We start from the raw sequence: 72,089 nt of genomic DNA, 5'->3' as shown, positions 1-72,089 counted from the left end.
CATCTTTCATTTTCTCTCTATCTTCTGCAGTGGTCGGGCATTGAGTCTTACTCAATTTCACACCTTGTAACACAGGCAAGAATCCTTTCTTTGCTTGATCCATTTTGAACTTCTTCAAAACTTTGCCAAGGTATGTGCTTTGTGAAAGTCCAATTAAGCGTCTTGATCTATCTCTATAGATCTTAATGCCCAATATGTAAGCAGCTTCACCGAGGTCTTTCATTGAAAAACTCTTATTCAAGTATCCCTTTATGCTATCCAGAAATTCTATATCATTTGCGATTAGTAATATGTCGTCTACATATAATATCAGAAATGCTACAGAGCTCCTACTCACTTTCTTGTAAATACAGGCTTCTCCAAAAGTCTGTACAAAACCAAATGCTTTGATCACATTATCAAAGCGTTTATTCCAACTCCGAGAGGCTTGCACCAGTCCATAAATGGATCGCTGGAGCTTGCACACTTTGTTAGCTCCCTTTGGATTGACAAAACCTTCTGGTTGCATCATATACAACTCTTCTTCCAGAAATCCATTCAGGAATGCAGTTTTGACATCCATCTGCCAAATTTCATAATCATAAAATGCGGCAATTGCTAACATGATTCAGACAGACTTAAGCATCGCTACGGGTGAGAAGGTCTCATCATAGTCAATCCCTTGAACTTGTCGAAAACCTTTTGCGACAAGTCGAGCTTTGTAGACAGTAACATTACTGTCAGCGTCAGTCTTCTTCTTGAAGATCCATTTATTCTCAATTGCTTGCCGATCATTGGGCAAATCAACCAAAGTCCACACTTTGTTCTCATACATGGATCCCATCTCAGATTTCATGGCTTCAAGCCATTTTGCGGAATCTGGGCTCACCATCGCTTCTCCATAGTTCGTAGGTTCATCATGATCTAGTAGCATGACTTCCAGAACAGGATTACCGTACCACTCTGGTGTAGATCTTACTCTGGTTGATCTACGAGGTTCAGTAGTATCTTGTTCTAAAGTTTCATGATCATCATCATTAGCTTCCTCACTAATTGGTGTAGGTGTCACAGAAACTGGTTTCTGTGATGTACTACTTTCCAATAAGGGAGCAGGTACAGTTACCTCATCAAGTTCTACTTTCCTCCCACTCACTTCTTTCGAGAGAAACTCCTTCTCTAGAAAGTTTCCGAATTTAGCAACTAAAGTCTTGCCTTCGGATCTGTGATAGAAGGTGTATCCAATAGTTTCCTTTGGATATCCTATGAAGACACATTTCTCCGATTTGGGTTCGAGCTTATCAGGTTGAAGTTTTTTCACATAAGCATCGCAGCCCCAAACTTTCAGAAACGACAACTTTGGTTTCTTGCGAAACCACAGTTCATAAGGCGTCGTCTCAACGGATTTTGATGGTGCCCTATTTAACGTGAATGCGGCCGTCTCTAAAGCATAACCCCAAAACGATAGCGGTAAATCAGTAAGAGACATCATAGATCGCACCATATCTAGTAAAGTACGATTACGACGTTCGGACACACCATTACGCTATGGTGTTTCGGGTGGCGTGAGTTGCGAAACTATTCCGCATTGTTTCAAATGTACACCAAACTCGTAACTCAAATATTCTCCTCCACGATCAGATCGTAGGAATTTTATTTTCTTGTTACGATGATTTTCAACTTCACTCTGAAATTCTTTGAACTTTTCAAATGTTTCAGATTTATGTTTCATTAAGTAGATATACCCATATCTGCTTAAGTCATCTGTGAAGGTGAGAAAATAATGATATCCGCCACGAGCCTCAACATTCATCGGGCCACATACATCTGTATGTATGATTTCCAACAAATCTGTTGCTCTCTCCATAGTACCGGAGAACGGTGTTTTGGTCATCTTGCCCATAAGGCACGGTTCGCAAGTACCAAGTGATTCATAATCAAGTGGTTCCAAAAGTCCATCAGTATGGAGTTTCTTCATGCGCTTTACACCGATATGACCTAAACGGCAGTGCCACAAATAAGTTGCACTATCATTATCAACTCTGCATCTTTTCCCTTCAACATTATGAATATGTGTGTCACTACTATCGAGATTTAATAAGAATAGACCACTCTTCAAGGGTGCATGACCATAAAAGATATTACTCATATAAATAGAACAACCATTATTCTCTGATTTAAATGAATAACCGTCTCGCATCAAACAAGATCCAGATATAATGTTCATGCTTAACGCTGGCACCAAATAACAATTATTTAGGTCTAATATTAATCCCGAAGGTAGATGTAGAGGTAGCGTGCCGACCGTGATCACATCGACTTTGGAACCATTTCCCACGCGCATCGTCACCTCGTCCTTAGCCAATCTTCGCTTAATCCGTAGTCCCTATTTTGAGTTGCAAATATTAGCAACAGAACCAGTATCAAATACTCAGGTGCTACTGCGAGCATTAGTAAGGTACACATCAATAACATGTATATCACATATACCTTTGTTCACCTTGTCATCCTTCTTATCCGCCAAATACTTGGGGCAGTTCGGCTTCCAGTGACCAGTCTGCTTGCAGTAGAAGCACTCAGTTTCAGGCTTAGGTCCAGATTTGGGTTTCTTCTCCTGAGCAGCAACTTGCTTGCTGTTCTTTTTGAAGTTCCCCTTCTTCTTCCCTTTGCCCTTTTTCTTGAAACTAGTGGTCTTGTTGACCATCAACACTTGATGCTGCTTTTTGATTTCTACCTCCGCAGCTTTCAGCATTGCGAAGTGTTGGAAATATGCCCTAGAGGCAATAATAAATTAGTTATTATTATATTTCCTTGTTCATGATAATCGTTTATTATCCATGCTAGAATTGTATTGATAGGAAACTCAGATACATGTGTGGATACATAGACAACACCATGTCCCTAGTAAGCCTCTAGTTGACTAGCTCGTTTATCAATAGATGGTTACGGTTTCCTGACCATGGACATTGGATGTCGTTGATAACGAGATCACATCATTAGGAGAATGATGTGATGGACAAGACCCAATCCTAAGCATAGCACAAGATCGTGTAGTTCGTATGCTAAAGCTTTTCTAATGTCAAGTATCATTTCCTTAGACCATGAGATTGTGCAACTCCCGGATACCGTAGGAGTGCTTTGGGTGTGCCAAACGTCACAACGTAACTGGGTGGCTATAAAGGTACACTACGGGTATCTCCGAAAGTGTCTGTTGGGTTGGCACGAATCGAGACTGAGATTTGTCACTCCGTGTAAACGGAGAGGTATCTCTGGGCCCACTCGGTAGGACATCATCATAATGTGCACAATGTGATCAAGGAGTTGATCACGGGATGATGTGTTACGGAACGAGTAAAAGAGACTTGCCGGTAACGAGATTGAACAAGGTATCAGGATACCGACGATCGAATCTCGGGCAAGTATCGTACCGCTAGACAAAGGGAAATGTATACGGGATTGATTAAGTCCTTGACATCGTGGTTCATCCAATGAGATCATCGTGGAACATGTGGGAGCCAACATGGGTATCCAGATCCCGCTGTTGGTTATTGACCGGAGTCGTCTCGGTCATGTCTACATGTCTCCCGAACCCGTAGGGTCTACACATTTAAGGTTCGGTGACGCTAGGGTTATAGAGATATTAGTATGCGGTAACCTGAAAATTGTTCGGAGTCCCGGATGAGATCCCGGACGTCACAAGGAGTTCTGGAATGGTCCGGAGGTAAAGAATTATATATAGGAAGTGCTATTTCGGCCATCGGGACAAGTTTCGGGGTCACCGGTATTGTACCGGGACCACCGGAAGGGTCCCGGGGGTCCACCGGGTGGGGCCACCTGCCCCGGGGGGCCACATGGGCTGTAGGGGGTGTGCCTTGGCCTATATGGGCCAAGGGCACCAGCCCCAAGAGGCCCATGCGCCAAGAATCAAGGGAGAGGAAGAGTCCTAAAGGGGGAAGGCACCTCCGAGGTGCCTTGGGGAGGAGGGACTCCTCCCCTGGCCGCACCCTTCCTTGGAGGAAGGGCCAAGGCTGCGCTCCCCCTCTCCCTTGGCCCTATATATAGTGGGGGGAAGGGAGGGCAGCAATAACCAAGCCCTAGCGCCTCCCTCTCCCTCCCATGGCACATCTCCCTCCTCCTGCAGCGCTTGGCGAAGCCCTGTTGGAATCCCGCTACTTCCACCACCACGCCGTCGTGCTGTTGGATCTCCATCAACCTCTCCTCCCCCCTTGCTGGATCAAGAAGGAGGAGACGTTGCTGCTCCGTACGTGTGTTGAACGCGGAGGTGCCGTCCGTTCGGCGCTAGGATCATCGGTGATTTGGATCACGACGAGTACGACTCCATCAACCCCGTTCTCTTGAACGCTTGCGCGCGCGATCTACAAGGGTATGTAGATCCACTCCTCCCTCGTTGCTAGATGACTCCATAGATAGATCTTGGTGACACGTAGGAAAATTTTGAATTTATGCTACGTTCCCCAACAGTGGCATCATGAGCTAGGTCTATGCGTAGTTTCTATGCACGAGTAGAACACAAAGTAGTTGTGGGCGTTGATTTTGTTCAATATGCTTGCCATTACTAGTCTTATCTTGATTCGGCGGCATCGTGGGATGAAGCGGCCCGGACCGACCTTACACGTACTCTTACGTGAGACTGGTTCCACCGACTGACATGCACTAGTTGCATAAGGTGGCTAGCGGGTGTTTGTCTCTCCTACTTTAGTCGGATCGGATTCGATGAAAAGGGTCCTTATGAAGGGTAAATAGCAATTGGCATATCACATTGTGGTTTTTGCGTAGGTAAGAAACGTTCTTGCTAGAAACTCATAGCAGCCACGTAAAACATGCAAACAACAATTAGAGGACGTCTAACTTGTTTTTGCAGGGTATGCTATGTGATGTGATATGGCCAAAAGGACGTGATGAATGATATATGTGATATATGAGATTGATCATGTTCTTGTAATAGGAATCACGACTTGCATGTCGATGAGTATGACAACCGGTAGGAGCCATAGGAGTTGTCTTAATTTATTTATGACCTGCGTGTCAACATAAACGTCATGTAATTACTTTACTTTGTTGCTAACCGTTAGCTGTAGTAGTAGAAGTAATAGATGACGTGACAACTTCATGGAGACACGATGATGGAGATCATGATGATGGAGATCATGGTGTCATGCCGGTGACAAGATGATCATGGAGCCCCAAGATGGAGATCAAAGGAGCTATATGATATTGGCCATATCATGTCACTATTATTTGATTGCATGTGATGTTTATCATGTTTATGCATCTTGTTTACTTAGAACGATGGTAGTAAATAAGATGATCCCTCATAATAATTTCAAGAAGGTGTTCCCCCTAACTGTGCATCGTTGCGACAGTTCGTTGTTTCGAAGCACCACGTGATGATCGGGTGTGATAGATTCTAACGTTCACATACAACGGGTGTAAGACAGATTTACACACGCGAAACACTTAGGTTGACTTGACGAGCCTAGCATGTGTACAGACATGGCCTCAGAACACAAGAGACCGAAAGGTCGAGCATGAGTCGTATAGAAGATACGATCAACATGAAGATGTTCACCGATGTTGACTAGTCCATCTCACGTGATGATCGGACACGGCCTAGTTGACTCGGATCATGTAATCACTTAGATGACTAGAGGGATGTCTATCTAAGTGGGAGTTCATAAGATGAACTTAATTATCCTGAACATAGTCAAAAGGTCTTCGCAAATTATGTCGTAGCTCGCGCTTCAGTTCTACTGTTTAGTTATGTTCCTAGAGAAAATTTAGTTGAAAGTTGATAGTAGCAATTATGCGGACTAGGTCCGTAAACTGAGGATTGTCCTCATTGCTTCATAGAAGGCTTATGTCCTTAATGCACCGCTCAGTGTGCTGAACCTCAAACGTTGTCTATGGATGTTGCGAACATCTGACATACGCATTTTGATAACTACGTGATAGTTCAGTTAAACGGTTTAGAGTTGAGGCACCGAAGATGTTTTGAAACGTCGCGAAACATATGCGATGTTTCGAGGGCTGAAATTGGGATTTCGGGCTCGTGCCCACGTCAAGAGGTATAAGACCTCCGATGATTTTCTTAGCCTACAGACTAAGGAGAAAAGCTCAATTGTTGTGCTTGTGCTCAGATTGTCTGAGTACAACAATCGCTTGAATCGAGTGGGAGTTGATCTTCCAGATGAAATAGTGATGGTTCTCCGAAGTCATTACCACCAAGCTGCTAGAGCTTCGTGATGAACTATGATATATCAGGGACATATATGATGATCCTTGAGATATTCGCGATGTTTGACACCGCGAAAGTAGAAATCAAGAAGGAGCATCAATTGTTGATGGTTGGTGAAACCACTAGTTTCAAGAAGGGCAAGGGAACAAAGAGATACTTCATGAAACGGCAATTCAGCTGTTGATCTAGTGAAGAAACCCAAAGTTGAACCCAAACCCGAGACTAAGTGCTTCTGTAATAAGGGGAACATCCACTGGAGCAGAATTACCCTAGATACTTGGTAGATGAGAAGGCTGGCAAGGTCAATAGAAGTATATTGGATATACATTGTGTTGATGTGTACTTTACTAGTACTCCTAGTAGCACCAGGGTATTAGATACTGGTTCAGTTGCTAAGTGTTAGTAACTCGAAATAAAAGCTACGGAATAAACGGAGACTAGCTAAAGGTGAGCTGACGATATGTGTTGGAAGTGTTTCCAATGTTGATATGATCAAGCATCGTACGCTCCCTCTACCATCGAGATTGGTGTTTGCGTTGAGCATAGACATGATTGGATTATGTCTATCACAATACGGTTATTCATTTAAGGAGAATAACGGTTACTCTGTTTATTTGAATAATACCTTCAATGGTCTTGCACCTAAAATGAATGGTTTATTGAATCTCGATCGTAGTGATACACATGTTCATGCCAAAAGATAGTAATGATAGTACCACCTACTTGTGGCACTGCCACGTAAGTCATATCGGTATAAAACGCATGAAGAAGCTCCATGTTGATGGATCTTTGGGCTCACTCGTTTTTGAAAAGTTTGAGGCATGCGAACCATGTCTATTGGTGTATATGCATGAAGAAACTCCATGCAAATGGACCGTTTGGACTCACTTGATTTTGAATCACTTGAGACATGCAAATCATACCACATGGGCAAGATGACTGAAAGCCTCGTTTTCAGTAAAATGGAACTAGAAAGCAACTTGTTGGAAGTAATACATTTTGATGTGTGCAATCCAATGAGTGCTGAGGCATGTAGTGGATATCGTTATGTTCTTACTTCACAGATCATTTGAGTAGATGTTGAGTATACTTACTTGATGAATCACGAGTCTGAATTATTGAAAGGTTCAAATAATTTCAGGGTGAAGTTGAAAGATCGTCGTGACAAGAGGATAAAAGATCTATGATATGATCATAGAGATGAATATCTGAATTACGAGTTTGGCACAGAATTAAGACATTGTGGAAATTGTTTCACAACTGATACAGCCTGGAACACCATAGTGTGATGGTGTGTCCGAACATCATAACTGCACCCTATTGGATATGATGCATACCATGATGTCTCTTATCGAATTACCACGATAGTTTATGGGTTAGGCATTGGAGACAACCACATTCACTTTAAATAGGGCACCACGTAATTCCGATGAGATGACACCATATGAACTATGGTATAGAGAAACCTAAGCTGTCATTTCTTAAAAGTTTGGGGCTGCGACGCTTATGTGAAAAAGTTTCAGGCTGATAAGCTCGAACCCAAAGCGGATAAATGCATCTTCATAGGACACCCAAAACAGTTGGGTATACCTCCTGTCTCAGATCCGAAAGAAATAAGGGATTGTTTCTAGAATCGGGTCCTTTCTCGAGGAAAAGTTTCTCTCGAAATAATTGAGCGGGAGGATGGTGGAGACTTGATGAGGTTATTGAACCGTCTCTTCAACTAGTGTGTGGCAGGGCACAGGAAGTTGTTCCTGTGGCACCTACACCAATTGAAGTGGAAGCTTATGATAGTGATCATGAAACTTCAGATCAAGTCACTACCAAACCTCATGGGATGACAAGGATGCGTACTACTTCAGAGTGGTACGTAATCCTGTCTTGGAAGTCATGTTGCTAGACAACAATGAACCTACGAGCTATGGAAAAGCGATGGTGGGCCCGGATTCCGATAAATGGCTCGAGGCCATAAAATCCAAGAGAGGATCCATGTATGAAAACAAAGTGTAGACTTTGGAAGAACTACTTGATGGTCGTAAGGCTATTAGGTACATATGGATTTTAAAAGGAAGACGGACAATGATGGTAAATGTCACCATTAAGAAAGCTCGACTTGTCGTTAAGATGTTTTCCGACAAGTTCAAGGAGTTGACTGCGATGAGACTTTCTCACTCGTAGCGATGCTAAGAGTCTGTTGGAATTATATTAGCGATTACTGCATTATTTATGAAATCTTGCAGATAGGATGCCAAGAACCATTGTTTCCTCGACGATTTTTGAGGAAAGGTTGTATGTGATACAACCGGAAGGTTTTGTTAATCCTAAAAGATGCTAATAAGTATGCAAAGCTCCAGCAATCCTTCTAAGGACTGGAGTAAGCATCTCGGAGTTGGAATGTATGCTTTGATAAGATGATCAAAGTTTTGGGTGTATACAAAGTTTATGAGAAACTTGTATTTCCAAAGAAGTGAGTGGGAGCACTATAGCATTTCTGATGAATATATGTTGTTGACATGTTGTTAATCAGAAATGACGTAGAATTTCTGGAAAGCATATAGGGTTATTTGGAAAGTGTTTTTCAATGGAAAGCCCGGATTAAGCTACTTGAACATTGAGCATCAAGATCTATAAGAATAGATCAAAACGCTTAATGGTACTTTCAAATGAGCACATACCTTGACATGATCTTGAAGGTGTTCAAGATGGATCAGTCAAAGAAGGAGTTCTTGCCTGAGTTGTAAGGTATGAAGTTAAGACTTAAAGCTCGACCACGGCAGAATAGAGAGAATGGACGAAGGTCGTTCCCTATGCTTAAGACATAGGCTCTACAGTATGCTATGCTGTGTACCGCACCTGAAATGTGCCTTGCCATGAGTCAGTCAAGGGGTACAAGAGTGATCTAAGTATGGATCACAGGACAGCGGTCAAAGTTATCCTTAGTAACTAGTGGAATAAGGAATTTTCTCGATTATGGAGGTGGTAAAAGAGTTCGTCGTAAAGGGTTACGTCGATGCAAGCTTAACACCTATCCGGATAGCTCTGAGTAGAGATACCGGATACGTATAATGGAGCAACAATTTAGAATAGCTCCAAGTAGAATAGTTATTTGAAATGGCTCCAAATATAGCGTAGTAGCTGCATCTACAAAATGACATAGAGATTTGCGAAGTGCATACGGATCTGAATGTTGCAGACCCGTTGACTAAAACCTCTCTCACAAGCAAAACATGATCAAACCCAGAACTCATTGAGTCTTAATCACATGATGATGTGAACTAGTTTAGTGACACTAGTAAACTCTTTGGATGTTAGTCACATGGCGATGTGACCTGTGAGTGTTAATCACATGGCAATGTGAACTAGATTATTGACTCTAGTGCAAGTGGGAGACTGTTGGAAATATGCCCTAGAGGCAATAATAAATTAGTTATTATTATATTTCCTTGTTCATGATAATCGTTTATTATCCATGCTAGAATTGTATTGATAGGAAACTCAGATACATGTGTGGATACATAGACAACACCATGTCCCTAGTAAGCCTCTAGTTGACTAGCTCGTTGATCAATAGATGGTTACGGTTTCCTGACCATGGACATTGGATGTCGTTGATAATGGGATCACATCATTAGGAGAATGATGTGATGGACAAGACCCAATCCTAAGCATAGCACAAGATCGTGTAGTTCGTATGCTAAAGCTTTTCTAATGTCAAGTATCATTTCCTTAGACCATGAGATTGTGCAACTCCCGGATACCGTAGGAGTGCTTTGGGTGTGCCAAACGTCACAACGTAACTGGGTGGCTATAAAGGTACACTACGGGTATCTCCGAAAGTGTCTGTTGGGTTGGCACGAATCGAGACTGGGATTTGTCACTCCGTGTAAACGGAGAGGTATCTCTGGGCCCACTCGGTAGGACATCATCATAATGTGCACAATGTGATCAAGGAGTTGATCACGGGATGATGTGTTACGGAACGAGTAAAAGAGACTTGCCGGTAACGAGATTGAACAAGGTATCGGGATACCGACGATCGAATCTCGGGCAAGTATCGCACCGCTAGACAAAGAGAATTGTATACAGGATTGATTAAGTCCTTGACATCGTGGTTCATCCGATGAGATCATCGTGGAACATGTGGGAGCCAACATGGGTATCCAGATCCCACTGTTGGTTATTGACCGGAGAGTCGTCTCGGTCATGTCTACATGTCTCCCGAACCGGTAGGGTCTACACATTTAAGGTTCGGTGACGCTAGGGTTATAGAGATATTAGTATGCGGTAACCTGAAAGTTGTTCGGAGTCCCGGATGAGATCCCGGACGTCACGAGGAGTTCCGGAATGGTCCGGAGGTAAAGAATTATATATAGGAAGTGCTATTTCGTCCATCGGGACAAGTTTTGGGGTCACCGGTATTGTACCGGGACCACCGGAAGGGTCCCGGGGGTCCACCGGGTGGGGCCACCTGCCCCAGGGGGCCACATGGGCTGTAGGGGGTGCGCCTTGGCCTATATGGGCCAAGGGCACCAGCCCCAAGAGGCCCATGCGCCAAGAATCAAGGGAGAGGAAGAGTCCTAAAGGGGGAAGGCACCTCCGAGGTGCCTTGGGGAGGAGGGACTCCTCCCCTGGCCGCACCCTTCCTTGGAGGAAGGGCCAAGGCTGCGCCCCCCCCCTCTCCCTTGGCCCTATATATAGTGGGGGGAAGGGAGGGCAGCAATAACCAAGCCCTGGCGCCTCCCTCTCCCTCCCATGGCACATCTCCCTCCTCCTGCAGCGCTTGGCGAAGCCCTGTTGGAATCCCGCTACTTCCACCACCACGCCGTCGTGCTGTTGGATCTCCATCAACCTCTCCTCCCCCTTGCTGGATCAAGAAGGAGGAGACGTCGCTGCTCCGTACGTGTGTTGAACGCGGAGGTGCCGTCCGTTCGGCGCTAGGATCATCGGTGATTTGGATCACGACGAGTACGACTCCATCAACCCCGTTCTCTTGAACGCTTGCGCGCGCGATCTACAAGGGTATGTAGATCCACTCCTCCCTCGTTGCTAGATGACTCCATAGATAGATCTTGGTGACACGTAGGAAAATTTTGAATTTATGCTACGTTCCCCAACACGAAGAGCTCGGGAATTGTCTTATTCATCCCTTGCATATTATAGTTCATCACGAAGCTCTTGTAGCTAGGTGGAAGTGATTGGAGAATTCTGTCAATGACGCAATCATCTGGAAGATTAACTCCCAATTGAATCAAGTGATTATTATACCCAGACATTTTGAGTATATGCTCACTGACAGAACTGTTCTCCTCCATCTTGTAGCTATAGAACTTATTGGAGACTTCATATCTCTCAATCCGGGCATTTGCTTAATATTAACTTCAACTCCTGGAACATCTCATATGCTCCATGATGTTCAAAACGTCGTTGAAGTCCCGATTCTAAGCCATAAAGCATGGCACACTAAACTATCGAGTAGTCATCAACTTTGCTCTGCCAGACGTTCATAACATCTGGTGTTGCTCCAGCAGCAGGCCTGGCACCCAGCGGGGCTTCCAGGACGTGATTCTTCTGTGCAGCAATAAGGATAATCCTCAAGTTACGGACCCAGTCCGTGTAATTGCTACCATCATCTTTCAACTTTGCTTTCTCGAGGAACGCATTAAAATTCAACGGAACAACAACATGGGCCATCTATCTACAATCAAACATAAACAAGCAAGATACTATCAGGTACTAAGTTCATGATAAATTTAAGTTCAATTAATCATATTACTAAAGAACTCCCACTTAGATAGACATCCCTCTAATCCTCTAAGTGATCACGTGATCCAAATCAACTAAACCATGTCCGATCATCATGTGAGATGGAGTAGTTTCATTGGTGAACATCGCTATGTTGATCATATCTACTATATGATTCACGCTCGACCTTTCGGTCTCCGTGTTCCGAGGCCATATCTGTATATGCTTGGCTCGTCAAGTATAACCTGAGTATTCCACGTGTGCAACTGTTTTGCACCCGTTGTATTTGAACGTAGAGCCTATCACACCCGATCATCACATGGTGTCTCAGCACGAAGAACTTTCGCAACGGTCCATACTCAGGGAGAACACTTCTTGATAATTAGTGAGAGATCATCTTAAAATGCTACCGTCAATCAAAGCAATATAAGATGCATAAAAGATAAACATCACATGCAATCAATATAAGTGATATGATATGACCATCATCATCTTGTGCTTTTGATCTCCATCTTCGAAGCACCGTCATGATCACCATCGTCACCGGCGCGACACCTTGATCACCATCGTAGCATCATTGTCGTCTCGCCAATCTTATGCTTCCACGACTATTGCTACCGCTTAGTGATAATGTAAAGCATTACAGCGCAATTGCATTGCATACAATAAAGCGACAGCCATATGGCTCCTGCCAGTTGCCGATAACTCGGTTACAAAACATGATCATCTCAACAATAAAATTTAGCATCATGTCTTGACCATATCACATCACAACATGCCCTGCAAAAACAAGTTAGACGTCCTCTACTTTGTTGTTGCAAGTTTTACGTGGCTGCTACGGGCTTAAGCAAGAATCAATCTTACCTACACATCAAAACCACAACGATAGTTTGTCAAGTTGGTGCTGTTTTAACCTTCACAAGGACCGGGCATAGCCACACTTGGTTCAACTAAAGTTGGAGAAACTGACACCCGCCAGCCACCTGTGTGCAAAGCACGTCGGTAGAACCAGTCTCGCGTAAGCGTATGCGTAATGTCGGTCCGGGCCGCTTCATCCAACAATACCGCCGAACCAAAGTATGACATGCTGGTAAGCAGTATGACTTATATCGCCCACAACTCACTTGTGTTCTACTCGTGCATATAACATCAACACATAAAACCCAGACTCTGATGCCACTGTTGGGGAACGTAGTAATTTCAAAATTTTCCTACGCACACGCAAGATCATGGTGATGTATAGCAACAAGAGGGGAGAGTGTTGTCTACGTACCCTCATAGACCGACAGCGGAAGCGTTATGACAACGCAGTTGATGTAGTCGTACGTCTTCACGGACCGACCGATCAAGCACCGAAACTACGACACCTCCGAGTTCTAGCACACGTTCAGCTCGATGACGATCCCCGGACTTCGATCCAGCAAAGTGTCGGGGAAGAGTTCCGTCAGCACGACAGCGTGGTGACGATCTTGATGTTCTACTGTCGCAGGGCTTCGCCTAAGCACCACTACAATATTATCGAGGACTATGGTGGAGGGGGGCACCGCACACGGCTAAGAGAACGATCTTGAAGATCAACTTGTGTGTCTAGAGGTGCCCCCTGCCCCCGTATATAAAGGAGCAAGGGGGGGTGCGGCCGGCCCTAGGAGGAGGAGCGCAGGAGGAGTCCTACTCCTACCGGGAGTAGGACTCCCCCCTTTCCCTAGTTGGATTAGGACTAGGGGGAAGGAGGAGAGGGAAGAAAGGAAAGGGGGGACGCCGCCCCCTCCTTGTCTAATTCGGACTTGGGGGGGGGGGAAGGGGCGTGCGGCAGCCCCTAGGCCTCCTCTCCTCTTCCTCCACTAGGCCCATTAGGTTACCGGGGGGGGTCCGGTAACCTCCCGGTACTCCGGTAAAATGCCGATTTCACCCGGAACACTTCCGATGTCCAAACATAGGCTTCCAATATATCAATCTTTATGTCTCGACCATTTCGAGACTCCTCGTCATGTCCGTGATCACATCCGGGACTCCGAACAAACTTCGGTACATCAAAATATATAAACTCATAATGAAACTGTCATCGTAACGTAAAGCGTGCGGACCCTACGGGTTCGAGAACAATGTAGACATGACCGAGACATGTCTCCGGTAAATAACCAATAGAGGAACCTGGATGCTCATATTGGCTCCTACATATTCTACGAAGATCTTTATCGGTCAGACTGCATAACAACATACGTTGTTCCCTTTGTCATCGGTATGTTACTTGCCCGAGATTCGATCGTCGGTATCTCAATACCTAGTTCAATCTCGTTACCGACAAGTCTCTTTACTCGTTTCGTAATACATCATCTCGCAACTAACTCATTAGTTGCAATGCTTGCAAGGCTTATGTGATGTGCATTACCGAGAGGGCCCAGAGATACCTCTCCGACAATCAGAGTGACAAATCCTAATCTTGAAATACGCCAACCCAACATGTACCTTTGGAGACACCTGTAGAGCTCCTTTATAATCACCCAGTTACGTTGTGACGTTTGGTAGCACACAAAGTGTTCCTCCGGCAAACGGGAGTTGCATAATCTTATAGTCATATGAACATGTATAAGTCATGAAGAAAGCAATAGCAACATACTAAACGATCGGGTGCTAAGCTAATGGAATGGGTCATGTCAATCACATCATTCTCCTAATGATGTGATCCCGTTAATCAAATGACAACACATGTCTATGGTTAGGAAACATAACCATCTTTGATTAACGAGCTAGTCAAGTAGAGGCACACTAGTGACGTTTAGTTTGTCTATGTATTCACACAAGTATTATGTTTCCGGATAATACAATTCTAGCATGAATAATAAACATTTATCATGATATAAGGAAATAAATAATAACTTTATTATTGCCTCTAGGGCATATTTCCTTCACTACGACCAAAAGAGCTTTTCCACTTCGCGATCTTCTTGATCTCGGAAGTGTTCGGCCGCATCTGCGGCACTCGCTGCCAAATCCAGATAGGTGTCCGCCGTACTCCACATCCGGTCTAACGGAGCATGTTTAGGATCACAGAACTTCCTCCACAGCATAAAGGGCTTTCCAGCCGCGATCTCTCCGGCCTGATGCAGCTCCTCCTTCATAGCTCTCATCGCAGAGCAAGCATCCTTGGCATCGGCAACGGCCTTCTCCAGGTTCGTCTGTTCCGCCCGATCTTCTTTTTCAAGAAGCTTGCAACGGTCAGCAGCGTTCTTCAGCTTCACGGCCATCTCGGCCATTTCCTTCTTGCTTCGGCAGTGAGCAGCCTGTTCGGCTTTCAGCTCTTCAATTGCCTTTCCGGCAGCCGCATCACTTTTCCTGGCTTGCTCCTTGGCTCGGGCAAGTTCCGCCCGAAGATTCTCCATGGCAGCAGCACCATCTGCATCAAGCGCACACATTGTAAGATACTGGCATAAAGCTCCTCTTACCAGGTGCCGCCGGAGGAATTACATACCTTGTGCCTCGTCAAGCCGCTTGTTGACAAGCGCGATGTCGGCATCTGCCACGTCAAGTTGCCGCTTTAGCTCGACAAATTCATCAGTCCGGCTTGCCACCGGACACTTCGCCACCTACGTATGAAGGCGGCATATTAGACCTGGGATTATGATCCTCTGCGCCGTCACTTTTGACAATGCACAGAGTCTCAGGGGCTACTATCTACACAGGGCACATCTTATTTATGCGCAACTGTCCAAAAAGGGTACATTATTTCGCGTACCTCAAAACATGTCAGTAAACTCCTGACGGCCTCGTGCAATCCGCTCTCTGTGGATGAAATCCTCTCAATCACCGTACCCATCAATGCACGGTGCTCCCCTGAGATAGATGCTCGCCCTAGCAGATCCTTCAGCTCCTCCGACCGCGCACCAGACGATGCCGGACTCGTCCGATGGCCCTCTTCGAAGGCCGGACACGGAGGGCCTTGGGGGGCCATATGACTACCTTCCGTCCCTGCCGGATTCGGAGAAACTCTCCGCGACGATACCTCAGGGTCGCCCGCCTTGCAAGGCGGTACGGCAGGGGGAGGCGTTCCGCTCTCCATCATCTCCGGAAGAAGATCCCCCGAAGACGAGCTCTGCTGAGAAGGGCTAAGGTCCGAGCTACAAGGTAAATTTTCGATTACTCTTCTCAGATATAACGCAAGGATTTCTCTCATTTCTTAAAAAGAAAAACTCCTCTCTACTTACGGCTCGGTGGAGGGCTGATCCCCTTAAGGGCATAATTCGGCCGAAGTATCCCCCGGCGCAGGATCCTCTGACGAAGATTTCTTCCCCTGCTTTGAGGCCATGGTCTCCGGGTCGTCAGAGGTGGTCCTCTTCTTCCCCTGAGGAGAGGAATTTTCGATTCCTCCCTTCCGTACAACCTTCTTCGAGGAGGCTGTAGCTTCCTTGTCCCCTCCCTCGCTTTCCTCTGAAGGCACAACCTCCAACATCCTGACTAGCACGGGAACCGGCGTGGTCTCGGGGAGGGGGGCCGGACACCTGATTAGCTTTGCTTTTGCTATCCACTCCTGTTTAAAGGACAGCTCTTTTAGGGGCAATTTTATGATAAATATACGGATAGCGAGTCCGGGCACAAGGCTACTTACTTGAGTATTCGGGCGATTGCAGCTCAGGCCTGCGTCCTCGGTCAAGTTCGGACACATTGCTTGTGATCCGAAGAACAATTTGTACATCTCCACGGGCGTCATGCCAAGAAAATGTTGGAGAACTCATGGTCCCTCCGGGTTGAACTCCCACAGGTGTAGGGGGTGACGTTTGCATGGCAGAACTCGGTGAATTAACATAACCTGCGTCACCACGACCAGACTGATGTCTCTTTCTAGGAGATCTCAGATGCGGCCCTGCAACAGGGGCACGTCCTTTGCCGACCCCCAGTCCAGCCCCTTATTGACCCATGACGCCAGTCGTGGCGGGGGACCCGAGCGGAAAGCAGGCAGCGCCACCCACTTGGTGCTCCTGGGAGCTGTGATATAAAACCACTCTCGTTGCCATAAGCTGGACTCCCCTTGAAAAGAGCCCTCGGGCCATGGAGCACCAACATTCTTGCTTATAAAAGCACCTCCACACTCCGCGTGCCATCCCTCGATCATCTTCGGCTCTACTTTGAAGGTCTTGAGCCATAGTCCGAAGTGAGGAGTAATACGGAGGAAGGCTTCACACACGATGATGAATGAGGAAATATGGAGGATGGACTCCGGAGCTAAGTCGTGAAATTTCAGCCCAAAATAAAACATGAGCCCCCTCAAGAAGGGATCCGTCGGGAAGCCTAGCCCCTGAAGGAAGTGAGACATGAACACCACACTCTCACCAGGCTTGGGAGTGGGAATGACCTGCCATTGAGCAGGCAGCCTATGCCAGATTTCGCCGGTCAAGAACCTGGCCTCTCTCAACTTCAGCACGTCCTCCTCCGTGACGGAGGAGGGCATCCATCGGCCTTGAAGGTCGGAACCGGACATTGTCGAAGGTCTGAAGCGCCTGAAATCTGGAGCCTTGGGTGTTGGAACTCGAGGCGAAGGGCGAACTCGTTTGAGTTTGAAAGAAAGGAGTAAGGCCTTGGTCTCTTTATAAGAGGTTGAATACCAAGGGTCCTCCCCGCGACCGTTTGGGACTCGCCTTTGATCGAGAAAACATACCAATGGGTACGGTTGGGTTACCCACGCCCGTATTGATGAGAATCCCGGAATAAGGGGACACGATCTCTGCTTTGACAAGACGTGCCAAGGAAACCGCCTCGCTAAAACGCGCTGAGGTGGGACAGTAAAACGATTCGAATAAAGACTTGGCCATGGTGTGACGTCATGCTACGGAATACGTCAGCAGATTAGATTTGTGTAAATATTATTCTGTCTATGGCAATATGCGGAAACTTATTTTGCAGAGCCGGACACTACCTTTGTGTTCAAAATCTTCTATGAAGTACTTGGAGGAGGAACCCGCCTTGCAATGCCGAAGACAATCTGCGTGCCAGACTCGTCGTCATTGAAGCCTGGTTCAGGGGCTACTGAGGGAGTCCTGGATTAGGGGGTGTCCGGATAGCCGGACTATACCTTCGGCCGGACTCCTGGACTATGAAGATACAAGATTGAAGACTTCGTCCCGTGTCGGGAAGGGACTTTCCTTGGTGTGGAAGGAAAACTTGGCGATACGGATATGTAGATCTCCTACCATTGTAACCGACTCTGTGTAACCCTAACCCTCTCCGGTGTCTATATAAACTGAAGGGTTTTAGTCCATAGGGACAACAATCATACCATAGGCTAGCTTCTAGGGTTTAGCCTCTCTGATCTCGCGGTAGATCTACTCTTGTACTACCCATATCATCAATATTAATCAAGGAGGACGTAGGGTTTTACCTCCATCAAGAGGGCCCGAACCTGGGTAAAACATTGTGTCCCCTGCCTCCTGTTACCATCCGCCTAGACGCATAGTTCGGGACCCCCTACCCGAGATCCGCCGGTTTTGACACCGACAGCTGCCATGCAAGAAAGTAGCTCCGTGTTTACCTCATCAAACCTGCCATTCAGCTCACTGATTTGCCTATCAATGACACCCACAAACATATCAACCTTGAAGCGGTGGTAATTGGTCACACCATTACATAAACCCCTTCTAGGCCGGCCAACGGGAAAGTAAGGACCCTCCATATCAACAACTTTGATCTTATGCTTTGTACAAAAAGATGTGACCTTTGTGAGAAAATCATCCCATCCAGCATCAGTCCTTAAAGCCTCCAAGTAATACTTTGTGTCACTAACAAGCTCAATAGCATGAACAATATCTTCGTCTTGCTTTTGCAAAGCTCTACACAACTCATCTGTGTATCCAAATATTTCTTGCATCAAGTGTGCCATGAAAACAAACTCAAATGATCGAAATATTGTCTCTATGGATAGAGCCACTTGTGCCTCCGCACCATGGTACTCGTCTCCAATCTTGCGAAGGACTCGTCGTAGTGCACCATACATAGAGATGACATGGTTCACAGTTTTGAAGTGAGAGCCCCAACGTGTATCACATGGCCTTCCCAAACCCATTTCCCGATTCAGCCCACTCCCTGTTTCTACTTCTTCCAATTCCAGTGCATCAATGAGTTCTTCAGCTTGAGCTATCCGAAGCATTCTCATCTTTTTACAAGACATGCCAAGAGCATTTAACAAGTGTGCAAGCTGCTGAAAGAACCAAATACAATCACCACTCTCCTTAGCAACGGCACAAGAGTTAACTGTAATTGATGGGCAAAACAATGAACATAGTAGGCAGAAGGGGACTCATCCATAATTAGTTTTTTAGGCCATTAGCATTACCTCTCATATTACTAGCTCCATCATATCCTTGCCCACGAACCATTGCAAAGGTCAAATTGTAGTCCATAAGCATTTTCTGAATTGCAGCTTTTAGTGTCAACTGTTCATTCTGATACACACCACTAGACTCATCTGCAAGTATTGCAAAATGACCACCGTCAAGTTCTTCAATGACTAGTTTAGTAGTCTCTTGCGCACAACATTTTATCACCTCTTGATGTATATCATGGTGAGTCATCTTGCAGTTCTGTGGAGCATTCTTGAGAACAACCCTGTCAACCTCTTCAAAGTTTCCTGCTAGCCAATTTAGAAGCTCAAGGAAATTTCCTTTATTTAGTGAGTCTTCACTTTCATCATGCCCCCTAAATGCCAGGCCTTGGCTCAACAGAAGTCTCACACACTTGAGTGTCCATGTCAAACGATGTTTATACAAAGCCTTGTATTGTGAGGTGTTTGAAGCAATAGACTCCCTAATTGATGTTGTAGGTGTAGTGAACATATCATATTTTTCTTGAGCTTCAGCATGAGCACTACTAACGGCTCCAATATGCCTCTTCAATCTTCCTTTCATGTTCCAATTATTAAACCCACCATTCACAAATGCATCTCCTCCGGGACTTTTTGTTTTATCCTTGAACAAGTAGCAAACAAAGCAAAAAAGCAGCCTCTTTTTCCACGCTGTACTCAAGCCATTTATGATCTTTAAACCAAGTAGGGGAAAAGCGACGAAAATGTCCACTAAAATCTCTAATTTCAAACTTATGATCCTTTGGTTGACAAGCTCCCAAGTTAATGTATCTCCTTCTAACTCTATCCTGGCCATTGACATGATATGAAGATATAGGGAGTCGCTTGCCGGGATCACGTTCTAGAGCAGCCAAATCTGCTTCAAATTCGGGAATTGATTCACCATCTTCATCAACCGCTTCATCTTCTATAATTGGGATCGTGGAGCCTCTCTCCCTCTCCGGTTGTGGAGTTTCATCATGTGTTGGTACTAGTGCTAGTTGCAGATTGCTCTTAACCTCCTCAGAAATAGGAGTTGGTGTGGACGTAGAAGTTAACTTTCTTGCCTTTGAAGATTTGTCCCACAGTTCGAATAAGCTAACATCCTTTCTTTTCATCTACATCACAATTACATAAACAGAGTAAAATCAGTGGCAATGTGGCATGGACTGTTGAACATTGAAAACAATTTCAAGTTACATAGTAATCACCAAATGAGTCACATAGTAAATACTAAGTAATTCAATTTCAATTTACAAGCAATCACTGAAAAATCTTCAGATTTGTTTAGAAAAGAGAGGGAAGAATACCTTGGTAGATGGCTGGATGCTAAACTAGATGTGGATGGCACGGACTTGGACTGCCGGAGGGCGCTGCCGCGCTGGGGAGGCCGGACCGCCGGTCGCCGGAGTGCCTGAGCCGCAGTCCGCAGAGGAGGTACTGCGCAGAGGTGAAGGGCAGTGGGCAGAGCTGGGCGGGGGCAGAGGGCCGGAGGGTGAGGGCAGGGGAGGGAGAGGGCCGGCCGAAGGGGCGACGGAGAGGCTTGAGATGCCTTGCCTGGCCGCCGGGCGCAGGGCGCCGGAGCCGGACCTAGACGGAGGTGCAGGAGAGGGCCGGCCGCCTTCAGCAGAGCTAGGTTAGGGGAATTGGGGCAGCGAGGGGATCGATTGAATCTGGGTGCTCGACTGCTCGCGCGCCTAACCAAACGCCCCGGCCCAGTGCGTAACGTGGAGTGTTTGGACTGGGCCAAATCTGTATAATATACATAGTAAAAAAAAAATTAGCCAAAAATCTTGGGTATTCCAGGGAAGTCCCTGGAAGACCCCAACGCCGCCGCTGGGAGTACTACCTCAATGTCAAGCCATGAGCCGCCGCCACACCGTATGTTTATCTATGTTTTTAGTTTTATGTATGAGCTTCGGTGTGTTATGTTGTAGCGGGAACTATATTTATCTAAGTTTTTAAATATGCAGTATGTTTTTTACGATATCTATTCTGTGGCGGTGCATAACTTCTCATGAAATCATTTTAGGGCGAACCGTAAATCGATTTTGCGGGTCGGATGCAAATCTTTTACAGTTGCTCTAAAACAAGAAAAGAGGAAGGCAGAGGACGCTTTCATGCGGCTGACGCAGTCCGATTCATGCAACGCATTCTAGGTTTGACCAACACTTTTTGCCCCCACGGAAATAACAAATCGTACATGGCTGCTAACGCATAGCACGCACCAGCCAGCTTGCGTTTACCAGTTTAAAAGCCTGATTACTCAAATGCAGTTTCCATTGGCTGCTTGAACGATAACCGCACCCTGCCGCTTGCAAGCAAGAACGAGGAAAAAAGGGTCGGTTTGTCGACTGATGCAGGAAAAAGTTGTCAAACGCCTTCACCCACACAACAGAATAAGGGCATCTCCATTGCTGGGCGCTTAGGGCAGGCGCCAGGTTCATAATCCCGGCAGATTAGCGGTTGCCGGGTGTAATCCTGGTGTCAACCCTGGCATCGACGCAAACCATGCATCCAGCCCTTGGTCATTTTCCTTCTAGTAATTAGCGTCCACGTTGTTTAGTTAATTAGCGTCTAGCGTTGAGGGATGAGGCGCTTAGGTGTGTTTCAGATTTTTATTTATTTATTATTTTTTCCATAAGCGCCTATATAAGCTCCTAGCATTGTAGATGCCCTAAAGAAAAGAAACTTTCCTTGCTTTTTATATAGCAACAGAATAACCTTTCACTCCAAGTGCAAGAATAAACACTTTACTTGCATCGCCTGAATGCAGGGAAGTGCCCCTTGTCATTATCCCATGCTGAGCTCTCTAGCAGACGAACTCCACCGACAGTTATTTTCCGTTGGAAATCTATATGAGGATGAATTGCCAAAGTTTTAATTTACAGTTACACGTACGCAACTCACAAGAGACAATCCTGGTAAATTTGGTCGACAGAAGACTTGGTTAATATATTCAGGCTGAAGCTGTCAAGCATGTCTCCAACGGGAGTGGTGATATACTTTATAGTTCAACTTGAGGTGACAATCTCATCCCTACAAGTAATATTTTTTTTGCTTTCTGAAGAAGCATATCCAATATCCTCTGTTCAGCTGGGCCGGCGGCGAGACCGTAGTCGTTGGTACATGGTCGAGGCAATAATGTAAGACTCATAAACAATTACGGGCGTCTTACGGAGCTCACTTCGAACTAACACCCCCCTCCCTGATTTTCAGGGGGTGCGGGCCCTTCCTACCCCGATCCTTAATTATAATGGTCCATGTCAACCAGTCCGTGAACTCCGTAATAAATTCCTTGTTGATGTAGCATTACTCTGGGTGAGGCAGTGCCCCCCCGAATGGGATTGGATCCCTTCGTTCGTGATGTGGTGCCTCTTTGACAAGTGGTCGTTGCGGTGGCTTTGGCCTCTCTCGCTCATCTATCGTGATGGGGTTTCATGGATGGAGCAAGAGGTGTGTGCTTCCTTTCGTGGTGGGTGGCATTTGCGCGCTTTGACGGCGAAGAGAGGTTCGAGGTATGATGCCAAGGTGACGGCTCCGGATGACGGGCTACCCGCTCGGCTCTTTGGCAAGCTCCGTGGTCGCGGTAGTGCCTACACTCCTTAGTTGCCCCCTCTCTCTCTGTCGCCGTTCCTTCTCTTTTTGTATGGCGTCTCCGATTCAATCGTACACTAATCATACACGCAAACGTGTACGATTAAGATTAGAGACTCATGAGAAGATATCACAACACAACTTTACAAATAAAATAAGTCATACAAGCATCATATTACAAGCCAGGGGCCTCGAGGGCTCGAATACAAGAGCTTGATCATAGACGAGTCAGCGGAAACAACAATATCTGAGTACAGACATAAGTTAAACAAGTTTGCCTTAAGAAGGCTAGCACAAACTGGGATACAGATCGAAAGAGGCGTAGGCCTCCTGTGTCGGGGATATACCCCGCGGTATGACCCGACTGGAGTTGTAAACCGGCTGGGACTTGGTAAACCGACGGATGGTAAACCGGCGGAGAGTTAAGACAGAGAGTCAAGACAGATGGCTAAGACAGACGAGAAACCGGCTGGTGTTAAACCGGCAGACAATGATAAACCGGCTGGTGTTAAACCGGCAGACAATGTTAAACCGGCAGACGTTAAGAAGCCCAGGAAGGGAAGTCAGAATAGTTTAAGTTAAAGTCCGAGTTGGACTCCACATGTAACCCGCCCCTTCAACATATATAAGGAGGGGCAGGGCACCCCGAGAGGGACAAGTTCCACAAGTTGGACAAGTTAGATTTAGACAATAGCTCTCAAGATAGAGCACTCTTGTAACCGTGGTCATCATCATCAATATCAATGAAGCAGGATGTAGGTTTTTATCTCCACCGTGAGGGGCCGAACCTGGGTAAAACATCGTGTCTCTCGTCCCGCTCAACCCCTCTCAAGCTACCACATAGATGCGTTGGTCTCGCGACTAAGTCCTGACACTAAGAACATCTGCCGTGACAATTCCACGACAGTTGGCGCCCACCGTGGGACCCGCGCACGGTGGTGTTGAGTTCTTGAAGAGATCTCTCACAGGGATTGAGAAGTTTGCGATTGATCAGATGAACGAAAGATTGTTTTGTGATCAGAATCATGATTAATTTTGGGGTTTACAACATGAAGTTTGAGATAAAAAGGTTAGGGTTCCTTCGCCTACACCGCCGGACATGACAAGGTGATTCGTTGAAACCGCTTCTACGCCAAATCCGAGGTCGACAAAGAGTTGATATACTGCACGTATGATACAAATCGTTCCAAAGTTACGGCTGGATCCGCCGAGTTCTATAAAGTTGTTGCTGCTGGGTTACAGGCTAAAGTCCCGTGGAGATCAACTACTAAGTACGACTAGTACTTTGCAAAATCAATCAGAGCTGGATCGGAGAAAATATTCAAGAAAGGAAAGTCCTGGGCGAACGATTCGTCAATCGAAAAAAAAATCAAAGCAACCACGACCCGGATTGGATGGGGTCGAGGGCGTGGACTCCCTCCACCGCCACTGCGGCAATCGCTGCACCTCGAGCCGCTTTCGAGCCGCCCTCTGCCGATACCGTGGCCATGGCTGCACCCCGGACCGGACGCGCCTGGCCGGCCGGCCTCTACCGCAAACCGCCTCCGCTGGCCTTGCTCTACGACCGCGGGTCTACAGCAGTCGCCGCTTCGCTCCGCTTCTACTGCCTTCTTTGTCGGTCGCGCCTCGCCTCTTCTGCCGCTATGGCCAAACCGCCAACAGCCGGGCCGCCGTGGACTAACCTCGCCGCAGCCCTCCTCCACGTCGGCCGCGCTGAACCGGCCACGGCCGCGCCTCTTCAACCCGTTGCTGTCGCGGACGCATCACGTCGACCCGTCGGAGTACCCTTGTTGCAACATCCGAGTCGCCAAAACGCTTCTGAGCATCTGCAAGTCGCCATTATGGCCACGTTAAGCTGCCGCCGGCGAGCCGTCGATCGTTTTTTCCACTGCTGTTTGCAAACCGGCTCTCTTTCTTGGGTCATTTCTTCTGCCCCGTTCTAGGCGTCGCCGCGGCCTCACTCACCGCTGCTGCCATGGGTCTCTACTGCGGCTTCAGCCCGGCGGAGTTTTTACCTTGAAAGCACATGGTGTGAATATGGAATCGATGAGCGGCCACCGGTCCTATTTTTCTGTGATTAAAACTGTTGTGAAGTTTTGGCCATATGGATCAAGGATTCAAGTGTTGATCAATGCAAAAAACAAAGTCTGATGGATTCCCCAGCTCCTGCTGCTTCCTATCAATCCAAAGGCGTACTACTACTCTGAAGGATAGTGCTACTACAAAGCCACGCAAAGACAAGTACGTGGAGCTTAAAAAATATATTTAAAAAATTGGGAAACAACCAACTATTCGGAAGACGATTCCGCTATCGAGCCGTCGTTGCTCTGCTGGTTGTCCGCCTTTGCGGCTGGCTTCAGCCGCTACAGCTGAGTCGCCGCTGGTGCCAGAACCGGCCTGCTGCCACCTCCTCGCCCGCTGAACCGCCGCGGCATTTGCCTGTCTTCGAGTCGCCGGCGCCTCGACACCCTCCTCCGACTGCGTCGGCCTCCAAATCGTTGAGTCGCCTTCAAGCTGATTCCGGCAATGGCCTGCCTCTACCCCCGTCCAAGCCGCTGCTCCAATCACGGCCGAAACCTCAAGCTGCTGGCCGCCTCATGAGCTGCATCAACGTTTCAAGTCGCCTCCGCAGAGCCGCCAAGCCGCATCCGAGCCGCCCGCGTTCTGCAGCACCGAGCCGGCCGGACCACGGCCGTCGCTGTGCCGTTCTGCTGCAGCCCGCCCTCGCCGGTCGTCTTCACTCCGAGTCGCCCCAAGCCTCTGTTGCAAGCTGGCCGCGGCCGCTGCCGACAAAGCCTCGTTTTCTGGAGCTGCTGCTGTCGCGCGCTGTGCCTTCTGGAGCTACTAGCACGTTGCGCCTCCAGAGACGCCACTGATTTCGTCGCCATAGCCGCACCAGACCGCCTCGCCTCGAGTTGCTTCTACGGTTCTGGATCAATAGACTACCACTGCGGGCATATATACAAACCTGCGTTTGTTATGAAGTTTTAATCACGTGAGGGAGCAACATGCTGGTTATATATTGCAAGCCGGGATGCAACCTCTTGTGCAGTTAATTATGGACACAAAGCCCGTTTCTTTACTTGAGAGCTAGGCGTCCTACTCACTGCTGCCATCGTTCGGTGTGCAAGGTTATAAAATCCCAGATCAATGAAACATCTGCCAGCCACACAAGGAAATCTAGAAGTACGACAGGGATCAAGCTGGATACACGTACATGCAAGAGGGAGTACTGGTCCATGGAAGAATCAGTCAGCAAATAACCTGTGTTCAAGCCGCCGTTTTCCCTGCTGTGGCTGTAAGACGGCCACACCTCTGCTACTACGGTCAACAGTTGTGCCCCACGACCGTACTTCAACGACCCGCCGGAGCACCCTCGTCAGAACGGACTCACCTCCAAGTCGTTGTGCCTTGAGCCGGACCTTTGCTGCAGCTGGCTTGCGCCATCGCCTCTGAGCCGCCATGTCACGCTTGACCCACACGGCCGGCCTGACTAAGTGCCCAGCCAGGACTGCAAATCAGCACCTTCAAAATATCAAGACAAAAGTATGGAGGAGAAAACATGCAGTACATGTATCAGTTGATGCTGATAGTCTGCGTGTAGATCATCTATCGTCAAAATGAATTAGGTGCTATTTATCCTATTTATTTTTGAGTACATATTAATTCATCCAAACAAAACTATTTTGCCCTGCGGTATTTTATATGCAGGAGAATTATTCATTATAAAGTGGCATTATAACGCAGAGATGGAGGTGCGCCTACATCATTCGGCACAGGAGGTCGTCCTTACTCAACGGACTCCTGCACCGGCTTACAACGCCATGGCCATTTCTCGCGACCGCACCGGTTGAAAATGCCACGGACGACTCGCCTGTCTGCTATCGCGACCGGTTCACACGTCCGCACCGGCTTACAACAAGGAGGACAACTTGCTCGTCCACACCGGCTTATAACACCGCGACCGACTCATCTGTCTGCTCCCGCGGCCGACTCGGCCATGATTGATTTCAGATTCACCATGGTGATCGTCAACTCCGCGGTGATAATTACTGGCCTGACGCATCAGGTGAAATCCATCCATTATATTTTATATTATATATTGCTTTCTTTAAAAGAGAAATTACTCTGGCTTGCAAGTTCTCCAGTGCAGGACAAGTTATATCACTGAGATGCTGAATGGCTCATACCGGTTTATATCACTGTCAAATACGGAGAGACTCAAGCCAACTCCTCGAATAGTCTTAAGACTCGGGGGCTACAATGGCATGACTCGGCAAAATTGGCCAGTATCAATAATCATGAACTCTGGGTCATTGGAGGAAAAAATAACCCGGCCCCGGAGACTACTGCTTTATTGGCGAATATTTAAAGGCCGTCAGAAAATTTCCGGCTTAAAAAGAAGGATTCCGATTTAATATCCGGCTTAAGGGAAAGTTATCTCCCACAAAGCTTTGAAGCTCTAGATAGCCGGTTCAAAATACCGGTTCAAGAAGAATTTATCTCTTGTAAAAAGTTAAAGGTTGCCCAAGAGGACCTGTTGCCCCGACGCACGGTTCAAACATGGGTGTTCTGCCTTATGGGCTCATCTTCATATAATTACTTGGGGGCTTCCTGTTCAAACATAGGTGTATTCACCAAAGAGAACATGGCGTTACTACCCTCTTGATGCGGCTATCAAGACAATATTATCATCAGGGGCCAAAGAGAGTTTGTTGCACACCACAACTCAAACATAGGCACCCGGCGAGCACAGGTCGGAAATATATCACATGGGAGCTTCTGCTTGCAAAGCGAAGTCCTGTCCATTAATCCGGCTATCACGCCACAACAAAGCTTGGGAGCTTCACACCCAAAGGGCCAAAGAGAGTCTTGTTGCTACGCACAACTCAAACATAGGCACCCATTGAGCACAGCTCACAAAGTTACTTGGGGGCTCTTTGTGTAAAGTAACAAAGAGTTTGAAAGGGCCATTGTAATTGGGTATCGACCCAAGGCTTGGAAGCCTGGTGTATTCACCTAAACCCCGGGTTAACCTGCCTTCGTCAAGTAAGCCACTCCTATCCAGGTAATCCTGGCATGACCCGCCGAACGTTTGACAAGTTACTCTTATACAGACCCTGAACTTGTCAAAGTTAAAACAATGATTGGTTAGTTGGAGGCCCATCTTAAAAGGCTTTGTCAAATGGTTTAACTCAGCGGCCTGGCAGCCCATGAAAAGCCTCGAGTTTGGGCCTGGCAGCCCTTGAAAAGCCTCGACTACAAGTTTTTTCATTTGCTTTTTGTCAAAGTTTCTTCTCCTTTGATAAGGTTTTAAGGTAAACTGGCGTCCATTGACCCGGTCAAACTATAAGTCATTTCATCAGTCCGGTATTTCTTAACCAGGCACAAGCTTTCAACTATCAGTTGTTAGTACAAACTCAATTATAAACCGGAGTTTTCTTAGCCCGGTCTGGCGTTGATTATAAGTTGCCAGGATAATTATCCAGTGTTTATTAAACCGGTCTGGCTTTGGACTATAGGTCGCCAGTATATATTTTTGGATTGTGCCATTGGAATCATGTGCTTATAAATCATTGAGTATATTATTCAAATCTTTAAATAGCCAACATGGCTGGATTTTTTATTATGGTTATCAACAGATGAGGTATTCAAAGTCGCTTTGGCTCAATGGCTATTATTTTATCAATGGATAGGAATTATTCTACATTAAAGGAATAGTCCCGAGTCGTTGCAGGTTTACGACCCGGCACTTGGGGGCTACATTATTCAAGTTGGGATTACATCAAATACACAAGTCTCATGTCGCTGCAAGCATGCACCATGATACTTGGGGGCTAATGCAAAATCATTGTTGGCTCACTTATTTGAAGACCCGACTCATCACATCGTAATGAGTCGGCCCTTGGGGGCTACCAATTGCTCCTGTCAACAATTCAAGGTACACGAATTTTCATCTATTATTGAAGGATTCACTGCTCAGTTGGTAAAGCACAAAGCTCTCAACCTTGTGGACGTGGGTTCAAGCCCCATGATGGGGGTTACATCGTATAATGTTATGGAAGAATATATCAAGTCCCATCTCAATCTTATCTTATTGATCCGGCCCTTGGGGGCTACACATTGCTGCTCAAGTTTACATGATCATATTTACAAAATCCCTGCTCATTATTGCATAATAACCCGGCCCTTAGGGGCTACACTAGTTGAAGTTTTTATGAGCATAAGGCAATTTCAAGTCCCAGGTTGCTGCAAGCATGACAACCCGGCACTTGGGGGCTACATATATGGGATACTCAGTTTTGACTGGTGATTGAGACGAACAAACCGGGATTTCTTCAAGCTTGTGACATTCGTATTTGAAGCAAGTCTTAAGTTGTTGCTATGCTACCTTCTTAAGACTTGGGGGCTACAAGTGATAGGCATATCAGAGGTATATTTTCAAGCTTGATATTAACTACAATTATGACCTGGTGCCGTCAATATTTGTAAACCGGTAATGATAAACCGGCAAGTTCAAGTCTTAAACCGGCACAGTTTGACATTCTCAAACCGGCAAGTTCTACATTCTTAAACCGGCTGAAGATCAAATGAGTATTTCAAAGGCCAATATTTTTGTTAAGCATTGGGAGCTGAAGTCAAAGGAGTTATTCTTCACAATATTTCACAATGACAAACCGATGTTAGCAAATTGATTATGAAGCTGGTCTATTGACTCGGATTTTATAGAAGAAGGAAGTGACAAGGACTTAAGGATAATCAAGATCAGTTTAACATGGATAAATCCAAATTAAACTGGGGGCTAATGTCGAGGATATACCCCGTGGTATGACCCGGCTGGAGTTGTAAACCGGCTGGGACTTGGTAAACCGGCGGATGGTAAACCGGCGGAGAGTTAAGACAGAGAGTCAAGACAGATGGCTAAGACAGACGATAAACCGGCTGGTGTTAAACCGGCAGACAATGGTAAACCGGCTGGTGTTAAACCGGCAGACAATGTTAAACCGGCAGACAATGTTAAACCGGTAGACAATGTTAAACCGGCAGACGTTAAGAAGCCCAGGAAGGGAAGTCAGAATAGTTTAAGTTAAAGTCCGAGTTGGACTCCACATGTAACCCGCTCCTTCAACATATATAAGGAGGGGCAGGGCACCCCAAGAGGGACAAGTTCCACAAGTTGGACAAGTTAGGTTTAGACAATAGCTCTCGAGATAGAGCACTCTTGTAACCATGGTCATCATCATCAATATCAATGAAGCAGGATGTAGGCTTTTACCTCCACCATGAGGGGCCGAACCTGGGTAAAACATCGTGTCTCTCGTCCCGCTCAACCCCTCTCAAGCTACCACATAGATGCGTTGGTCTCGCGACTAAGTCCTGACACTAAGGACATCTGCCATGACAATTCCAGGACATCCTGCCTGGGATCCTCCTAAACTACTCCTGGTCGTTGTCAGCGGGCTCCACGTAGTAGTAGGCACCTCCCGAGTAGTAGTAGTAGTAGTAGTAGTCGTCGACGGTGGCGTCTGGCTCCTGGGCTCCAACGTCTGGTCGCAGCAATCGGGTATAGAAAGGGGAAAATAAGGAACAAAGCAACCGTGAGTACTCATCCAAAGTACTCACAAGCAAGGAGCTACACTACATATGTATGCATTGGTATCAAATGAAATAAGGGTATCATATGTGGACTGAACTGCAGAATGCCAGAATAAGAGGGGGATAGCTAGTCCTTTCGAAGACTACTCTTCTGGTAACCTCCATCTTGCAGCAGAAGAAGAGAGTAGATGGTAAGTTCACCCAGTATCATCGCTTAGCATAATCCTAACCAATGATCCTTCCTTCGTCGCCCTGTGAAAGAGTGATCACCGGTTGTATCTGGCACTTGGAAGGGTGTGTTTTATTAAGTATCCGGTTCTAGTTGTCATAAGGTCAAGGTACAACTCCGGGTCATCCTTTTATCGAGGGACATGGCTATTCGAATAGATCAACTTCCCTGTAGGGGTGCACCACATAACCCAACACGCTCGATCCTATTTGGCCGGACACACTTTCCTGGGTCATGCCCGGCCTCGGAAGATCAACACGTTGCAGCCCTACCTAGGCACAACAGAGAGGTCAGCACGCCGGTCTAAACCCTATGGCGCAGGGGTCTGGGCCCATCGCCCTTTTCACACCTGCACGTTGCGAACGCGGCCGGAGAGCAGACCTAGCAACCTCCATTACAAAGGAAGTTGCATTACGCGGTCCAACCAGGCACGCGCCGCTCAGTCGCTGAAGTCACGAAGGCTTTGGCTGATACCACGACGTCGAGTGCCCATAACTGTCCCCACGTAGATGGTTAGTGCGTATAGGCCAGTGGCCAGACTCAGATCAAATGCCAAGATCTCGTTAAGCGTGTTATTTTGAAATAAGCACGGACGCCGACCAGGGCCAGGCCCACCTCTCTCCTAGGTGGTCTCAACCTGCCCTGTCGCTCCGCCACAAAGTAACAGTCGGGGGCCTTCGGGAACTCAGACCCACCTCTACCGGGATGGAGCAACCTGCCCCTTCAGCCCCCAACATCGGAATCACTCGCGGGTACTCCTACGAGCCGACCCAACGTTAGTCACCACCTGTATAGCATGTATATATGTATAAGTCTATACCCGTGATTACTTCCCGCGTGATCACGGCCCGATAGTATAGCATGGCAGACGGACAAGAATGTAGGGCCACTGATGATAAACTAGCATCCTATACTAAGCATAAGGATTGCAGGTAAAGTTAACAATAGTAGTAGCAAGGACAGGCTATGCATCATGATAGGATTAACGGAAGCAGTAACATGCTACACTACTCTAATGCAAGCAGTATAGAGAAGAGTAGGCGATATCTGGTGATCAAGTGGGGGGCTTGCCTGGTTGCTCTGGCAAGAGAGAGGGGTCGTCAACACCGTAGTCGTACTGGGTACCAGCAGTGGCGTCAGTCTCATAGTCTACCGGAGAGAAGAGGGGGAAGAAACAATGAATACAATGCAAACAGATGCATAACGATGCATGACATAACAAGTAGCGATGCTAGGTGTGCCCTAACGCGGTATAAGGTGATACCGGTGAAGGGGGAAGACATCCGGGAAAATATCCCCGGTGTTTCGCGTTTTCGGACAGATGAATCGGAGGGGGAAAGTTGCATGTTCGCTATGCTAGGGATGCGTGGCGGACGAACGGGCTACGTATCCGGATTCGTCTCGTTGTTCTGGCAATTTTCATGCACAAAGTATTTTCATCTAAGTTACGAATTATTTTATATTAATTTACAAAGATTTTAACATTTTCAAGAATTAACAGATTTAATTTAATTTAGCAAACGCAATTATGATGTCAGCATGACATCAGCGTGATGTCAGCAGGACCAAAGGTTGACTAGGTCAACCCTGGCAATTGGGACCCATTCGCCATAGACTAAGCTAACTAATCATGATTAATTAGTTTAATTAGTGATTTAGTTTAATTAATCAGAATTGATTAATTTTATTATTCTTTTTTATTATTCTTTTTTTAATATCGTTCTTTGGGCGAGGCCCATATGTCATAGGCCCTAAGGGCCATAGCAGGTTTGGGCGCGGGCTTGCGGGTGCCTGGGCGCGGGCGCCCATGAAGGCCGGACCTGGGCACGTACGGCACCAGGGGCGGCTCGGGCTCCAGCGGCCGAACGAGGCCACCGGCCGACGCAGGCAATTTGCGCGGGAAGGGCCGCAGCGGCCAGCGAGCGGAGGGGTCGGCGGGTCACAACCTGGGGGGTTGCGGGGCGACGCGGTTGTGCATGGGCACGAGCGGCAGCGGTCGCCGCGCGACGAGCGCGAGCGCGCGCGCAGATGGGAAGCGGGGGGTAAGCGAAGGGGGGCGTGGGGTGAGCAAAGGGGCAGCCTGGCGCGAGCCACGAACGACCCGGGCGGGCGTCGAGCGCGGCAAGGACGGCGACTGCGGGGGCGCGACGCGGCGGAGCTTGTCGGGACGGTCGGGAGCGGCGAGCAGCGGAGGGAACGAGCACAAGGCGAGGGGAAGAGAGAAGGGGCGCGGCTCACGTCGGGTGGTGGAGGGCACTGGCAGTGGGCTCGGGGACGTCCAGTGAGGCGGAGCGGGAGGCAGGCCGACGGGGTAGACGACAAGGTGGAGGCGGCGGCGTCGTGGCGAGGTGGTCCTCCAGGCGATGGTGACGGCAGGAGGGCGACGGGGTGGCTCCGGTGAGGCTCGCGGAGCTCCAGGCGGCAGTGGACGGCGATGGGCGGACGCCGGGTATCGGGGGCAATGGGATCGGGCCGATCCCGATCCAGACCGATGGGGAAGGAGAAGGGGATCGTGGGGGAGTGGGGGGAGTGGAGAGTGGGATCGGGCTAGGGTTTCCGTTGCGAGGGGATAAGGGAGTGAGTGGGGGCGGCCTGGGCCAGGTGGGTCGGAGTGGGCCGTTTCGGCCAGGGTGCTAGTGTTGGCCGGCTGGGCCGCTTGGCCGTTTGGCCCAGTTGGCTAGGAGGCTTCCTTTTCACTTTTTTTTGTTTGTGTTTCTTTTCTTTTATTGATTATTTTCTGTTTTCGTTTATAATTCCTTTTATATTAGTTTTATGAAATATCAATTTACCACCTAAATTAGTATCATCAATATAGGCCACTGCCAAACCTAGTTTGTAGCCGAAATATATTAGTTTAACATTTTCCTAATTTCAAAAGCAATTAAATTATTATTTTAGCCAATGTTTTTGATTAGTCTAGGGTAGTCAAGCATTTTACAAAATGTTGTTTCTCCACCAATATTACTAACTAATTATTTGTCACATCCAGAACATTTTGGTTTTAATATTTGAAAACTTTTATTGTTGAACTTGAATTTGAATTTTGAATCCGAACGGGATTGAATCATCGCGAGATTAACAACTGTAATCGTGGTGACGTGGCATTGTTAGCAGAGATTGTCGGAAATATTCCCTAGAGGCAATAATAAATTAGTTATTATTATTTTATATTTCATTGTTCATGATAATCGTTTATTATCCATGCTAGAATTGTATTGATAGGAAACTCAGATACATGTGTGGATACATAGACAACACCTTGTCCCTAGTAAGCCTCTAGTTGACTAGCTCGTTGATCAATAGATGGTTATGGTTTCCTAACCATGGACATTGGATGTCGTTGATAACGGGATCACATCATTAGGAGAATGATGTGATGGACAAGACCCAATCCTAAGCCTAGCACAAGATCGTGTAGTTCGTATGCTAAAGCTTTTCTAATGTCAAGTATCATTTCCTTAGACCATGAGATTGTGCAACTCCCGGATACCGTAGGAGTGCTTTGGGTGTGCCAAACGTCACGACGTAACTGGGTGGCTATAAAGGTGCACTACGGGTATCTCTGAAAGTGTCTGTTGGGTTGGCACGAATCGAGACTGGGATTTGTCACTCTGTGTAAACGGAGAGGTATCTCTGGGCCTACTCGGTAGGACATCATTATAATGTGCACAATGTGATCAAGGAGTTGATCACGGGATGATGTGTTACGAAACGAGTAAAGAGACTTGCCGGTAATGAGATTGCACAAGGTATCGGGATACCGACGATCGAATCTCGGGCAAGTATCGTACCGATAGACAAAGGGAATTGTATACGGGATTGATTGAATCCTTGACATCGTGGTTCATCCGATGAGATCATCATGGAGCATGTGGGAGCCAACATGGGTATCCAGATCCCGCTGTTGGTTATTGACTGGAGAGTTATCTCGGCCATGTCGGCATGACTCCTGAACCCGTAGGGTCTACACACTTAAGGTTCGATGACGCTAGGGTTATAGGGAAAGTATGTACGCGGTTACCAAATGTTGTTCGGAGTCCCGGATGAGATCCCGGACGTCACGAGGAGTTCCGGAATGGTCCGGAGGTAAAGATTGATATATAGAAAGTATGGTTTTGGCCACCGAAAGTGTTCCGGGCATCATCGGTAGTGTACCGGGACCACCGGAGGGGTCCGGGGTCCACCAGGTGGGGCCACTAGCCCCGGAGGCCTACATTGGCCAATAGTGGGAAGGGACCATCCCCTAGGTGGGCTGGGGCGCCTCCCACCAAGGCCCAAGGCGCCTCCAAGAGGGGAGGGGGGCAAACCCTAGGGCAGATGGGCCCTAAGGCCCATCCCAGGTGCGCCTCCCCCTCTCCCCCTTGTGTCCGCCACCCTAGATGGGATCTGGGGCTGCCGCACCCCTTGGGGTGGGAACCCTAGAGAGGGCGCAGCCCCCTCCCCTCCCCTATATATACTTGAGGTATGGGGGCTTCCCAACACATGATTTGATCTCTCTCTTGGCGCAGCCCTACCTCTCTCCCTCCTCGTCTCTCGTAGTGCTTGGCGAAGCCCTGCTGGAGTCCCGCGCTCCTCCACCACCACCACGCCGTTGTGCTGCTGCTGGAAGGAGTCTTCCTCAACCTCTCCTTCTCCCCTTGCTGGATCAAGGCGTAGGAGACGTCACCGGGCTGCACGTGTGTTGAACGCGGAGGCGCCGTTGTTCGGCGCTTAGATCGGAATCAACCGCGATCTGAATCGCTACGAGTACGAATCCTTCATACGCGTTCTTGCAACACTTCCGCTTAGCGATCTACAAGGGTATGTAGATGCACTCTCTTTCCCCTTGTTGCTAGATTACTCCATAGATTGATCTTGGTGATGCGTAGAAAATTTTAAATTTCTGCTACGATCCCCAACAGAGATTACTGTAGCTTAATTATCCGGGCGTCAAAATTCTCCTCCACTACAAGAAATCTCATCCCGAGATTGAAGCAGGGAGTAAGGGGGAAAGTTCAGGTTACGATATTCTAAGGGATCTTCTCGAAGAAGTTAATCCCTTTCGTTGATGTCTTCAATTCTTTATTCCAATGCATCATGATGAAGTTGTCGTTCTTCCTTCAGGAACTTCACCGTACTTACGAAAGGGTAAGAAGGGAAAACTCGATATGGATGGATTCTAACAAGATCGAGCATCAGACGATTAACTCAGGGAAGAAGCATAAGTATCTTCGATTTGAAACTTAAGAAGATATCGAGAGCAAAGTAAGAAGGTACCCTGAGAAGCTTCAAACGGATAGGCAACCGTTCGATGCCTAATCAGAAGGTGAAAGGGTTTCAGGGCAACGAGAATAGGTATTGCGCCTCATACCAGAATAGATCACTAGACAGGTGGTCCGTGAATTACATACGAATTCAAGCGCGAGGAACAACCTTGGGAACAGGTGGTGTATAGGAGAGTCAGGTTTCGATCCTGTGGAACTGTGGGTTATGGGCCCACCATGTGGGATAAAAGTAGGAGTGGTGACATCTTGCATGGTCACGATTGCAAGGCATGTCAAAGGCTAGCCTGTCAGTTATGTCGGCAACAACATCGATACCAAGGGCGAGGGACGAAGAGAACCATTTTCCTTGCTCGTTGAACGAGGCGGACCAATAGGCAAAGTTCTCGTCCATCGGTGGTTACCGGAATGTCATCAACAATAGTAACATGTTCTTGCTGACAGAATTGTACACCGAGGTGTTTACATAAGCAGGAGAATATTGCTGCTTAGATCATATAGATCACAAGAAAGGTTCAAACAAACAATGGAAAGTAAAATATGATTATCATATTAAACAGAACAATGGAAAGGAAAATGTGTTAAAACACATATTTCAGGGGTATATCCTTTCCAAGGACAAGCGGAGCATGATGTCCAAGACAGGATAGAAAGTAGAAAACCATTAAGGTAAGGGGAAGGGATTTCATGATATTACCCATACAATGGTGTTTGGATAATTGAGCAAGAAAACATTTAGCATTGGGCTTCAAATGTTCTTGTCGAAAATCGGAGTACCACGGACATGCTTCGAGATAGCATTGACATGATCTTCAAGCAAAGGTCGGACTTTGGAAACACAAGGGATACATCAGGAACAACTTATAGAATAAGTCTTACAATTTCCTCATGCAAGAATGGATAACCTTGCAGAAAAGGAAACTATAACAATAGGTCCTCCGGCCAGGTGTGCTAGGCATGACATCACCTTACGAGGTCATATAAAGACCAATGTTATAACTCTTGGAAATATGTTCCAACCATCATATCTGACCGAGATTCAGATCTGATTGGTGTCAGGATACCTCAGACTCAGGATGCCTGAGAAGAAAATGTGTGACAAATTGACGAGAAGGCATTATAAGATTCTCGGGAAATGAACTATGGGAGCGAGTTCTGAAACAAGAGTTCATTAGTAAACCAAGGAGAGGATGAGGAGGTGGCTGATGGACTCAGCAACAATTCATTGAGAATTTCAAAGGATGGATTTCCACAATTATGTGAACAAGGAGATAACATTTGTTAGATCAAATGGTATAATGAGATATGCTCGAGGAAAACATACCCAATTAAACATCAGTTGAAAGGTGCACCCAAAATATGGGCTTATGTAGCATGACCGATGTTAGAATGGTGATTCGATAACCAATGGTCTAAGGATGAAATGTCGACCATTAACTTCAACGCAATAGGGTTACTAGAAGTTTTGAATTCACACCTCATAGTTCAATGGTTGGTAATCCGGTTAGAAACAACACGTGACCAAGATATGAATGGAGATGGCAAGAAGTATTACTGCACCAAGAATTTCCTAAGAGGTGGAGCAGTCCTCACAACATCCTTGACATAAAAGACAGTAATACTTCAAGGTAGAACATAATACAAGTTGGATAGCAAGTTGCATCCATAACATGAACAAGTTTGTGATGAACGGAAGGCAATAAGGCGATCGATGATAACATAAATCATTGGGGGAAAGGATGGTATTTCTCATCATGAATTCAATTGATATCCTGGAAGAGCTCAGAATGCTGATGGTGATCACGACACATTTGTCGAGAGATTTCATGAAGATGTAATCGATCGGCGATGACATCAAGTCAAACGAATTATGAAGCGAAAGGTTATTGGAACCACGGTTAGGTCTCAAACTCGGAATCAAGTTTGTTGTTCAAGGAGAAATGATACGACGAGGAAGATCGATGTAAGATTAGCTCACCATCGAAAGTTGTGCTTCGGGATTAAGGACCAGGTAGCACAGTTAAAATCGGCACGATAATGACATAGCCGAGCAGGCTAGGAATGACGTGATCGAGTTCAAACTCGTAAGTAATGAAGGTTACCAAGAGTTTAATCATGGTGTGGACTCAATTCAGTTATCGATGTCTTTGAGTGTTTAATAATTCAGAGCTCATGGAAAAAATGGAATCAAAGAGAATTCGGTACTTGATGAAGAACTCATAAGAAGTTATGCAGTTCCGTAATAATCTTGAGATACCAGGGGGTAATACTCGATGACAGATCAAAATAGTGGTTGGACTGGGGTATTGCTCTGCGGAGCACAAGTGCTTAAACTTGCACGAGAAAAGGTATTTAAAGGAGAACATGGTCGGAACCACGATTGCAAAGGATCAATTCACCGATATCAAAAGATATTTTATCAAGGAAATAGTTACTATTACAAGAAGCTTCCATGATAGGATCTACATCGTGTCCATGGACATGAACACAAAGTTCAAGGTCGACTCCCACTTCCTCAATGCATAACCTTTCATTCACTTCTCGCTCTTATTAAAAAGGAATTGATTGTGGAAACCTACCTGGGGAATTAACAGAGGAGTATGACCCGTGAAAACTTTCGGGTTCACACAGATTAAGGAAGGCATAGGTTCAAGCCATCGGGGCTTCTTAGAACATATACCACGAACTTCAGGAGTAAATAACACAAGCTCAAAAGTAGAGCATGGTTGACAAAGCAGAGCATACAATTTACCAAAGGCATTATATACCCGTGGAAAGGCTCACAAGGTTATTGAATATGACGGACGATGTCGGATGAAATCCAACAATGGATCAGGCGATCCACAACGGAGCTGATGTGAGTATCAGTACTCAATCAGAGGAAGAAAGAATGCACAGGCATCATAATATAAAACATCTGAATAATTCGATGCTTAGATAACAAAGGAATTATGATTTCCAAAACAAAGGATCAGAAGCAGACACTCTGATCAAGGATAGATAAGTTGGATAGACCAGTGGCACAATTGACGACAAATAGTTTGGTCGAGAACCAGCTCATGTTCAAAATGACGTTTGAGCCGGAAAGATAATTTAAAAGGATCAACTGATGATTACATGCATTCGCACTCATGTTGAATCAATAGGATCAAAATGATGGTGTCTAAGGATACTAACGAATATTGCCAGACATATGGAAAGCCTCCATAATGCAAGCAGACAAATATTGCAGAGCAATAAGCTACTGAGGATTTTTGGAGGATCGAATAGTATTTCGAAGACCATTGTGAAACACATGAACAACTGGGGATGAGCGGATACTCGATAAGGGCATGAAATTATCCGTAGGGGTATTCAGGTGGCAAGGAACTGCAAGGCAGTAGGCACAAAATATTCTTGGAACAATAGAGAGAATTTTCGATGTATCTTTTAATAACAAGATCAATGGGATTTGAAAGGGCAAGTGTATGTAGTTATCCATAATGATATAACAGTGGTAGGGAATTTCCAAAGGCGATGGGCATAAAGTCTCGAAAGAGTAGCAGAGAGTAACTTTGAAATCTTCTGGTGCAGCCGATGATCATCTGGTCTGAAAGGGCTCTTCGGATGGATGTGATCACGAGACCCTAAAGTTAGATTTTAGCAAATTCATTTAACCCGAAATAGGGGAGAGACTAGAGTCCCAGAGTAAAGATCGAGGAGTAAAGGATCCTAGTACCACCCAATGGCGACGTGGGCCCGTAAGCCGCACAACCATGTTAATAAAAACCTTTTCAATGACTAGACTCAACTTAGGCCAAGGAGTTGGAAGGGGGATTCCTACAGGCAGTCGGCTCTGATACCAACTTGTGGCGCCCCCCATTCAATCATACACTAATCATACACGCAAACGTGTACAATCAAGATCAGGAACTCACGGGAAGATATCACAACACAACTCTACAAATAAAATAAGCCATACAAGCATCATATTACAAGCAGGGGCCTCGAGGGCTCGAATACAAGAGCTCGATCATAGAAGAGTCAGCGGAAGCAACAATATCTGAGTACAGACATAAGTTAAACAAGTTTTCCTTAAGAAGGCTAGCACAAACTGGGATACAGATCGAAAGAGGCGCAGGCCTCCTGCCTGGGATCCTCCTAAACTACTCCTGGTCGTCGTCAGCGGGCTGCACGTAGTAGTAGGCACCTCCCGAGTAGTAGTAGTCGTCGTCGATGGTGGCGTCTGGCTCCTGGGCTCCCACGTCTGGTCGCAGCAATCGGGTATAGAAAGGGGAAAAGAAGGAACAAAGCAACCGTGAGTACTCATCCAAAGTACTCGCAAGCAAGGAGCTACACTACATATGTATGCATTGGTATCAAATGAAATAAGGGTATCATATGTGGACTGAACTGCAGAATGCCGAAATAAGAGGGGGATAGCTAGTCCTTTCAAAGACTACGCTTCTGGTAACCTCCATCTTGCAGCAGAAGAAGAGAGTAGATGGTAAGTTCACCCAGTATCATCGCTTAGCATAATCCTAACCGATGATCCTCCCTTCGTCGCCCTATGAAAGAGCGATCACCGGTTGTATCTGGCACTTGGAAGGGTGTGTTTTATTAAGTATCCGGTTCTAGTTGTCATAAGGTCAAGGTACAACTCCGGGTCGTCCTTTTACCGAGGGACACGACTATTCGAATAGATCAACTTCCCTGCAGGGGTGCACCACATAACCCAACACGCTCGATCCCATTTGGCCGGACACATTTTCCTGTGTCATGCCCGGCCTCGGAAGATCAACACGTTGCAGCCCTACCTAGGCACAACAGAGAGGTCAGCACGCCGGTCTAAACCCTATGGTGCAGGGGTCTCGTTAAGGAAATATGCCCTAGAGGCAAAAATAAAGTTATTATTTTATTTCCTTATATCATGATAAATGTTTATTATTCATGCTAGAATTGTATTATCCGGAAACATAATACTTGTGTGAATACATAGACAAACTAAACGTCACTAGTGTGCCTCTACTTGACTAGCTCGTTAATCAAAGATGGTTATGTTTCCTAACCATAGACATGTGTTGTCATTTGATTAACAGGATCACATCATTAGGAGAATGATGTGATTGACATGACCCATTCCATTAGCTTAGCACCCGATCGTTTAGTATGTTGCTATTGCTTTCTTCATGACTTATACATGTTCCTATGACTATGAGATTATGCAACTCCCGTTTGCCGGAGGAACACTTTGTGTGCTACCAAACGTCACAACGTAACTGGGTGATTATAAAGGAGCTCTACAGGTGTCTCCAAAGGTACATGTTGGGTTGGCGTATCTCGAGATTAGGATTTGTCACTCCGATTGTCGGAGAGGTATCTCTGGGCCCTCTCGGTAATGCACATCACATAAGCCTTGCAAGCATTGCAACTAATGAGTTAGTTGCGAGATGATGTATTACGAAACGAGTAAAGAGACTTGCCGGTAACGAGATTGAACTAGGTATTGAGATACCGACGATCGAATCTCGGGCAAGTAACATACCGATGACAAAGGGAACAACGTATGTTGTTATGTGGTCTGACCGATAAAGATCTTCGTAGAATATGTAGGAGCCAATATGAGCATCCAGGTTCCGCTATTGGTTATTGACCGGAGACATGTCTCGGTCATGTCTACATTGTTCTCGAACCCGTAGGGTCCGCACGCTTAACGTTACGATGACAGTTTTATTATGAGTTTATATATTTTGATGTACCGAAGTTTGTTCGGAGTCCCGGATGTGATCACGGACATGACGAGGAATCTCAAAATGGTCGAGACATAAAGATTGATATATTGGAAGCCTATGTTTGGACATCGGAAGTGTTCCGAGTGAAAACGACATTTTACCGGAGTACCGGGAGGTTACCGGAACCCCCCGGTAACCTAATGGGCCTTAATGGGCCTAGTGGAGGAAGAGGAGAGGAGGCCTAGGGGCTGCCGCACGCCCCTCCCCCCCAAGTCCGAATTGGACAAGGAGGGGGCGGTGCCCCCCCTTTCCTTTCTTCCCTCTCCTCCTTCCCCCCAAGTCCTAATCCAACTAGGGAAAGGGGGGAGTCCTACTCCCGGTAGGAGTAGGACTCCTCCTGCGCGCCTCCTCCTAGGGCCGGCCACACCCCCTTGCTCCTTTATATACGGGGGCAGGGGGGCACCTCTAGACACACAAGTTGATCCTCGTGATCGTTTTCTTAGCCGTGTGCGGTGCCCCCTTCCACCATACTCCTCGATAATATTGTAGCGGTGCTTAGGCGAAGCCCTGCGACGGTAGAACATCAAGATCGTCACCACACCATCATGCTGACGGAACTCTTCACCGACACTTTGCTTGATCGGAGTCCGGGGATCGTCATCGAGCTGAACGTGTGCAGAACTCGGAGGTGTCGTACGTTCGGTACTTGGATCAGTCGGATCGGGAAGACGTACGACTACTTCCTCTACGTTGTGTCAACACTTCCGTTGCCGGTCTACGAGGGTACGTAGACAACACTCTCTTCTCTCGTTGCTATGCATCACCATGATCTTGCGTGTGCGTAGGATTTTTTTTGAAATTACTACGTTACCCAACAGTGGTATCAGAGCCTAGGTTTTATGTGTTGATGTTATATGCACGAGTAGAACACAAGTGAGTTGTGGGCGATATAAGGCATACTGCTTACCAGCATGTCATACTTTGGTTCGGCGGTATTGTTGGATGAAGCGGCCTGGACCGACATTACGCGTACGCTTACGTGAGACTGGTTCTACCGACATGCTTTGCACACAAGTGGCTGGCGGGTGTCAGTTTCTCCAACTTTAGTTGAACCGAGTGTGGCTACGCCCGGTCCTTGCGAAGGTTAAAACAGCACCAACTTGACAAACTATCGTTGTGGTTTTGATGCGTAGGTAAAATTAGTTCTTGCTTAAGCCCGGAGCAGCCACGTAAAACTTGCAACAACAAAGTAGAGGACGTCTAACTTGTTTTTGCAGGGCATGTTGTGATGTGATATGGTCAAGACATGATGCTAAATTTTATTGTATGAGATGATCATGTTTTGTAACCGAGTTATCGGCAACTGGCAGGAGCCATATGGTTGTCGCTTTATTGTATGCAATGCAATTGCGCTGTAATGCTTTACTTTATCACTAAGCGGTAGCGATAGTCGTGGAAGCATAAGATTGGCGAGACGATAATGATGCTACGATGGTGATCAAGGTGTCGCGCCGGTGACGATGGTGATCATAACGGTGCTTCGAAGATGGAGATCACAAGCACAAGATGATGATGGTCATATCATATCACTTATATTGATTGCATGTGATGTTTATCTTTTATGCATCTTATCTTGCTTTGATTGACGGTAGCATTTTAAGATGATCTCTCACTAATTATCAAGAAGTGTTCTCCCTGAGTATGCACCGTTGCGAAAGTTCTTCGTGCTGAGACACCACGTGATGATCGGGTGTGATAGGCTCTACGTTCAAATACAACGGGTGCAAAACAGTTGCACACGCGGAATACTCAGGTTATACTTGATGAGCCAAGCATATACAGATATGGCCTCGGAACACGGAGACCGAAAGGTCGAGTGTGAATCATATAGTAGATATGATCAACATAGTGATGTTCACCAATGAAACTACTCCATCTCACGTGATGATCGAACATGGTCTAGTTGATTTGGATCACGAGATCACTTAGAGGATTAGAGGGATGTCTATCTAAGTGGGAGTTCTTTAGTAATATGATTAATTGAACTTAAATTTATCATGAACTTAGTACCTGATAGTATCTTGCTTGTTTATGTTTGATTGTAGATAGATGGCCCGTGCTGTTGTTCCGTTGAATTTCAATGTGTTCCTTGAGAAAGCAAAGTTGAAAGATGATGGTAGCAATTACACGGACTGGGTCCGTAACTTGAGGATTATCCTCATTGCTGCACAGAAGAATTACATCCTGGAAGCACCGCTGGGTGTCGGGCCTGCTGCTGGAGCAACACCAGATGTTATGAACGTCTGGCAGAGCAAAGCTGATGACTACTCGATAGTTCAGTGTGCCATGCTTTACGGCTTAGAATCGGGACTTCAACGACATTTTGAACGTCATGGAGCATATGAGATGTTCCAGGAGTTGAAGTTAATATTTCAAGCAAATGCCCGGATTGAGAGATATGAAGTCTCCAATAAGTTCTATAGCTGCAAGATGGAGGAGAACAGTTCTGTCAGTGAGCATATACTCAAAATGTCTGGGTATAATAATCACTTGATTCAATTAGGAGTTAATCTTCCAGATGATTGCGTCATTGACAGAATTCTCCAATCACTTCCACCTAGCTACAAGAGCTTCGTAATGAACTATTATATGCAAGGGATGAATAAGACAATTCCCGAGCTCTTCGCAATGCTGAAAGCCGCGGAGGTAGAAATCAAAAGGAGCATCAAGTGTTGATGGTCAACAAGACCACTAGTTTCAAGAAAAAGGGCAAAGGGAAGAAGAAGGGGAACTTCAAAAAGAACAGCAAGCAAGTTGTTGCTCAGGAGAAGAAACCCAAATCTGGACCTAATCCTGAAACTGAGTGCTTCTACTGCAAGCAGACTGGTCACTGGAAGCGGAACTGCCCCAAGTATTTAGCGGATAAGAAGGATGGCAAGGTGAACAAAGGTATATGTGATATACATGTTATTGATGTGTACCTTACTAATGCTCGCAGTAGCACCTGGGTATTTGATACTGGTTCTGTTGCTAATATTTGCAACTCGAAACAGGGACTACGGAATAAGCAAAGATTGGCTAAGGACGAGGTGACGATGCGCGTGGGAAATGGTTCCAAAGTCGATGTGATCGCGGTCGGCATGCTACCTCTACATCTACCTTCGGGATTAGTATTAGACCTAAATAATTGTTATTTGGTGCCAGCGTTAAGCATGAACATTATATCTGGATCTTGTTTGATGCGAGACGGTTATTCATTTAAATCAGAGAATAATGGTTGTTCTATTTATATGAGTAATATCTGTGGTCTATTCTTATTAAATCTCGATAGTAGTGACACACATTCATAATATTGAAGCCAAAAGATGCAGAGTTGATAATGATAGTGCAACTTATTTGTGTTACTGCCGTTTTGGTCATATCGGTGTAAAGCGCATGAAGAAACTCCATAGTGATGGACTTTTGGAACCACTTGATTATGAATCACTTGGTACTTGCGAACCGTGCCTCATGGGCAAGGTGACTAAAACGCCATTCTCCGGTACTATGGAGAGAGCAACAGATTTGTTGGAAATCATACATACATATGTATGTGGTCCGATGAATATTGAGGCTCGTGGCGGATATCATTATTTTCTCACCTTCACAGATGACTTAAGCAGATATGGGTATATCTACTTAATGAAACATAAGTCTGAAACATTTGAAAAGTTTAAAGAATTTCAGAGTGAAGTTGAAAATCATCGTAACAAGAAAATAAAATTCCTACGATCTGATCGTGGAGGAGAATATTTGAGTTATGAGTTTGGTGTACATTTGGAACAATGCGGAATAGTTTCGCAACTCACGCCACCCGGAACACCACAGTGTAATGGTGTGTCCGAACGTCGTAATCGTACTTTACTAGATATGGTGCGATCTATGATGTCTCTTACTGATTTACCGCTATCGTTTTGGGGTTATGCGTTAGAGACTGCCGCATTCACGTTAAATAGGGCACCATCAAAATCCGTTGCGATGACGCCTTATGAACTGTGGTTTGGCAAGAAACCAAAGTTGTCGTTTCTGAAAGTTTGGGCTGCGATGCTTGTGTGAAAAAGCTTCAACCTGATAAGCTCGAACCCAAATCGGAGAAATGTGTCTTCATAGGATATCCAAAGGAAACTATTGGATACACCTTCTATCACAGATCCGAAGGCAAGACTTTTGTTGCTAAATTCGGAAACTTTCTAGAGAAGGAGTTTCTCTCGAAAGAAGTGAGTGGGAGGAAAGTAGAACTTGATGAGGTAACTGTACCTGCTCCCTTATTGGAAAGTAGTACATCACAGAAAACGGTTTCTGTGACACCTACACCAACTAGTGAGCCCAGATTCCGCAAAATGGCTTGAAGCCATGAAATCTGAGATGGGATCCATGTATGAGAACAAAGTGTGGACTTTGGTTGACTTGCCCAAATATCGGCAAGCAATTGAGAATAAATGGATCTTCAAGAAGAAGACTAACGCTGACGGTAATGTTACTGTCTACAAAGCTCGACTTGTCGCAAAAGGTTTTTGACAAGTTCAAGGGATTGACTACAATGAGACCTTCTCACCCGTAGCGATGCTTAAGTCTGTCCGAATCATGTTAGCAATTGCCGCATTTTATGATTATGAAATTTGGCAGATGGATGTCAAAACTGCATTCCTGAATGGATTTCTGGAAGAAGAGTTGTATATGATGCAGCCAGAAGGTTTTGTCGATCCAAAGGGAGCTAACAAAGTGTGCAAGCTCCAGCGATCCATTTATGGACTGGTGCAAGCCTCTCGGAGTTGGAATAAACGCTTTGATAGTGTGATCAAAGCATTTGGTTTTGTACAGACTTTTGGAGAAGCCTGTATTTACAAGAAAGTGAGTGGGAGCTCTGTAGCATTTCTGATATTATATGTAGATGACATATTACTAATCGAAAATGATATAGAATTTCTGGATAGCATAAAGGGATACTTGAATAAGAGTTTTTCAATGAAAGACCTTGGTGAAGCTGCTTACATATTGGGCATTAAGATCTATAGAGATAGATCAAAATGCTTAATTGGACTTTCACAAAGCACATACCTTGACAAAATTTTGAAGAAGTTCAAAATGGATCAAGCAAAGAAAGGATTCTTGCCTGTGTTACAAGGTGTGAAATTGAGTAAGACTCAATGCCCGACCAATGCAGAAGATAGAGAGAAAATGAAAGATGTTCCCTATGCTTCAGCCATAGGCTCTATCATGTATGCAATGCTGTGTACCAGACATGATGTGTGTCTTGCTATAAGTCAAGCAGGGAGGTACCAAGGTAATCTAGGAGTGAATCACTGGACAGCGGTCAAAAACATCCTGAAATACCTGAAAAGGACTAAGGATATGTTTCTCGTATATGGAGGTGACAAAGAGCTCATCGTAAATGGTTACGTTGATGCAAGCTTTGACACTGATCCGGACGATTCTAAATCGCAAACCGGATACGTGTTTACATTAAACGGTGGAGCTGTCAGTTGGTGCAGTTGTAAACAAAGCATTGTGGCAGGATCTACATGTGAAGTGGAGTACATAGCTGCTTCGGAAGCAGCAAACGAAGGAGTCTGGATGAAGGAGTTCATATCTGATCTAGGTGTCATACCTAGTGCATCGGGTCTAATGAAAATCTTTTGTGACAATACTGGTGCAATTGCCTTGGCAAAGGAATCCAGATTTCACAAGAGAACCAAGCACATCAAGAGACACTTCAATTCCATCCGGGATCTAGTCCAGGTGGGAGACATAGAGATTTGCAAGATACATGCGGATCTGAATGTAGAAGACCCGTTGACTAAGCCTCTTCCACGAGCAAAACATGATCAACACCAAAGCTCCATGGGTGTTAGAATCATTACTGTGTAATCTAGATTATTGACTCTAGTGCAAGTGGGAGACTGAAGGAAATATGCCCTAGAGGCAATAATAAAGTTATTATTTTATTTCCTTATATCATGATAACTGTTTATTAGTCATGCTAGAATTGTATTATCCGGAAACATAATACTTGTGTGAATACATAGACAAACTAAACGTCACTAGTGTGCCTCTACTTGACTAGCTTGTTAATCAAAGATGGTTATGTTTCCTAACCATAGACATGTGTTGTCATTTGATTAACAGGATCACATCATTAGGAGAATGATGTGATTGACATGACCCATTCCATTAGCTTAGCACCCGATCGTTTAGTATGTTGCTATTGCTTTCTTCATGACTTATACATGTTCCTATGACTATGAGATTATGCAACTCCCGTTTGCCGGAGGAACACTTTGTGTGCTACCAAACGTCACGACGTAACTGGGTGATTATAAAGGAGCTCTACAGGTGTCTCCAAAGGTACATGTTGGGTTGGCGTATTTCGAGATTAGGATTTGTCACTCCGATTGTCGGAGAGGTATCTCTGGGCCCTCCCGGTAATGCACATCACATAAGCCTTGCAAGCATTGCAACTAATGAGTTAGTTGCGAGATGATGTATTACGAAACGAGTAAAGAGACTTGCCGGTAACGAGATTGAACTAGGTATTGAGATACCGACGATCGAATCTCGGGCAAGTAACATACCGATGACAAAGGGAACAACGTATGTTGTTATGCGGTCTGACCGATAAAGATCTTCGTACAATATGTAGGAGCCAATATGAGCATCCAAGTTCCGCTATTGTTTATTGACCGGAGACATGTCTCGGTCATGTCTACATTGTTCTCTAACCCGTAGGGTCCGCACGCTTAACGTTACGATGACAGTTTTATTATGAGTTTATATATTTTGATGTACTGAAGTTTGTTCGTAGTCCCGGATGTGATCACGGACATGACGAGGAGTCTCGAAATGGTCGAGACATAAAGATTGATATATTGGAAGCCTATGTTTGGACATCGGAAGTGTTTCGAGTGAAAACAACATTTTACCGGAGTACTGGGCCTTAATGGGCCTAGTGGAGGAAGAGGAGAGGAGGCCTAGGGGCTGCCACACGCCCCTCCCCCCAGTCCGAATTGGACAAGGAGGGGGGCGGCGCCCCCCCCCCCTTTCCTTTCTTCCCTCTCCTCCTTCCCCCCAAGTCCTAATCCAACTAGGGAAAGGGGGGGAGTCCTACTCGCGGTAGGAGTAGGACTCCTCCTGCGCGCCTCCTCCTAGGGCCGGCCGCACCCCCTTGCTCCTTTATATACGGGGGCAGGGGGCACCTCTAGACACGCAAGTTGATCCTCGTGATTGTTTTCTTAGCCGTGTGCGGTGCCCCCTTCCACCATACTCCTCGATAATATTGTAGCGGTGCTTAGGCGAAGCCCTAAGATGGTAGAACATCAAGATCGTCACCACGCCGTCGTGCTGACGGAACTCTTCCCCGACACTTTGTTGGATCGGAGTCCGGGGATCGTCATCGAGCTGAACGTGTGCAGAACTCGGAGGTGCCGTACGTTCGGTACTTGGATCGGTCGGATCGGGAAGACATACGACTACTTCCTCTACGTTGTGTCAACACTTCTGTTGCTGGTCTACGAGGGTACGTAGACAACATTCTCCCCTCTCATTGCTATGCATCACCATGATCTTGCGTGTGCGTAGGATTTTTTTTGAAATTACTACGTTACCCAACATCTGGGCCCATCGCTCTTTGCACACCTGCACGTTGCGAACGCGGCCGGAGAGCAGACCTAGCAACCTCCATTACAAAGGAAGTTGCATTACGCGGTCCAACCCGGCGCGCGCCGCTCAGTCGCTGACGTCACGAAGGCTTCGGCTGATACCACGACGTCGAGTGCCCATAACTGTCCCTGCGTAGATGGTTAGTGCGTATAGGCCAGTGGCCAGACTCAGATCAAATACCAAGATGTCGTTAAGCGTGTTATTTTGAAATAACCATGGACGCCGACCAGGGCTAGGCCCACCCCTCTCCTAGGTGGTCTCAACCTGCCCTGTCGCTCCGCCACAAAGTAACAGTCGGGGGCCTTCGGGAACTCAGACCCACCTCTACCGGGATGGAGCAACCTGCCCCTTCAGCCCCCAACATCGGAATCACTCGCGGGTACTCCTACGAGCCGACCCGACTTTAGTCACCACCTGTATAGCATGTATATATGTATAAGTATATACCCGTGATTACTTCCCGCATGATCACGGCCCGATAGTATAGCATGGCAGACGGACAAGAATGTAGGGCCACTGATGATAAACTAGCATCCTATACTAAGCATAAGGATTGCAGGTAAAGTTAACAATAGTAGTAGCAAGGACAGGCTATGCATCATGATAGGATTAACGGAAGCAGTAACATGCTACACTACTCTAATGCAAGCAGTATAGAGAAGAGTAGGCGATATCTGGTGATCAAGTGGGGGCTTGCCTGGTTGCTCTGGCAAGAGAGAGGGGTCGTCAACACCGTAGTCGTACTGGGTACCAGCAGCGGCGTCAGTCTTGTAGTCTACCGGATAGAAGAGGGGGAAGAAACAATGAATACAATGCAAACAGATGCATAACGATGCATGACATAACAAGTAGCGATGCTAGGTGTGCCCTAACGCGGTATAAGGTGATACCGGTGAAGGGGGAAGACATCCGGGAAAATATCCTCGGTGTTTCGCGTTTTCGGACAGATGAATCGGAGGGGGAAAGTTACGTGTTAGCTATGCTAGGGATGCGTGGCGGACGAACGGGCTGCGTATCTGGATTCGTCTCGTTGTTCTGAGCAATTTTCATGTACAAAGTATTTTCACCTGAGTTATGAATTATTTTATATTAATTTATAAAGATTTTAACATTTTCAAGAATTAACAGATTTAATTTAATTTAGCAAACGCAATTATGATGTCAGCATGACATCAGCATGATGTCAGCAGTACCAAAGGTTGACTAGGTCAACCCTGGCAAGTGGGACCCGTTCGCCATAGACTAGGCTAACTAATCATGATTAATTAGTTTAATTAATTAGAATTAATTAATTAAATTAATTAATTAATTAATTTTATTATTCCTTTTTTTAATATCGTTCTTTGGGCGGGGCCCATATGTCATAGGCCCTAAGGGCCATAGCAGGTTCGGGCGCGAGCTTGCGGGTGCCTGGGCGCGGGCGCCCATGAAGGCCGGACCTGGGCACGCACGGCACTAGGGGCGGCTCGGACTCCGGCGACCAAACGAGGCCACCGGCCGACGCAGGCGATTGGCGCGGGAAGGGCCGCAGCGACCAGCGAGCGGAGGGGTTGGCGGGTCGCAGCATGGGGGGTTGCAGGGCGGCGCGGTTGTGCACGGGCACGAGCGGCAGCGGTCGCCGCGCGACGAGCGCGAGCGCGCGCGCAGATGGGAAGCGGGGGGTAAGCGAAGGGGGGCGTGGGGTGAGCAAAGGGGCAGCCTGGCGCGAGCCACGAACGACCCGGGCGGGCGTCGAGCGCGGCAAGGACGGCGACTGCGAGGGCGCGACGCGCGGAGCTCGTCGGGGCGGTCGGGAGCGGCGAGCAGCGGAGGGAACGAGCACGGGGCGAGGGGAAGAGAGGAGGGGCGCGGCTCACGTCGGGTGGTGGAGGGCACTGGCTGTGGGCTCAGGGACGTCCGGTGAGGCGGAGCGGGAGGCAGGCCGGCGGGGTAGATGACGAGGTGGAGGCGGCGGCGTCGCGGCAGGTGGTCCTCCAGGCGATGGTGACGGCAGGGGGGCGACGGGGTGGCTCCGGTGAGGCTCGCGGAGCTCCAGGCGGCGGTGGACGGCGACGGGCGGACGCCGGGCGTCGGGGGCAACGGGATCGGGCCGATCCCGATCCAGACCGATGGGGAAGGAGAAGGGGATCGTGGGAAAGTGGGGGGAGTGGAGAGTGGGATCGGGCTAGGGTTTCCGTTGCGAGAGGATAAGGGAGTGAGTGGGTGCGGCCTGGGCCAGGTGGGTCGGAGTGGGCCGTTTCGGCCAGGGTGCTAGTGCTGGCTGGCTGGGCCGCTTGGCCGCTTGGCCCAGTTGGCTAGGGGGCTTCCTTTTCACTTTTTTTGTTTGTGTTTCTTTTCTTTTATTGATTTTTTTCTGTTTTCATTTATAATTCCTTTTATATTAGTTTTATGAAATATCAATTTAGCACCTAAATTAGTATCATCAATATAGGCCACTGCCAAACCTAGTTTGTAGCCGAAATATATTAGTTTAATATTTTCCTAATTTCAAAAGCAATTAAATTATTATTTTAGCCACTGTTTTTGATTAGTCTAGGATAGTCAAGCATTTTATAAAATGTTGTTTCTCCACCAATATTACTAACTAATTATTTGTCACATCCAGAACATTTTGGTTTTAATATTTGAAAACTTTTATTTTTGAACTTGAATTTGAATTTTGAATCCGAACGGGATTGAATCATCGCGAGATTAACAACCGTAATCGTGGTGACGTGGCATTGTTAGCAGAGATTACTGTAGCTTAATTATCCGGGCGTCACACTTTGCCCTCGCTCTCCCGTTCCCCTTTATCTCGTCGCTCATTGCCCTTATATTCCGGCGGGTTCCGGTTGTTGGGTAACAGGTAAATCTCTCTCTCTCTCTCCCTCCCTCCTTCCCTCTCTCTCTCTCTGTGTGTGTGTGTGCCCTACTCTAGAACCATTTGATTTCATTTGGTTTGATTTCGTTGGATTTGCATCGCTAGGGTTTCAGCGACGACGACGATAGACTGCTAGGGTTCATCCCCTCCACCTTCATCACCTCCACGACATTGACTACATATCGACGGTGAGTTCATCCCCTCCACGACATTGACTGCAAATTGTCGGTGACTAGGGTTTCAGTTTGGCAGTGCAAGATAATTTGACTAGGTAGGAAAATTTAGGAGTTTGTGAGAAACTAGAATGTGAAGTGAGTAGGCCAAATGAATAGAAACTACAATGTGAAGTGAGTAGGCCAAATTAGAAGTTTGGCAGTGCATGATAATTTGAATAGATGGATAATTTGCATGTATTGAAACTGCCATATGGATATATAATTTGTGTTTGTTGTAGGCATTTCAGTACACATGTTGAAGCAGTGCCAAATGAGTGCAAAATCATGCTCTAGGCATTTTGATACACATGGCAATGTTTGGTTGCCATCCACACTTATGTGCCACAAGTGTGGCATGCAACAGTTTTTATGGTGGCCGATTGACTAAAGTGGGGCATGTGACTCAAAAAGTGTGGCATGCTAGTTCATTCTTCCAATGGATGCTAGTTCAACTGTATGTGTTTGTATGTGTAGAAACGGCCATGTGTTAAATAATTAGGAGCGCATATGTTAAACTACTTTGTCTAACAAATTATTTATTTGTTAGGTCATGGCCAATTCTGGGGGCAATAACAAGGAGGTGTACGATGTGGACATGCTCAACAAAGATTTGTTAGACTCATCAATATACCATCAACAACATGCAAGAGGTGAATGCCTCGCTAAAGGCAGAGATTAAAGAGCTGCACAACAAGAGTGTTCAGCTCGTTCAGAAGACTAAAGCTAAGGGACGAGAGGGATAAGCTGATCGAGGAGAGGGATGAGCTGAAGCAGGAGAGAAAACTCCTCAGGGCAGAGAGGAATGAGCTCAAGGTGGACATAGCTCATTTCAAAAAAGATGGAGAGGGCAATTGAAAGAAGATTCGCCAGCTGACGTAATCCTTGATGAAGAGTAGTTCTTTAAGTATCTAGTCCATCTTGAGTTGGTGAGTAACTTTTTTGAAGTTTAATTAACTTATTAAGTTGATGGGTATCTATTGAGTAACTAGCTAGTACCTTTTGTGAAGTACAATTATTTAGTTTGTGAAGTAAAAAAAAATATTACCAAAAAATCAATTTGCTGGGGTTGGCCAAGAAGGAACAATAGTATTAAGATGAACTTACCGCTAGTGTTGGCCACGTGGCATGCCAGCAGCACATAAAATACTGCTGACGTGGGCTCCAACACCATCACTACCTTTTAGCAATGACATCATATTGGTGGCGTCGGACGTCCACGCCAGCAAGGCCGTTTTTGTCACGCCATAGCTAGGCTTTTCTCTACTAGTGTATCTACACGGTTGTTGAAAAGACCCAGGGTTCAAGACCCCTGTACAACGCCCGCAAGTGTCATACTCCAGAGCTTTCGCGCAAGGGCGATCCTAATGGGCTAGCCCCTTAAGTGCTGTCATAAAGCAAGTAGAAAATCCAAAAAATGTGATACTTAGGAATCAAACTCATAACCACAAGTTGAAGGATCTGTGTTCCTTACCACTTGAGTTGCTGAGTGTAACTGATATTCAGGCAGAGAGAAACATTAAGAAATAAATGCAGCAGTAAATTAATTTTTTTAGGAATTTCCAACCATTTATTGAAAAAAATGTGTTTTAGTAATGTGAATAATGTTTGGAATGGTGTTTTTTTAATTCAGACCAAATTTTAAAACTTGGGAAATTTTGTAATATACACTAAACAAATTTTTAAATACACACTGAATATTTTTGTGATATACACTGAAAAGTATTTAAATACACATTGAACAATTTTTTGAAATACACACTAAATATTTTTCAGCATATATCACAAAAATATTTAAATACACATTGAAAATTTGTATACTCTGAACAATATTTAAATACACATTAAACATTTATATACTCTGAACAATTTATAAATACATATTTAAAAAATTGTGATATACAATGAACAATTTTAACGGCCCAAACTGGGGCGTCAGGGAGCCGAGCTCTAGCGAAGCCATGTCCTTTTGACGCTTGCGAGCGTCAAATAGGATCTGCCCCGGGGCTCCCCCACTCTCCTCCCACCGCTGCCGGAGCGACGAGACGAGAGGGAGAGCCCACAGGCAACGGCCTCGCCTTCGGCGGACAAGGAAAACTTGCTCTCCTTCCTTTCGCCTGTGTCGGGGAGACACAAAAAAGCAAGTTACGTATAGCAAACGTGGTTTCTTAACAGTACAAAATCTGCTTCGTTACACGCCGTCGTTTTTCTATTGCTCATGGCAAGTACAGGCCGGCAAGTGAAGCTTCCATGCAGTTCAGAAGAAGGCAACCTGTTGGATTAAGGGTACATGGACTTGTTGCTCCACCAGGATTAGCTCACCTCATCCCACACGGCCCATTAATCCATGACCAACTTGTATTTTCGTTTTCGCACGAATAGGGAGGGTGGACAATTTTTGGATAAACCTCGCAGCTGGCATGGCTATCTCTCCTCACAAAAAAAAGAGAGAGAAGGTGGCATGGCTATCTCTCCTCACAAAAAAAAAGAGAGAAGGTGGCATGGCTATCCTCTGTTCATCTCTAGTGTCCGGGCAGAGTTAACAGGCATACAAGCATACCCCACCATCTTTTCTAGAGAGAAAAAACATAAAACACCACCTTTGCTTATTTGCCATCCAAGATTACCTCATTAAAACACTCATCACTCTTTTTTTTAGAAGATGAAACTCATCACTGGGGCACCAGATTTTGTTGCCTGCAACTGCAAAGCCTACGAGCGATAAACGGAAATCTGGCACCTGATTCTTATCCTGTGAAAAGGACTGACGCCTCCATGGCCAACTTGTTACGTGTGGGCGCCGTTGTTACAGAAAAAGCTGGCTCATTTTGGCCCGCCGGTCGGCCTCAGGTACGGGCACAGGCGCGGTCTTTTTCTGCGGCCTTGTCGAAAATGAAGGCTCGAAGAAGACGGCCCCGCTCGCACCAGCACGAAACTTCTTTTATTTCGCTGAGGAAATCAGAGCAGTAATCTGTCTGTCTGTCGCTGCCTTGCGGCCCACACTCTCGCCCGAGCAGATAGATGGGCTGCACCAGGCCCGTGGTTCAGATTCAAGCCCGAGAATTTCGGCCCCCCAAAAAACAAAGCAAGCCCGAGAATTTCGCTGTCCTCTCCACCACGGCCATGGATCATTTTTTTATCCTAAGATAAGAAAGAGCCCCACGTCCATGGAGCTTCTCCGACGAGATCGTTCAGCGCGAAAAACACCGGCCTTGACGCCGGCGGCAAGCAGTAAAAACCTCCGGCAAGTGCAGTGCAGGCCTCCATTACGAAAAGAAAAAGCCGAGCGTGCTCACTCACAGCGGGCCCGTGCCGCTCCTCACCGTCGCCGTCCGGAAGAGGCCGTTTCCTCATGCCGCACACGGCCGGAGCAGGAGCGGGCCGGGGTGCGCCCGGCACTCGTCACGTCGCGTCGTTTTGCGCTCTGCGCCGCACGTTATAGCCCTGGCAGCAGTACGCGTACCCGCCGCAGGGAGGCCACTCCGTCGTGGCGGCCCGCCCGTAGCTAGCCCGTACCGGAAACGCAGCCCACGCCTCCGCCCTCCGCGTCGCTGTCGGTGCGGCGAGCGTCTCACTGCCTCATGCCGGTCACAATGGGCAAGAACATAGTCTACTAACTTACACACTTTTCTAGACTATGTTACTATCTTCACAGTGGGTAGGAACATCTATATAGTGTCATGCAACAATGTATTTATTAGGTTATAGACTCATTGTTTTTTGAAATGTGTGATGTTCCGGTAATTTAGCTAGTTACCACAAGCACCTCTCTCTTCATTAAATATGTGACACATAAACAAAGTTGTATTAAAGTGTGTGATGTTACTCCTAAGTTCCTCTCCATTATGACCAGCCTCACGATGACGACGGCGACGGAAGTACAATCAATCAATTAAGCTCGCCGTGGGGCCCCGCCTGTCACCGGTCCGATCAGTCAATGCGCGCTTTGACCTGCCCCAGTGCCACAGACGCTCCTCGGGAATTGGGGCCTCGTGAACGCCCAGCATGGCTGCGTGGAGCAGCGGTACGTACGGTCCTCTTGTCTTCGGGCGGATTAACTAAACCGAGCAACGTGCTCCGATCAAGACGAGCCGGGGTTGGTTTTCCATGGCCGGCCGGACAAAAAGTCCCCGCTTTCGACCCGGCTCACGTGCCCCCACCCCTCGTTCCTCTCCAAGCACTAGCACTAGCAGCGCACTCCACCTCCGTTCTGCATGCCTCTCGTAGGCCTCAATAATCTTAATCTATCATAAACCCCGTGACCCTGCCGTAACAGCAGCGTTATGCTACTACCAAACCAAATCACTCTACGGGTTAGCACTGTTGTAGCAGTAGGAGTAGCACGACCAGCCTGACGCCAACTCGTCCGTGGTTCGGTTCCTGCTGCCCGGCCCAGATCTGGATCGCATTATGCAAGCGGCTAAGCCAGTCTTGTGCACAGGCACGGAGCTTGCAGAAGCCGCAATGGCCCGGCGTGATGATGAGATGCGACTGCGCAGGCGATCCCGACTCTAGCGACGATCCGGAAACTGAACGTTATCTCCGTCCCCCATGTGTTGATTCCTTCTCCGCCATGAGTGATTAGCGTGCCATGCATGTGCCTGCCTCTGCCCTGCCTCCTTTCAGATCGCCACCCCATCGATTAGGTAAGCTACTACTAGCCCAGACGGGAAAGCACGGCGAGAGAGAGGGAGAGCTACTTGTTGTTACGAGTGCGTGCTCTAGTCTCCAGTAAATGGTGCAGAATCTAGAACAGTGCCAGCCCTTGGATTTACTGAGAATAGGCTCCAGTGGAGGGGTGTGGCCGTGGCGTCCTCGATGCGCTCCAGCGACCCACGTGATCCGATTTAGCGGGCCGGAGTTCTCGTAGTTGGATCGAGATGCGTGGTCATGTGTGCGCGCGTGCCGTGCGCGGGCGAGGGAGGCAAAGCGCGGGAGCTCAGAATTTTTAGGGGTTCAGTTCAGTGGCGCGGAATCTTTGACCATCAATGCCGTGCCCTTGCCCCTGCACGACGAGGGTTTAACTTACTGTATTATTTCTCTTAATTGAGCAAGCGGTTCTTATCTAAAACAGGACCAACGCACCGTACTGCAGCGGGCGCCGGATGTAATCGTGCTAGTAAAATCTTTTGAGCAAACATGGCCATGATGGAGGAGCATCGGGTAATTATCACGCCAGATTCGCCACGGAGCACAGAATTAACGCGTGTACTGCGGGGGCTGCAGAGCGAGTAAATATTACTGTCACCGTCGCGCACAGAAATGGGAGCGAGACGCAACGCAATGATGTTACTGCCGCTGCGCTGAAACTTACCTACCCACTACCCACCCCGTGCCCTCTCCTCTCTGTCGTTCCACGGTGAAACGAAACGCGTTCTGTCAATTTACTTACCGCAGCGGTAACAGATCGCCGGCCCGTCTCCATCTCTCTCTCTCCCTCGGCGACCCATACACGGGCGATCGGATCGGCACTGCTCCTCCGCGATTCCATGGCCCCTCCCCGAGCCCTCGCCTCCGGCAGCCCCGAGACATCTTTCCGGTGATGTGAGCGAAGAGCAAGCGTCTTTTCGCTCACCCTGCTGTACCGAATGAGCAGTGCGTTGCATCTGCTTTAACCCGTCGCCACTGCCAGTGTCAGTAGCCTGCTCATGCTCATGCTCATGCTCAATAATAAACGTTCCTCGTCGCAGCTCCTCCACGTGCCCGTGCCCGCCGTGCCACGCTCGCGTCGCGCGCGCGCGCAGCTCGGTGTTCAGTACACTAGCTAGCTAGCTCACGCGCCCACGCCACCTTTGCTCCCTCCCCCGCGCTTGTTTCGTGGCTCCTCTTTCTTTCCGGCGGGCGGGGCACGGAGTTGGCGGCGTCGGGGGCGGGCAATGCCGTCGCGGGCGAGGGCGTAGGGCAGGATGGGGTGCCGGAGCTCGCGGCTGGACGCGGCGGACGTGTCCCCCGTGGCCGCGCTCTGCCGGGAGCGCCGCGACCTGATGCTCGCGGCGGGGGACCGCCGGGCCGCGCTCGCGGCCGCGCACGCCGCCTACTTCCGCGCGCTCCCGCGGGTGGCCGACGCGCTCGCGCGGTTCGCGCACGAGCACCACGCCGCCTCGCCGCCCGGGTCGCCCGTGCTCACGCTGCCCCCCTCCGACCACGACGAGCCCAAGAAGCCCAGCGCCTCCAGCTCCACCCCGCACACCGACTCCGGCCACTCCCACCTCCACTTCCACTCCGACGCCTCCGACTCTGATCCCGACTCCGCCGACGACTGCGCCTGCGATGACCCCGGCCACGGGCACGGCGCCCGCGGCAAGATCCCGCCGCCGACTGGAGTGCCCCAGCAGCGTCACATCCCAGAGCCTGCAGCGGCCAGGCCGGCCATGCCATGGCAGGGCAGGCCCGCCATGCCCTGGGATGGCAGGCCCGAGATGCCGTGGGGCGGCATGCCCCAAATGCCGTGGGACGGCAGGCCCGAGATGCCATGGGCGCAGGCCTCCTACGACGCCTACCCTTCTTCGTTCCCAATCCCAGATGTCGCAATTCCCAATGCCTACTACATGAAGGCCAGTTCGGCGGCGGCGAACACGGTGTACCAAGAACCATACGGCTACAGCAACTTCGCCACCAATGTGCCTTCCTACATGGGGTACGAGTACGGGTACAACAACCCAATGTACGGCGTGCCGGAGGGGGGCCAGCCGGTGGAGCATCGTGGCCGGGAGGCGGCGGCTCCGGCGCCGCCGCCGCCGCCGCCGATGCCGATGCCGGAAGCGTCGCCGTGGGACTTCTTCAACCCGTTCGACTCCTACAACCAGGACCTTCCACACTACAACCAAAAGGGGTTTGCTCCGGACGGGTCGTTCTCCAGCAGCCCCAACTCCAGCGAGGTGAGGGAGCGGGAGGGGATCCCGGAGCTGGAGGAGGAGACGGAACACGAGTCGTCGATGAGGGAGTCGCTCAAGGCGAGGAAGGCGGTGGAGAGCACGGCGTCGAACCGGATCGACAATGCGGATGTCAGTGCCAAGGTGAAGGTGTCAATGGAGCACACCGAGTGCGAGATTGACAGCGTCCTCAGTGCTTCGGTTCTCGAGTCAGGGGAGGGGAGCGTGTGTAGCTGTGACTGTGACAATGCCAATGCTGGAGGAGGAGCGGCAGCGCCGGTTGGCGATGATCCGGCAAAGGTGAAGAGGGTAAGCTCAGAGGAGCACTCATCCATGGTGGTCGGTGAGAATCCGCCGCTGCCGAGCTTTGGGACGAGGGATGTTGCAGAGGTTGTGGAGGAGATAAAGGAGCAATTCAACTCTGCCGTCGCCTGTGGAGATGATGTTGCCAGGATCCTTGAGGTCGGGAGCATTCGGTACAGACCGCGGAGTAGAATCTTGAAATGTGAGTATACCCGCTTCTCTTTTCAATTGATTGTACATACATGTTCAATTGCTGTGACACTGAAAGTGTACTCTGAATTCCTAACAGCATCAGATTCTTATGCAAACTCAAGCCAACTTAGCTAATATGCTCCTGTATTAACTTAGCACTAATTTTTTTTCCTAAGGTTCATATATGAGAATTTTTTTTTCCAAAAAGGAGATTAAACCTCCGGCCTCTGCATCATTATGATGCACATAGCATTTTCTAGTAATTATTAATCGGAGTACATAACATAATGTATGAGATATGGTATTGTGTATCTTTCTTCTGATCATATTGATCTGTCCACAGAAAGAAATTCTTCCTCACCTTGCCTGCTCTTTTTCAATCATACTATGTCTTAATAGGTTAACTAACTTGGCCATTACCTTGACGCAGTGATAGTTTCACGGATGATAGGAACCTTTGCCTTGTTGTTCTCTGAACCTTCAGTGAAGAACGCGGAACAATCAGCAATTGGTTCATCCAGCAGAACTCAGAATTCAAGTAAAAGAATCGATGGTACCAGCGGTGTTGAAATTAATACCCTGTCTTCTATAATGGACAGATTGTATGTGTGGGAGAAAAGACTTCATAAGGAGATCATGGTATGCTACTCTTCATCATAAAAAGTGTGCCTTTATTCCTGCTGTCATGATTCCTATAATGATCAACTCTCAGAAGTTCAAAGCCTGATAGTGCTCTCAAACTCTACGTAATATTCTCCATCTGTCGAGCTCGTATGCTCTGAAATGCATTGGTTGACTCATATGCACAAAATTGAGCCTCATAGTGGTGTTAAATTAATTTTATCTTTATCTATGAAGTGGTGCTTTTCATTTTTCATGCGTTTTTTTGCAAGTATCTCATTAGCATTTTTCCTTGAATTTTGTTAGGAGGAAGAAAAGTTGAGGATTACATATGACAAAGAATGGAAGCGCCTTAAAGAGTTGGATGAGAGTGGTGCAGAACCGTATAAAATTGATTCCACACGTGCCTCTATAAGGACACTGCTCACCAGAATCAATATTGCAATGAGATCAGCCAAAGTTATTTCTAGGAGAATCCACATACTACGGGATGATGAGCTACATCCACACCTCGTTAAGCTCATTCAGGGGTATGTGAAGTCTAGTTCAACTTTTTTATCCTATTGAGTTGATCTTGAAATGGTTGAAATTCCAAGCATTTATTATTTCTGTGAAATTGTTAGGATGACATTCACTACTTTTTTTATTTTTGCAGTCATAAGGAACATTGTTGCCCTTGTTTAAACCATGCTACAATGTGTTGATATCATGTCCAATATTTGAATTATTAGCACTGGATGTTGCAACAGTTTGAATACAGTTTTTTTTTCATGAGAACCATCGCAACATTACCTATGATCAGCTACTTTTAGGATGTGTTTATAATCACAGTTTAATTGGATAAATTTCTGATTGCGCCACTAAATTAAGCTTCAGTTAGGACATCCTAAAGTTTGGTTATCCTGTTTTGTATTGAGCAGGGCACTTGTCATGTAAACAGATATGGCCTTGGCCTCTTATGTGACTTGCTTTAATAAAACAAAAGATTCCCTGGCACATAGCTATTGTCTCAAACAGTATTTTTTGCTCATTTATATCTTGCAAAGATTCTTGATCTCCTACTATATTGCAAGATAAGATTTTTCAGCGGACTGACCATAAACTGTTGTCATTATGGTGCAGGCATGTTAGAATGTGGAAATTCATTCTTGAGTGCCACAGGAAGCAATTTCATTCCATACTTGAAACTAAATCTCATATTCTTATCCCCAAGAATGGACCTGAAAGAGAAACATCCAAGGTTACACTAGAACTAGAAATGGAACTTCTGAACTGGTGTTCCTGTTTCAGAAATTGGATCATATCACAAAAGGCGTATATCGAAACCCTCAATGGCTGGTTACTCAAATGGCTTCCTCAGGAAAAGGAGGAAACATCCGACGGCATCGCGCCGTTCTCTCCTGGTAGACTTGGAGCCCCTGGTGTGTTCATCACAGCAAATGATTGGTGTCAGACCATGAAAAGGATACCAGAAGGCGCTGTCGTGGATGCGATGGAGGCTTTTGCTGTTAATGTGCACATATTATGGGAGCGACAGGACGAAGCGCAGCAGCAGAAGATGAAAGCCGACTATTTATCTAGAGACTTCTCAAAGAGGCTCAAATCTCACCAAAAGGATCAAGCCTTGCCTGGGCATCCTAAAGCTGGTAAGGCGGTTTTACCCGACGGCGACAATGGCAGGGCGGTCAATAGCCGCATGGTAGCTCTGGATGCATTGCACACAAGATTGGATGAGCAGAGAGCTAGGCATGAGGAGACTGTGAGAGAAATCCAAGAGTCAAGTGCAACTGACCTGAAAGCAGGCCTGGCTCCAATATTTGAAGCGTTGGAGTCTTTTACTCAAGAGACACTGAAAGGTTATGAGAATGTAAGGGTTCCTGACAGTGGTATAGCCTGATTTCAAGGTCTTCGCCCTTTGCTTCTGAATGATGGTCTGTACAATGAGAAGAGATGATCTCAGGAGTCAATGGTAATAAGATATGCCAATCACAATACCATTGTACCGAACTACGTAATCCAGAAATGATTGCAGATGATTCTGAACAAACACTGGGGCAGTTTCCTCATTAGCTATTGCTGCTTCTACCAAATGATCTGCCAGGAGCCAGGAGTGAATTTGGTTGGAGCGCCTCAAAGGAGGGCCAGGAAATTTTGTAGCCATTTCAGCTTTGTGTACATATATTAGTTCAGTTAGTGGTTATGCAGAATAGATTATTGTTTCTGTAGAATTTGACCTGTACATTGTAACAGCTGTATTTATGTGCTGGTCTCCACTAAAAAAATGCGCTACTGAATGCAGATGTTCTCCGCCTTCTGCTCTGTGGTGTTGTCTCCTTGGAGTTTGATGTTTCAGTGAAGTTGACTAAAAAATTGTCTCCCTTAGAGCAAGAAGAAGCGATTGTTGAGGGAGAAGAGAATTTTCTCAAATACATCACTGTTTTTTATAAAAACCTTATTTGGACAGGCTGATGGATCTTCTATTTCCTTTAACATCCAAGAGGCTCAGAAAATATTTACATGTTTAAATTTCTTTATTTTAACTAAAAATGTAATAAAATGTTCCCTTAGTTTAATAAAAATATTTATTGCCAGTAAAAAAATGTAAAATTTGTATTTGGGAAATGTTACCATGTATTCAAAAAGTGTTCAAAACATGTATTTTTTTAAATATACATGATGTGTTTGAAAAATGTCTGGCATGTATCAGAAAAATGTTTCACGTGTGCTCTAAAAATGTACATTGTATACTAAGAATAAAGTAGATATGTGTTGGCAAAAAAGGAACTGATAAAGAAACAAAAGAAAAGCAAAAAAACCTGAAGAAAACCAAGAAGCAAACAAGGAAAACGAAAGTTCAACTAAGAAAAAAAAAGAAAAACCAAAAATCCAATGAGAAAACAAAGAAAATCAAAGTAAAATGAAGAAAAAAGGAAAAATAAATAAATAAAAGAAACCAAAAAACCCAAATAAAACCAGACCAGGGCGAACCTACAACGAGCTAGCAAACTGCACTACAGCCTGTTTGGTAAACATTTGGGCAAGGAATGAGAGTTTGCTCAAGGGTGTTTATGAAGGGATTAGGTATGGGAAGTAGATTTTTACTCCCATTTCCCTGTTTGGCATATGATGTGAATTGACGTGGGATAGAATTCTGCTCACGAATTAACAGGATACCCCCTGAGAAGAAATCGGTGGGAATTGGTTTTCTCAACTCCCAGTCCCCTTCCCACTTAAACTCCCATTCCCTCTAATCAAACAGTGCATTTTTAATCTCCTTACCCCTCAACTCCCATTCCTCGTCTCTAATTCCCCTGAACCAAACACACTGTAATGGGATTGTGTTCTTTTCGAAAACTATTTTGGCTATCTTAGGCAGCATAATGACATAAATAAAAATGATCTTTTTGGTTATCTCAACGTGAATATCGGCGATGGAGAAGCACGTCTCAACGCTGCAGCAGCCACCGAATGTATGAACAGCCTTGAATGATATCGTTGCAGTCCATGGTGGACTGAAAACAATACCTCATGACCATCTTGGCCTGAGCCAGAGGATCACGGACGAAGCACTCAATTTTTTTATTTTTATTTTTTACGGAAAAACTTCTAATCTATTTATCTTCAATCATGATAGTAAAACAAACACTAGAAATAAAAAATACCTCCAGATTCATAGATCACCTAGCGACAACTACAAGTATCGAAGTGAGCCGAAGGCGTGCCGCCGTCATCGCCGGAGCCGGGCACAACTAGTTGTAGTAGACAGTCGGGAAGTCGTCGTGCTAAGGCCTCATAGGACCAGCACCCCAGAACAACAACCGCCGCCGATGAAAAATAACGTAGATCGTAAGGATCCAAACCAAAGACACACGAACGTAGACGAATAACGACGAGATCCGAGCAAATCCATCAAAGATAGATCTGCCGGAGACACACCTCCACACGCCCACCAACGATGCTAGACGTACCGCCGGAACGGGGCTAGGCGGGGAGACCTTTATTCCATCTTCAGGAAACCACCACCGTCTCGCCTTCCTAAATAGGACACAAACCCTAGCAAAATTAAAAAAACGACTAAAAACAAAGCCCTTCCGTCGACCCTTGTTAGGATCCACCGCGTCTCCATGGCCGTAGGGCCACTGAAGACGAGGCGGACCTGCATCGGCGTCGACAAGAAACACAAACCCTAACTTTCTTTCTTAGGAAAGGAGGAGAAGGCGGAGACCTGGCTTTAGGTACGTGCGATGGTGGCGATGATTAGTGCAGATGAACGCACATACTCCCTCCGTTCCAAAATAGATAAATCAACTTTGTATTAACTTTAGTACAAATTTAATACAAAGTTGGGTTATCTATTTTGAAATGGAGGAAGTATGAGGAAGCACTCAATTTCACGGAGCTAGCTTCTCAACCCATTGTTCCAGCTGGTTCAATTCTTCCAGTTGCATGCTTTATGATACAGTCTGCAAAATACATACATATGTTGTCAATCTGTGCCACTGCCTATTCACGTGCAGCATGTCCCCGTTCGGAGTACTTCTTTTTGCACCAATTAAAACACCATTGTTGTTTTGTAGTGCATCACAGAGGAGGCCAAGTTAATGTGATATTCTTTGCTAGAAAAGGAGGAGCTCCTTTGGCCTTTGCATCTGGACGATGCATGCAGCCATTTTATTAATTATTCACATAAGACTTTATAAAGTCATACAACAGTAAGACTAAAGCCATCGTCTAGGCAACATCTATCGCTACTCCTATCCAGTTGATATAAGGATGCTGTTAGTCTGGGTATGAGGCCGTCGCAGCCACCTGCCATCAATCCATCTTGAGTGATGTATTGCTGCATCTATCTTGCCCGGTCTAGTTGCCGTCGACGCCACCATGACACCAGACAATGCCACCATCCTGCGTTCGTCCATCGTCACACGCCCACCGACGATTCCCCGCTACTCCATGCCACCGAGATCCGCCGTCGTCGACGCGAGAGAAGGCACGCCAGACCACCTCACGCCTCTTCCATCCGGCGCCGCTCCACAAACGATGCCCCCAATAGGGAACATGACACCGCAGCGTCGCCATCGTTCGATCCGGTGATCTTAGGATTTCTTCTAGAGCGGCACGAGTAGGTTAACGACAGTTGCTTGACGATGTCTTCATCAAGTTAATGTGGTATTGACAATGTCCAACATCAATGCTGATGAGTTTCCGGGATAGACTGTGGTAAATGTATTTTGAATTTTGCACCGAGGTTCGACAGGTTGCAGTCGACATTCTGACCACCTACAAAGGGCCTTACTCTAAGCAAGTCTATACTACCATGCTGGTATGTTCATGCCTTACCTAATATCCGGTGTTCATGCTTCAGTCAACCAACTGTAAAATGATGCTTTGAAGGGTATGCAAAGGGAGGCAATCCAGCATCTAAGTTGCTGGATCAAGAAGTTGATAGCATTGGGGACGAACTTCAGGTTTCTAAAGATATCCGGTGTTGGATTATGGATGGGATTAGGCCCATATAAGACAATAATCCTTGGTTAATCTCTAAGGCCCATGCATGTGTACGACAAGTGGTGGGAAGTGTGGGAAGTTTAGTAACATACTGCTACAGTAAGAAGAGTGAGACCTCTTTATAAGGGCTGCTCCATCAATTGTTATTGGGAGCATGGAAATAGGAGTTGTACACGCGCGCTCCTCCTCCGCCGCTGCCCGCCTCGCCTCGTCATGACGCGCGCGCGCCGCGGGTTGCGGGTTGCGGGAATGAGCCGAGGCAAAGCTTATTTTTGCCGCTCAGGAATGGTTAATTAATTAACGAGTCGCTTGTGGAAGCATCGCTGTCCGAGACATTAGACCGTGGGCTGTTCGCGGACTCGGTCATGGGTCTGGCCCAGGCCCATCTATCTGACGGCCTATATAAGAAGGTGCTGGCCAGTGGAGTGAATCCGAACTCAGTTCACTCACTCCCTCTCGTACAACCCTAGCCATCATCTACTGTTTCTCTCTCTGTGCTGCTTCCGGCGATCCCATCCCGACGACCGCGTGCATGGTTGGTCGGGAGAGTAGGTGCCTCCGGAACCCTGTCGTTCGAGATCCTGCCCGGGAGAACGGCAATAAGATTTTTGGGGAGCGTCTCGACGCGACTGCTCCCGATCCATTCCCGTCTTCGTCTGCCTCTGCTTCCACTACTTCCTCTACATCGACTCCATGGCTGACGACGAAGTCGCCAAGAAGAAGGCCTTGGCTGATGCCGAGGCTGCTACTGCCGCCGCCGCGCTGGCCTGGCCAATCAGAGGGTATGACTCGTTCATCCCCTATTTGCTCGTTCATGTGCTGACCATATATATGCTGTTCATAGATGTTTCGTTTCTATGTACTGTACGTGCTCACATGCTTAGGTATCGGTATGAGATGCATACCGTATTTGCCATACTTACTGTTTACTCGTGGATTAGATTAGTCGAAAAAGTGCTAATATTTCCAACAATCCAAAAACCTTATTTTAGGCACTTTTTGACTCATGGCTTCACCGCTACTCTTAAACCGGAAAAGTTTACTGCAACACATTTTAAGCGTTGGCAGACGAGGACCACCTTGTGGCTCACAACAATGAACGTGTTCTGAGTTGGTGGTGTGGCTCCCACAGTAACGATTGCTCCTGAACAGAAGAACGCGTTTAGGGAGGCAACCACCATCTTTGTGGGAGCCGTTCTTACTGTGATCGGAGACAAGCTTGTGGACGCACATCTCCATATGCGCGTTGCCAATAATTTGTGAGATGCGCTCAAGGCTAAGTTCGCACAACCAATGCTGGAAGCGAGTTGTATGCTATGGAGCAGTTCCATGATTACAAAATGGTTGATAACCGTTCTGTATTGGACCAGGCCCATGAGATACAATGCATCGCTAAAGAGCTGGAGCTCCTGAAGTGTGAGTTACCGGACAAGTTTGTCGCGGGTTGCATTATTGCAAAACTCCCTCCTGGATGGAGGAACTTTGCTACTTCTCTCAAGCACTTGAGACATGAATTCTCTGTTGACTATGTCATCGGTCATCTAAGTGTTGAGCAAAACTCGAGAGCAAAGGACTCACACGTGAAAGGGGCAGAGGGTTCTTCTAGCGCCAATGTGGTGTAGAAGAACTTCCACAAGTTCAAGGGAAAGAACTCTGTCCAGCAGAATACTACCTTCAAGAAGAAGGGTAAGAAGAAAGATAAGAAGAGATATGGCTGCTTAACTTGTGGTTCAGATGAAAATTGGGCAAACAAGTGTCCAAACAAGTATAAGAAGCCAGGACATGATGCCAAGTCTATCAATATGACTCTGAGGAACAATGATGCGGCATCAGGGTATGGTAATATGTTTACCGTACTTTCAGTTTGTCAGTCCACTACAGGAATCAGCTACTTTGCCGTCCGCCACGGCGGACGGCAAAGGCATGAATGGCGGACGGCAAAAGGCTCCGGCAAAGTAGGCTTCGGTAAACAGCTACTTTGCCGTCTGCTACTGATGGCAAAGTCTTTGCCGTCCGCCGCAGACGGCAAAGAGAGCGCGGCAGACGGCAAAGATGGCGGACGGCAATAATTGCGCTGTCAGTCCGTTAAGTGGCTAACGGCAGGCCTTTGCCGTCCGCCGCTGACGGCAAACTTTCTAATGTCTTTGCCGTCCGCCGTATGATGTCATCTACACGTCACTACATGGCAGGTTCTTTGCCATCTGCCACTGATGGCAAAGTCTTTGCCGTCTGCCACTGTAGGCAAACTGACCAAACGGGTCAGCTCCCAGGAAGCACAGCTGGATGCCACGTGCCTTCTTTGCCGTCCGCGGCAGACGGCAAAGAGCCCTTTGCCGTCGGTGGCAGACGGCAAAGAGCCTGCATATTGGCTCTTCTATCTGTTTTTTATTAAATCCAACAATTTTCATCACAAAATATATATGACATATATAGATATATTTCAAAAGGCCATTACAGAGCAAACATATAAGATATCCAACACATAACTTCATCGTTCAACATAGAGGCATCCAACCATATATATTACAATAGTTTCATCCAACGATACATGCATAGTTCAACGATACAAAAGAAACAGAGAAAGGGATAAGGAGCACTCCATCTATGCAAGCTTTCGTCAAGTGAATGAACTCTGCAAAATGAAAAATAAGAAAGTTAGAACAAGAAGAGTAGAACAAGAAGAAGAGTAGAACAAGAAGAAGAGTAGAACAAGCAAAAGACTAGAACAAGAAGAGTAGAATAAGAAGAAGACTAGAACAAGAAGAGTATGTCATTTATGAGCTAACTTACGTGAAATGGATCATATATGAGCTAACTAAGTTGAAATGGGTCGTTTATGAGCTAGCTAAGGTGAAATGGATCATTTATGAGCTAACTTAGTTGAAATGGATCATATATGAGCTAACTAAGTTGAAATGGGTCGTTTATGAGCTAGCTAAGGTGAAATGGATCATTTATGAGCTAACTTAGTTGAAATGGATCATATATGAGCTAACTAAGTTGAAATGGGTCGTTTATGAGCTAGCTAAGGTGAAATGGATCATTTATGAGCTAACTTAGTTGAAATGGATCATATATGAGCTAACTAAGTTGAAATGGGTCATTTATGAGCTAGCTAAGGTGAAATGGATCATTTATGAGCTAACTTAGTTGAAATGGGTCGTTTATGAGCTAACTAAGGTCAAATGGATCGTTTTTCAGGTAACTGAGGTGAAATGGATCTTTTTTAGCTAACTTAGATGAAATGGATCATTTATGAGCTAACTTAGTTGAAATGGATCGTTTTTGAGCTAACTTAGGTGAAATGGATCATTTATGAGCTAATCTAGTTGAAATGGATCTTTTTGAGCTAACTTAGGTGAAATGGATCATTTATAAGCTAATTTAGGTGAAATGGATCGTTTTTTAGGTAACCTAGGTGAAATGGATCGTTTATGAGCTAAATTAGTTGAAATGGATCGTTTATGAGATAACCTAGGTAAGATTGGTCATTTTGGAGTTAACCTAGGTGAAATGGGTCATTTTAAAGCTAACGTAGGTAAAATGGATCATTTAGGAGCTAATCTAGGTAAAATGGGTCATTTTTGAGCTAACTTGGATGAACTGGATCATTTATAATCTAACCTAGGTAAAATGGGTCATTTTAGAGCTAACTTAGGTAAAATGGATCGTCTATAAGCTAACTAAGCTAATTATGCAATTTTTGACATAAGTAAGCTAAGTACAGATCGTTTTAGAGCTAACTTAGGTAAAATGGATGGTTTTGGAGGTCAGTAAGCTTATTAAGTCATTTTGGAGGTGAAGAAGCTAAGTCTAGGTCATTATGGTAAGCATTGGAGGAAATAAAGCTAAGTCTAGGTCTTTATGCATGTGTTAAGCAAAACACTAGATAAACTTACCAAGATGTAGGAGGTGTAGGAGCGGGGTGGCTCGTGTCGGTAGCTGGAGAAGGATCGTGCGATGCTTGTCTGGAGTTACGCTGCACCAAAGATCATTTCCAATGTCTTGTTAGCATGATGACACTCAAATGTTAAGACTAGCAAGTAATGTCCATTCGATAAAACTCACCGTGGTCCCAGGAGCAATCACTGGCATCGGCGGAGCGGTCTGACCTGTCTTCTCGCACACAGACTGCACATTTGGTTTTGACGACTCAGTCATACTAGTTAGTAATGAGACAAACACTACATGAATGTTTTGGCTAATCTGCAAAAGAAACTTACCACAAGGAGCTCGTACATGGCCCTTGCCTGCATGTCATTCCGTGCCCTCTCCTCCTCCATCATCTTTGTCGTCCTCTCCTCCAACTCCCGCTGCCTCTCCGCCGCCTCCGCCAGAAGTTTCTCCGTTCTATCTCTCTCACTCTGTATAGCAGCCTGCAACACCACTCACATGACCATTTGTAATCATTGATGGAAGCGCACACAATGTAATGGAGAAAGATAACTGAGTACGTATCACTAACCTTGATGGCGAGTTGCACTGGCCGTTCACGAGGCCTTATCTCAGGAGCGGAGCTCGACTGGCGCGCCTTGATCTCCGGGAGAGTGCTAGGACAACGGATAAGTCCATCTCCAATGGCTATGGAGCCATGGGACCTCCCGCCACCAGATATCATCAACAGCTCTGGATCAATGGGACCCTGGCTCGGGTTAAAGTCCTCCCCTTTCCTCGCCTTCCCCTATCTCTATATCTCACGAGCTTGTTGTGGGAGGAGATGTTGGTGAAGTTGTTTGCATCATCGAGGTCAGACTGAGAGAAAGCCTTGACTTTCTTGAAAGAGGCAGTGTGGGCCATGGCATACAGGTCGTACACCTCTGGCACCTTATCCGCCTTATTGTAGCGTGCTTGAAAGAGAGAAACAATGAAAATTAGTAATTAAAGGGCTCAAGCTAGCATGATGAATGAATTGCATGAATCATGAAGCAAACCACATACCCAGTTGCGCCCGAACTGATATAAGTTGGAGCTGCCTTGATGGTGTGGCACACCTTCCATTTGGGCACGTTTGTCCTTGGCCTCGTTGTGGAGGGCTAGCCATCGTTCTGAGCACCACTCATCGACCAACACCTCCCAACAATCCATCCGATCCGCACACCATCTCGGAGGCGCCTAAGTTAGCAAATAGAAACTTGAGCGCTACGGCTAAGAATTACTAAATGAAGGAACTTAAGTAGAGAAGGCCTTAAGAATTACCTTCATGTACTGCTCCTTACTCAGGAACTTATCGCGGCACGCCGGCTTGGTCTTCTTGATACCACGCAAGGCGTAGTAGTCTCGAACAGCCTGCACCCGAGCCTCGTGCCGTAAGTTCTGGAGTAGGCGCTTGAAGACGTTCTCGATAACATGTGTCGCGTCCTCCTCGTATCCCTCCTCACACCTGTAGAATGTCTGCAATCAAATGAGACAATATTGATTAGTACAATTAATAACTAGCTAGTTGAAGATTTTTAAATGTGTAAAGGAGAAATTACCCAGAACTTTCTGATCACCATGTCTGCCCTCGTGTTGCACACGACACCGTCGATAATCTCATCCGGTGGGGCCGGGGCAGCCACGTAGTGCTCCCAGCTCAATCCAAGCTCTGGAAGCCGACCCTCACCAGGCAACGTGACAAACCCTGGGAAGTTTTGCCGGCAAAGAACTCCAAGGACGGAGTTGGGCCGGCGGACACTATGATGGTGGTCCCAACCCCCTGCAGCATGACAAGGCCAACGCATTAGTTATTTGAAAAAACGTGAATGCACAAGGTACAAAAATATTAAATGCACTTACGTACCTCTCCCCATCAGGGAAAATCAACCACCTCTGCTCGCGGGTCACCGGCACGGACGGGAGCTGTGTAGCACCACGCTGGTAGACGGTGCCCCCCTCCTCCTCAAGATCAGTCGGCTCCCCGCCATCATCAGCACGGCCACTCGGCTCCTCGGGCTGATCCGGCCAGGTACCCCATCCGGACGTGTGCTCCTCTGGGGTCACGTGGGCCGAACTCTCGTGGGCCGAAGGCCAGTCGACCCGAGGCTCGTGGGCCCAAGACCCGTGGACCGAAGGCTCGTGGACCGGAGTCCGTGTAGCCTCCTCCTCGGACGAGTCCACCCTAGCAGTCATGTGCTCGGGTGAAACGGCTGGGG

The 72,089-nt window shown here is 46.8% G+C and overlaps 2 protein-coding genes and 1 long non-coding RNA gene across 3 annotated transcripts; 1 reads left to right on the top strand and 2 right to left on the bottom strand.

Annotated features, from left to right (window-relative positions):
• Nucleotides 1-19,161: 19,161 nt before the first annotated feature.
• On the bottom strand, nucleotides 19,162-21,052 carry LOC125535513. The gene is made up of 2 exons (XR_007294704.1): nucleotides 20,612-21,052; nucleotides 19,162-20,419 (listed from the first exon to the last, which is right to left on the bottom strand). It is a non-coding gene; the product is annotated as an uncharacterized LOC125535513 (long non-coding RNA).
• A 3,166-nt stretch (nucleotides 21,053-24,218) lies between these two features.
• LOC125532907 (anther-specific proline-rich protein APG-like) lies at nucleotides 24,219-50,957 on the bottom strand. Its single transcript, XM_048696771.1, has 4 exons — nucleotides 50,801-50,957; nucleotides 32,962-33,270; nucleotides 26,163-26,409; nucleotides 24,219-25,866 (listed from the first exon to the last, which is right to left on the bottom strand). Exons 1-4 carry the CDS (start codon nucleotides 50,955-50,957, stop codon nucleotides 25,833-25,835), a joined length of 747 nt encoding a protein of 248 aa, XP_048552728.1. The 3' UTR covers nucleotides 24,219-25,832.
• Nucleotides 50,958-57,883: 6,926 nt separating this feature from the next.
• Nucleotides 57,884-62,769, top strand: LOC125518993 (protein ROLLING AND ERECT LEAF 2-like). The gene is made up of 4 exons (XM_048683880.1): nucleotides 57,884-59,839; nucleotides 60,260-60,468; nucleotides 60,757-60,980; nucleotides 61,573-62,769. The coding sequence occupies exons 1-4, from the start codon at nucleotides 58,369-58,371 to the stop codon at nucleotides 62,345-62,347; spliced, it is 2,679 nt and encodes an 892-aa protein (XP_048539837.1). The 5' UTR covers nucleotides 57,884-58,368; the 3' UTR covers nucleotides 62,348-62,769.
• Nucleotides 62,770-72,089: the final 9,320 nt, after the last annotated feature.

The sequence above is a fragment of the Triticum urartu genome, chromosome 1, assembly GCF_003073215.2.
Source record: "Triticum urartu cultivar G1812 chromosome 1, Tu2.1, whole genome shotgun sequence".
Taxonomy (NCBI): domain Eukaryota; kingdom Viridiplantae; phylum Streptophyta; class Magnoliopsida; order Poales; family Poaceae; genus Triticum; species Triticum urartu.
This window is presented reverse-complemented; position numbering and strand designations above follow the sequence as displayed.

What these genes read in the sequence shown, in the direction of transcription:
- LOC125532907 (XM_048696771.1), bottom strand. Translation starts at nt 50,957, where the DNA reads ATGCTGCGACCCGCCAACCCCTCCGCTCGCTGGTCGCTGCGGCCCTTC. An exon ending in AGTGCCCTCCACCACCCGAC is followed by an intron (nt 26,410 to 32,961) that starts GTGAGCCGCGCC and finishes GCTGATTTGCAG; the next exon opens with TCCTGGCTGGGCACTTAGTC. An exon ending in AAACGGCGGCTTGAACACAG is followed by an intron (nt 25,867 to 26,162) that starts GTTATTTGCTGA and finishes TAACAAACGCAG; the next exon opens with GTTTGTATATATGCCCGCAG.
- LOC125518993 (XM_048683880.1), top strand. Translation starts at nt 58,369, where the DNA reads ATGGGGTGCCGGAGCTCGCGGCTGGACGCGGCGGACGTGTCCCCCGTG. An exon ending in GACTTCATAAGGAGATCATG is followed by an intron (nt 60,469 to 60,756) that starts GTATGCTACTCT and finishes GAATTTTGTTAG; the next exon opens with GAGGAAGAAAAGTTGAGGAT. An exon ending in CTCGTTAAGCTCATTCAGGG is followed by an intron (nt 60,981 to 61,572) that starts GTATGTGAAGTC and finishes ATTATGGTGCAG; the next exon opens with GCATGTTAGAATGTGGAAAT.